The sequence below is a fragment of the Ochotona princeps genome, chromosome 21 (assembly GCF_030435755.1).
Source record: "Ochotona princeps isolate mOchPri1 chromosome 21, mOchPri1.hap1, whole genome shotgun sequence".
NCBI lineage: Eukaryota > Metazoa > Chordata > Mammalia > Lagomorpha > Ochotonidae > Ochotona > Ochotona princeps.
In genome coordinates this window covers 39,912,138-39,984,226 of record NC_080852.1, presented here as the reverse complement: position 1 = coordinate 39,984,226, position 72,089 = coordinate 39,912,138, and positions in this window count along the sequence as shown.

The following is a 72,089-nucleotide window of genomic DNA, read 5'->3' as shown; positions in this document are numbered from 1 at the left end:
TAAAGAGCTGAGAATGTTTACGAAGCCTGGAATCAGCCTTGACATGGATGCTTTGTGGAAGCTCCAGGTTCTGCGCACACAGCTGGCTCAGCCAGACGTAGGTCACCTCTGTGACTGTTCCTGATGGGCCAGCTGAGTCGTCTGCCAACATCTACATCACAAAATGTAACTGCCATGCAACCTGGGCAACAGAACAAGCATCTCGTGTTTAATGAGTTGCATTAGTCTGCTCTTAAAAACACTAATAACACATTTAATTACTGCTGCTTTTAGTGTGGCTGGCAAATCTCCAGAACCTAGTTTCTTTCTAAATTCATTTTTGTGTAAGCACAACAATAATAAATAAATTCAGTGTACAAGTTACTCCCCAAAAGTTCTGCTTTTATGACCATTACAACAACTTAGGAGACGACGTTTGGAAAACAACCCTTGAGTTCTAGGTTACGAGTTTCCTTTCAGGGACTTTTCTACTCCTGATTGGTTTCCCAAGGGAAGCTTTTAAAAATCGGAGAAAGCGGAGAAGAATCGTCAAGAGCGCAATGTAAAGCAGTGCAAGTCTGAAAACTGTCACCTGCTGGGGGCCAGCAAGTGGGTAAAATGAGAGCCCTTACAAAGAATGTTCTCTAACAGCTGTTCTCACAACATCTTCCTGATGTTTCAAGTAGTGTCAGTCTGCTCTGGACTGCTATCCACAGATGCCTGAGGGGCAACACTCAGTTCAAACAATCACTTATGGGAGAGGCAGAGGTACAGGGCGAGGGAGGCAGGAGAGAGAAAGAGCTCCAGCCGTTGGGCCTGCTTGGGGAGTGAATCAATGGATGGAAGATCTTCCTGTCTCTCCTCCTCTCTGTATGTCTGACTTTCCAATGAAATAAATAATAAATCTTTTTTAAAAAGCCATAGTGTCTACTGGTAATAGATAAAGAAAAGTTATGTGATGTTGCTGTTGGTTCAAATCCTTGCTGGATTTTCTGAGTAGCGTTCACTCCACCTCTACAGATAGGAGATAATACCTTAGATTAGTGTGACTCAGAGCTGCTTCTGGCTGAGGCCAGTGGGAGAATCCCTAGGTGAGCAGGCTCCATTTAGGAAGACACCTCCGGCTTGTGGCTTGTGCGTCTCAGTTGAGCCACGTGCTGGATTTTGTGCTGTTGTGTTCTGAACTCTGCCTCCAGGAAAACCCAGTCCTGTCACAGCTGTGATGTTTGAAACGTGTTAGCTCACGTTTCTTCAGAAGGTGGTAGGTGGAGCAGTTTTGAGAAGAGAGGGTGGTTAGGCGTATATCACGAAACATCTTTCCATGAAGCATCTGTGTCACTGTTACTCTTTGCCTGATGACAGACACCCACGCCGGTCTGGCATCACCTGGTTTATGGTGTTATAACTCAAGAGTATTGTTCGAGATTTTTGGTTCTCATATTTGTGAGGACTCCTCATTTTTATTAGCTTTAAGAAATGAGAGAAAAATGATAAATTTGAGGGATGGGTGCCATTCTAACTTCCAACAGATCAGAGCAGTCCGTGACTCTCATTTCCCTGGGATCCAAGGATACATGGGCATAGCAGGGAATGTGTCAGAGCTGCTGGTACGTCCAAGGAGAAGGTGTGGGGAAGGATGAGTTTCTGACACAGATCCTGCGGCATCTTGGATGGAACTGGGTCTGGGGTTCCCCCATAACCTGCTGAGAATTTGCCCCCCGCACCCCAAGGACAGATTGATTGGAATAAATGATGAGCTTCAGTTGAAAACTCTACGGGCTGGGGCCATTGGTTTATCAGGATCCGCTTGCTGCTGCCCTCCCTGGCCCCTTTCTGGTAGTGTTACTGGAGAGAGGCCACCTTCCTGATGTGAGTGAGGCTGTGCAGGTGCTCCACAATGGAGTGTACCTGTGTGACCTGGGCCAGGCCCACCTGGCAATCTGAAATAGTCCCTGGAGAGATTTTGGCCTCTCTGGTGTTCATGTATGACACCAATGGGACAAACCATTTCGGCTTATTAGAGCCCTGACCTCACTCTCTTTAAGCGTAAGATGTCAATTTTGGCGTCATAAGGAGACTTTGAGCAGCTGACCTTCCAGCCTCAACACCCCTTCAGTGTGTGAATACTGGTGTGTCCATTGTTCTCATTATACCTGGAGCAGACCCACCTGTGGCACCCCGAAATATGATGCTGAAACACCAAAATTAGCCATCCCATAATAGCCCATAATGGCATCAGGAGCACTTGGAGAAGCTTGACGTAGCAGGCACTCTGGCCACGCGGTGAGAGCATCCCGCATACAAAGGAAGTGTCTAGGACTTTCTGGGCATTCGTGCGTACCCAGGCTTCTCTGTCCTCCTCTTCGGGGTGGTGGAGCTGAGCCCTGGCCTTCAATCTCTTCTTTGAAGTTTGCAGGTCTCTCTGAGCATCTCGTGTGTGCTGTGAGGCCCCCGTGATGTTACCTTCCTGATTTTCTTTTGCTGATTTGTCTTTGTGCCGTGGGTCCATCCAGCGAACACTGCACAGGGCGGAGAAGTGGACATGTTCTCCTCTTCCTCCCATTTCTCATTGCCTAAACTGGGGAGACTTGTCTCTGCTTTTGGACCTTCTGGAGAAGTGAGGGAGTCAGTGTGTGCGTTTCCTTGCATGGCACCTTTCTCAGACAAAGGCTTCGTTTGGAGAGCACCGGGGCCTTTATTCTGCTCACAGTCCTTGACACCCCACAACCACTCAGTCATCGGAACGGCTTTCTTACAACGCTGGGTGTTTGTTATTGTTACTGGAGACAGAGAGAATCAGATAAATGAGAGGCGAAAGTTCACTGTTGCCTTAAAGGAGCCCATGCCTAGTGATACCGTTGAGCTGGCCAGGAGCCACCCTTCCCCACGACAGCTGAGGTGGAGCAGAAAGTCTTGCCGGGGATTCCTGAGCCATGCTAGTGAAGCAGATCCTATTTAGGTGGAGACATGTCCCCCAAGAGTTGGGACTTTGCCTTCTTACTGTAAACAGGCTGCCTGTCCCTCCTGGCACGGCTTTTCGTTCTGTGTCTGTTCTGCCCATGTCTGGATCCCCAAATGCAAGAATGCTTGGGAGCTATTCATTTCTCACATAAGCTTAGCTGTTGCTGCAGCTGCTGGAAGCACAGATGGAATTCTTTGCACCAACCTGTGCCCACAGGGCAGGGAGAGTGAAATATGGAGAGCAGTTGTTTCTGGGAGGAGGTGGAGAGCACTGGGTTTAGCGACAGTCTGGGGTGGCGCATGGTTTACTTTTCCAAAGTGCATTGTCACAAATGATATGCATGGGTCTACACATGAGACAGAACAGCTCCGGGGTTTGGTACAATTGATAGGATGCCATTGGTTTGCACTGAGTTCCTACAGCATGTACCAACACAGCAGGCTTCATGGAGTCACTTGTGTTCAAGTTTCAAGTACAACTCAGGTTTCCTATCTGTGTGACACTCCTGAGACAAAGGGGCTTGTGGGGGCGGAGAAGGCAGGCAGGGAGAGAGAGGGAGCAGAGAGGGAGAGGAGCAGTAGACAGAGAAGGAGAGGGGCAGGAGAGAGAATGCAATTCCCTAATCGTAGTACTCGGAGCTGACATAGCAAAGCTCCCTTCTACTTTAGCCTGCACAGGGAGAGTGGCAGACCGTTTGGGGCCACTTGCTTCAGCCTTGTGTTGCCTCAGAGCCACAGTTCCTCTGCTTAGCTCTTCAGAACATTTATCCTGCCATGCAAAGTGATGGGTTGTCTGTGTACACTCTCCAGTAAAAGCTAATGAAGATCTCTAAGTTCAGCGTGACATTGTGTGCTGGTAGGGCAAAGACAGTAGGTGATGCTCAAGGGATTAAACAATGAGAGATTTTATCCAGCAATAGTAATAAATCCTTTAGACTTGTTTGGAGTCCTGATGATATCTGTTAATGTGGAGCTCAAAAGAACTTGAGAAAATAATATTTCAAACATCACATTGGGTGCTCTGTGGACAGTACACTATTGATAGGACGGCAGTGAAGACCGGGAGATCATGAAGTAGTATCCAATAAAGAGAAAGGAATGCATGGGAGAAGGCTGATCATTCAGTCTAGAGATGGAACTGTGGCAATTGAAAATAGAGCAAGTAGGATGAAGTCCTCAACTTCCGGGCCTTGGTAGGTGGAAGCAAGGAATAGATACGTGGGGATGTGGAGTTGGAAATGGGAAAATGTGAAAAGCTGAGGGTAAGAGAAAGCTACTGGTACTCAGGTGAGAGCGTGTAGTTCTGTGTTGAGAACATGCTTTGGTTGTGCACACGTGTTTTGATGTGCTGCTGTTAAACTGTGGTCTCTCTTGGTCTTGATGCTTCTCTCTCGGGCCAGTCTCAGGTAGTTACCGTGCACTGAGCAGTCATGTTCAGAGAAAAGAGAGATGCTAAATTGAATACTCTGAGTCTTGCTTAGGTTTTCCTTCCTAGGGAAAGAATTCTGACCCTGTTTATTACCCAGCAGCTAGCTCACAATTCCATGTAAGCAGGTCACCAAACAGACGCCTGGATTTTGTCCTGTCCGCTCGTGGTTTTAGCCGATCTCAGCCCTGCTCCCCAGCAGAGTGGGTACATGTTCCCGCTTTTCCTGCTCTGCGACTTTCATGTACTCCATATATTTTTGCTCTTTTGATTTTTTTCCTTTGAGTTATTTACAGTGTCTTTGTGATTCCCTCATATCTTTCAAAGAAACACAATTTTTAACACAAGTTCATTTTCATGTTTGTTGACGAGTCATGTTTTTTTTACCCTGTGTACATGGAATTGGCCTCTTCATTTGCAGTTGTTGCAATGTGTTGTGACTTCAGCAAGGAAACTGCTGCATAGTGTATCTCCCCTGTGCTGAATTCCCATGAGTGATTGACTGAGGTGCACGCGTGCCGTGCAATGGTAGTTTCCCTGACAAATTCTGGATACTCAAGTTAAATGGCTCGAGTCAATTTTGCCAATGTAATAAACATTTCTGGAGTCAAAGAACTCAGACCATTCTTTCCCAAAGGGTACTTCAACGTGCAGGTTGGGGAGAGGTTCTGAATGATTTTCATCATCAGCCTTTGATCTCTCACAGACCCACAATGCCAGCCTCCGCCCCGACTCAGGAATGAGTGTGTCCATAATGGAAGATGACAAGGAGTGTTTCCAAGCAAATCCTCACATGGCTTCTGTTCTTGCAAGTGAATGCTTTTGTGACTAAACTTCTGAGAGATTGTGGCTCATTAGTTTTTAGAGGAAAACCACTTGAAGCTGTATTCTAAGACTATCATTTAAGATCATTAGCTTCTGACTCACAAATTGGAGTGGTTCATTTTTTTTCTCTTGCCAAGAAAGAAATGATGCTTTGCTGACAAGGAGAACACGAACATCGCATCTTTCACAAAAGTGCTGCTTAAACATTTAGTAAATTATGAATCATAACTCAGAAAATGTATGCTTTAATACTTCCAGACCTGTATTGGAACAAATATTTCTGCTACTTGCATACCATGAATCGATTGTAGAGCATCGTTAGACTGTATAAATTAGCATTTTAAATATTCATTCACGCACATTAAATAAGGACATTTAATTACAAAGATTAATCTACCCTTTATTTCTTTTTTGATGCCCAGCATAGCACATTTCAACAGATGCTTTAATATTTTATGAGTGGGAGTTTTTGAACTGTTTTAGAAGAATGAGATTTTGAATTGCAAAATGAGAATCTAAGGCAAGGAGCATAATTCACCTAATATATGTGTGTTGCCTGTGACCATGGCATATGCCAACACACTTGGGAGCTGGACTCGGCATCGTCAGTCTTGTGTGGGCCTCATTACTATGCAAGCTCACATGATATAAATGACAGACTAGAAGCAAATAACTTTCTACAAAAATTTTATTTAAGCCTACTTTTCCCAGAAGGAGACATTTTGGGTATATCTGGACCAATTTAAAAAAAAAAAAACATATTCCATTGGTCTCTGTTGGTGGAAGAGAAAGCACTATGTCATTGGTTGGATCACACCTGCTCAACTGCTTACCATTGGCTCATACCCACTGGCATTGTTTGGATTGTCACTGTTACTGTTTAGTCATCCCTGGTCTCGTAGGATCTTGCCTCTTGACATTGGGCTTTGCCTGTTACCCATTGATCATCCTCATTGCCTTTGGTTGAAGCACATTGGCCTTCAATCGTATCTGTTACCAATGGATCATCCTCTATCACGTAATCATTAAAGTAAAATCAGTTACCTGGGATTAACTGATTCTGTTATATAAATACACAAATGGACCTTGGCTTATCATTTTTTTTTTGCTTTTCATGCTTTCAGGCTTGGGAAAGTGATTTTCTTTTACCTTCCAGTTTGGGAACAGAAGCAATTAATATTTAGATCTCTTAACTGTCTTGGCATATTGAGTGATGCTGAGTATTGAGTAAAATGGAACTTGATATATAGATAGAGGCAGATAGAGATGAGCTACAGGTAAATATAGATATTGATGTGCCACATATGAAGCAAAGTTAGAGTATGGACCACTAAGCAATCTTTAAATGATTTCTTAGTAATAGTATTACTTGATGTGTGAAAGTTTGTGTTCAAGCCTGCAACTCTATAGACAATCATAATGATAGCCTTATAACTTAGTAATTTTTAAAAATTCTGTATTGCATAATACTTGTGTGCACCAAAAATGCCAGTTTGGTTTTTCATCACGATTTATAAAAAAAGTGTCTCCACTAGCTTCCCTTCAGGTTGTCATTTTTCTAAGAGCAGAGACTGTGACAAATTATCCAATTCCAGAAAATCAAAGCTAGCCCACAGTTCTCTATTCAATCGAAGGCACAATTCATCTATAAAGTGTTCCCATTGTGTGTTCCATGTAGAGAAAGAAACTAATACGTGGTAAACATGCTGCACTTATTCTCTGTTTCTTCTTGTTTTGCAGCAGTGAAAAGAGGGAGAGTGTTAAACATTTATTTACTTGTCAAACTGGACAAAGTTCTTCAAAAAGAAAAGTTGTATGCTACCTTAACCACTTTAGCAATTTTAGCTATCTAAAATGAACAAAAAAAAAAAGATTGATTTCTGTTTAGCCTGTTTATTTTGTTTTTATTCAGTAGGTACTACAATTTTTTTCCTGGACATTTTCCTCTGTTAAAAGTAAAGGGTTATTTTGGAGCCATTTTCTACCATTTCTTCAGAAACTTAGATTCCCTGGAAGATGCTATTCTGCTCTAGAAATACCTGAGCCGAGCCGTGCGTGGTGTCACTGAGATAACTCACATGCCTAGTTCATGTGCTTTCTTGTGAGCTGATGACCTGATGTCCTTAACTTGCACCAGGAAGAAACTTGTAACTGGATAAGTCACTGAGGCCAGAGAGAGGGGCAAGAGAGCTTGCAGCTGGATAATTCACTCAGTAATCCAGAGAGAGGGGGAAGAGAGATTCTTTCTTTGTATATAGAAGCTACAGTGTCATGCTCACTGCTAAAACACTTGTTAATTATAGGTGGTTTAGAAAATGTGCTGATTTCATATACAAACCATGAACAGATGCAATACCTCTTTATGAAAGTGTGTCTTGTCCAAAGTGGAGGTTAACTAAATTAATAGGAAAAGCAAAATTTGGGTTAAAGTAATGATGAAAATTTTCAAGTTGGGATTCTTCTATTTTGGCCAGGTTCCTTGGGCTTGTAGTAAAGATCTGCTCTCTACAAGGGCTCTTATTCCCACCACATTCTTAGGGATGTTGGTTCCTGTTAGTAAAAAAAAAAATGATTTACTAACAAATCAGATTATTGACTTTGATATAAAATCATTCCCTGCAGCCTGCCCATGCCATGTGCAGGCATGTCTGAAAGTGCTTCAGATTTGTTCTGATTAAATCTTTGTTGACTATTTTCTGTCCTTCAATTCTCTTTTCCTGGTGTCACATGAAATATATAGAAATATTTATGGGACTATCTGAATTGTAGATAAGAATTATTTAAAATGTTACTTCCAAATGGATTCATAATAGAACTGGTCGTTTCTTCCTGATGTCTAATCTCAAATGGAAAACTGCGTGGTTCAATTTATTTCCTTAAGGGAAGCAAAGAAGACTGTGTAAGCACATGGAGAATACTAATTCCCTCTGTCCAGATGTATGGAAACTGGTCTTGGAGTTGACTCAAAACTATAGCCCGTACTATTTTAATAATTTTGGACTTGAGAATATATTTTTTGTGTTTTTACAAGATTTTTTTAGGAAAAAGAATGAGAGGAAATGAGAGGGAGAAAAAAAATGAAAGGTGAACATAGACCTTACAGCTTCCCCCCCAAATATTTTACTGTCTCTTTTTTCCATTTAAAATGTGTTTATAATACGGTTCCATAGGTTCCATAGTTCTTCCTCCCCCTTTCCTATTCCCTCCACCCCCGCACTCATTCCCCTTACGTTATTACAACAGCATAATCCTTCAACAACAATCACAAATCCATCATTCTGCAGTTTAAGTGTATCCCAACATTGGAGGTATAAGGCAAACTTCATGTCAAATACAAAATATATATTTATCTTGTAGAATATATGCCATTTGCCATTGATCCAAGGAATCTCTACTTTCAAATCAAAGATGAACTCTCAATGAGGCTATGAAATATCTTTTTTTATTAAAAGATTTATTTATTTTTATTGGAAAGGCGGATATACAGAGTAGGAGAGACAGAGAGGAAGATCTTCCGTCTGATGCTTCACTCCCCAAGTGAGCCACAACAGCTGGAGCTGAGCCAATCTGAAGCCAGGAGCCAGGAGCTCTTCCAGGTCTCCCACGTGGGTGCAGGGTCCCAAGGCTTTGGGCCATCCTCAACTGCTTTCCCAGACTACAAGCAGGGAGCTGCATGGGAAGCGGGGCTGCCGGAATTAGAACCGGCAACCATATGGGATCCCAGTGCGTTCAAGGCGAGGATTTTAACCACTGCACTATCGCACCGGGCCCTATGAAATATATCTTGACAATAGAATGCTGTTCTTTCTACCGTTGTCCATACTATTATACTTTTAAAACAAAAAGTTAATAGGTCTTACATTTGTATTTTTGACTTATTCTGAGGTGACTTTTTATATGGAGAAGGGTAGCAAGTACAGTGCATTCTTGTGTGTATCCACATTTGCCAGCACCATTAGGGCCTGCCCTTCCCCAATGTGTGTTCTAGGTCACTCTGTCAACAAAATAAGTGGATTAACTCCACTTCGATTAGTTTTTGGATTCTCCATTCTTTGCCATTGATCTGTATATCAAGTGTTATGCCAGTACTATGTTGTTGTATTTAATATAAACTTGTATTGTCATTGAAGACTCATTATGCCTCCCAAATCACTTATTTTCTTTAAATGTCTGTAGCTGTTTTGCATATTCTGAGGCTCCATATGATTTTTTTTTAATTGGTAGTTTGGTAATTCAATGAGGATTGTGTTGCGTGTCTAGATGACCTGGGTGCAGTGGTCAATTTAACAATATTAATTCTCTCATCCTTGAATATGGAGTGTCCCTTCCACTTGTGTGTCTCATCTGTGGTTTCTTTCATCGGTGTTCCAACGTTCACTGTAGAAATCTTTTATATCTTTGGTTAAATCTGTTCCTAAATTAGCTTTTTAGATGTTGTGGGTAGAATTTATAGTTTTGATTTCTCCTTCAGTACGTTTATTATTGTATATAAAATGTTACTTGTTTGTGAGTTGGCTTTATATCCTACAATATCACTAACTTCATCCATAAGTTCTGTTTTCTTATGTGTAAAATGTCATCTAAGCATGAATGTTAATTTCTTTCTCTTGCCGGATTGTTTTTGCTCAGACTTCCAATAACTATATTTAATGAGACTGGTACAAACGGATGTCCTTGTTTGTTCCAACTCTTACAGGAAATGCTTTCAGTATTTTCCCCTTCAGTGTGATGTTGGTTATGGGTTTGTCATAAATAGCCTTTATAGTTTTAAAGCATGTTCCTTCTCTAAGTAATCCTTTGACAATGTTTTATGATGAAGAGATGTTAAGTTTTGTCTAAATTTTTGTCTCCTTCTCTGAAGATAATCATGTGGCTTTGCTATCTGTCACTAGTGGAATTTCTCCTTTTTTTTTTTTTTTTTTGGTTTCTGAATGTGGAACTATCCTTGAATTCCTGGAATGAATCCCACTCGGTCATGGTATTTGACTGTGGTACTGCTGGATTCTGCTTGCTAATATTTTCTTGGAATTTTGTATTCACGTTCATCAAGAATAATGTTTTTTGATTTTTTTCTTCTGTTATTTCTTATTCCATACCATGGTAATTCTAGCATGAATTACTCTGGTAATTCAGAATGGCATTAGACATTGGTATAGGTAGAATTTTATGTGTAATACCTCTAAAATATGGGCAACAGATGCAAAGCTAGCCTAATGAGATTACGTTAAAGCAAGCAGCTTCTACATCGCAAAGAAAATTATCAGCAGAATGAAGAGACAGCTTAAAAAGTAGGAGAAAATGTTTAAAAGCTGTTCAGTTTACAAAAGTTTAAAAGCCAGCATAGAAAACAACCCCCCAAATTAACAACCAAAGACAGAACGTATTCAATGAAAAATGAACAAAATATCTAAAAAAATATATTTCTCAAAGGAGAAATACCATTGGCCCACAGATATGTTGAAAATGTGCTCAGTGTCACCCACCATTAGGACAACACAAATTAAAACCGTAGTGAGATGGCAACTCATTCCAGGTAGCATGGCTATTGTAAAAATAAAGGCTGGCAAGGACATGGATGAGGTGTTGAACACTCTTTCTCCAGCTAATATGGAAAGCAGGCTGCAAATTCCTTAAAAAACTAAAAATGTAACTACCTTATGACCCAGAAACCTAACTGCTGGATGTCTATTGCCAAAGAATCTAGTATATTAAAATACACCTCAGTGTTTATCACAGCACATTTACAATAACCAAGATGCAGATTCATTCAAATGCCCATTATAGATGGGTGGATAAAGAAAGAAGTGGTTTATGTAAGCACACAATGCATTTTTCCTCATACAAAGAAAATGGAACCCTTCCATCTCGAGGAAACAGGAGGAAATTCTGCTAATTGTCCTAAGCCAGACAAATATTGCATGATTTGCATGCTCCTGTGGGAGCTGGGAGAAGACAGACTGAGCATAAACTATTGGTACCAAGAGAGTAAGGTGAGTGGGAGGAGAGCGGTTAGAGGTAGGTTGAATGATGGCTATCAGATCGTAGATTAGACAGCACAGTGGGATGTTGCTCACAATAACCTGTCACATGTCTTTGGAGCAAAAAGAATGAGAAACTTGAAAGCACAAATCCTAAAAAGTGAATATTCTTTACTCTGATTTAATTATTAAGCATGCTGTGTATGTACTGCAGCATGACACTACCTCATGCATTTGTAGTTACTGTAATCAAGAATAACATTAAAAGATTGAAGAGTTTGTAAATGTTATTCAACCTGATTGGGTCTCCATATGTTAAATGTATTGTTGATCTCATACTGTAGTCCATGAGTAGTACAGAATAATAATTATAATAACAAAAGAAAAGCTAGCAGACTCCTTCTAGCCCTGATACTGTGCATACAAGCATATGAAGTGTTTCTTCATTATAATTGTGATTTTCATCCCTTCCATTTTGCTGTTGGGCTTTCAACTTCACCCCTGGGTTGTTCTTCACCTTTCTGTATGTGCAAGTGCAGAGCACTTAGCAGACAGTTGCCATAGGTCCCGGAGACGGACATGCTCTATCTAGCTGGTGCATGTGACAAATGGGTTTGCATAAGATTGCTGTCTGTACTACCTGTTTCACGTCTCTGCATTTGTTAAGTTGCTCAACTTTGTGATTTATTTCATTTGTTTTAGCCCAAATAAATTAAACTCTTTGTATGTGCAGAAAGCAGGCTGCATTGAAGTGGCCCCTGCTTGTTGAAGAAGGTAGAAGATGACATGGCTGTGTGGCCCACCATCATAAGTCCGAGCACTGGGTGACGTAGGGTAAGCCATGGTGGTGGGTCAGAATCAAATAGTGAACATTAGGGAAGGCATGTGGAAATCTGGAAGTCTGCATTCTAGAACTCTTTCTAGAATTATTCTGGTCAGGAGAAGTACAATAGAGGCAGCTCATGTAAAATCCCAAGGGTGATGGAGAAGAGTTCTGGGAATGCAAGCCGGATGCCTGATATGAAGACCGGAGATGGATGTGCTGATTCGTGGCATCTCAAGCAGGGGACACAGTGATTGTCATGCTGACAGTGTGAAGAAACAAGTAACTTTTTAGTAGTTGTATCCAATTCCTGCTTAAATGAACAAGAAATGACAGAAGAGAGAAATAAAGATGGCGCTGGAAACATGTGTTTCATGACAGCGTAACTGGCAAGCAGTTGTTCTGTGTGAAGGCAGAGCTCACTGGTGCTGTCATTTCGAAAACTGGTGTCAGCTTTTTTCCCTGCTAAAGTCAGTGGTAACAAGTAGAGCAAGTAACAAGCCTTACAGTGGGCAAAAACAAGCTGCTTTGGACTGGAGACTCAAGCTGAAGTAGATGTTTTTTACAGTAGATACAATTCATTAGCTTGAAACCCAACACTAAAGCTGAATATTTGGTTTCACTTCTCTTGCTCTAGTTACGCTGCCTAATTCTGTCTGCACTAGCCAGGTAGGCTTGATTTTTTTAAAGTCGAAGCAAATTTAAGGTAACAAATGGAAAACTCAGATTCTTAACTCACTGGTCGTATTTCTTACTCTAGTTGGCCACAAGTGGGTGCCGACTACTGGACACTGCAGATACAGAACTCCCCATCGTGCAGAAGGCTCTCTGGAAAGCACTGGGGTTTCACTGATCAGAATAAAGGCACATCCACTAAGCTCTCCAAATAGCAGTTGGTGTCACAGGCCCATTCTTACAGCTTCATTCTATAAACGCACTTCGCAGGATCAGTTCTTGAAGTTTACGTCTTACGTGGGCCACATTGGAAATCTCAGGTTTTTTCTTCAAAAGAGATCTACACCATGCATAGCAGTTTTACCCTTTTAACGTATTATTTAGGAAAAATAGCTTCATTGCCTAAGAATTTATTTCTTAGACTTCACTCCTCCTTTGAAGTTTCTGACTTAGTAATTTCAAGTATGAATTAATTCTAGCTGATTCCCAGAGCTATCTAGCACTCTGACATGGTGTAGGAGGTGAAGTGTCCAACACAAGGATTCATAGATGCTTTGAATGAGCTTTGCAGTATTTGAACTTCATGCACTGGTTTGCAAAACCTGTGGTCCTGCTCACGTGAAGTATCAAGAGCAGTGTGTACTGTGGAAAACTATGGATTTCAAAAACTCTTTTACACTAACATAAAGTACCTTTTCAACCAATTTTCCAACAAACTTTCATCATATAATGTTAATAGTCTTTTATATGTGTCCTTGCTGCCCCATGCCTGTTCTGCTGCCCTGTGTCAGGGCCAGTGTGCATGCATTTTTTTTAAATGAGCTGTTGGACCAAGTCTTGCCCCATGCCAAGCCGTTCCTTCCAGAACCACTTGAGAGTGCTGGCAGCCTCTGGCAAGATGAGGTGGAGATGTGCAGGAGCCTTTGATCCAATTGCCTTATGAATTCCCTGCAGTAGCTCAAGTGTGAGCCCTTGAGCGGGTGAACGGGTTTGTCTTGTGTCTGCTTCTGCAGGCATGATTCAAGCCTTGCCACTGCTCATTTTGAATTCAGGATGTTCTTTCTCATCCCTCTTCAGCTGGGTCAATCTATTTCTGCTGTGTAAATTGACAATTGCATTTTCTTTGCTTCCCCAGGAGTGCCAGGCAGGCTGCAGGGGTGTTATTTGCTTGGTGCCGCTCTCATGTGTGGATATCTCACTGCCATTACATCACCACAACCCGTGTGCGCGCGCTTAGGGTGTTGGTGTGAGTGAGTGTTCTACTCGGCAGCAGATGTCCGAGTGCAGGGTCTGTGTTACCGAGTTTCATATCAAACAAGTGGTCGGAGACTCAAAGATAGTCGAAGTATTTGACAAACGAGTGGTTGAATGACGGGAAGAAGCAACTCTCTTTAGGTCTTCTGCTCATTAATTGAGAAGAATTCATTTCAACTCACTTGCATTTGCATATACCTGACAAAACTATTGTTGGGATTTTTTAGAATGGCAATTCCCCTAGTGTTTGGTGTAAGCATCTTTATGGAAAGAATGTGGAAGCTGTGCAATATGATGTGGATCCCTTTTGGGGCAGACTTTGAAGAAATTAGGTGATCATGTCCAGGGAGGACCTGGAGGACCCAAGGCAGAGGTGGAATGCTATCGTGCCGTGAAGCCTTCCCCCATTCCTTGTCCTTGACAACAGACTCCCTTTTCACACTCTCAGTTTTCCTCTGTTCAGGGTTTTGGGTTTTTTTTTTGTATTTTGTATTGCTTTTACTCTTTGTCATGATACGGCTGTGTAGGTGTAGGTCTCTCCCTCCACCACTTTCCCCCCATTTTATTACCATAGTGTAATATTTCAGCAGCAGTCAAAAGCCCCACATCAAGCGTGTCATGGCATTGTAGTTAGAGGCAATGGTAGAAAATCTAGTATCATTTTGCCAAGCTAAATTTAGCAGTTTCATTAGGAGTCCTCCTTTTATTTGAGAGTAGAGAGGCATACTGCAACACAGTTCCACTTCCTGGTTTGCTAATCTCCATTACACACATACATATGTGCATGGTTTTTGAATGAATGTTGCCTTATATCAGAGAGAACATGTGCTATTTGTCCTTTTGGGATTGGCTTATTGCACTGAGCATAAAACTGGAATTTTTCTCCCTTCAAAGTGAAATAATGATGGCTGTTTCATTCTGAGGCAGGACTCTCAGAATTTTGCTGTATTTCCTTCTAATGGGTCCTCCAGTGTAGTTTTCAGTTTCAGTCAATAAGATGAATAGGATAAGAGGAGGCAGACAATGATGGAAACCGTAAAAACTGGCAAAAAAAATTAGCAGATTGTGGAATCCACACTTTTTAAAAAGATTTATTTATTTTTTATTCAAAGTGAGATATACAGAAAGAAGAAGAGACAGAGAGGAAGATCTTCTGCCCAATGATTCACTCCCCAAGTGCCCACAATGGCTGCTGCTGCGTCAGTCCAAAGCCAGGAGCTCTTCTGGGTCTCCCACACAGGCACAGGATCCCAAGGCTTTGGGCCATCCTCGACTGCTTTCCCAGGCCACAAGCAGGGAGCTGGATGGGAAGCAGGGCCACCAGGATTAGAACTGGCGACCATATGGGATCCCGACATGTTCAAGGTGAGAACTTTAATCACTAGGCCACTGCACCAGACCCAAATCCACACTTTTTGTTCTGTTGATTGTTCCTGTGTGCTGTGTAGTAGGTACGGAGTGGCATCTCTCCTGGTGGACACACTGTGGGTTGGACAGCTTCCTTGGAGGGGAAGAAGGGGATCCATGTGAATGACCCTAAGTGTGGACTGTCTCCTAAATTTGAGTCATGCTCTGGATGCTGATCCCTGCAGGGGACAGTGTTCATTGTGTCTCACTGGTGCCTGGTGGCGTTGCCATCCGGGTGCATCGCCCAGCCCTCACCTGCTATTTTACTGCAGTGCATTGTATATTAAAATGGCATCTTTCAGGAGATTGGAAGCCTCTTTACCACCCTTGATACTCTAATTGGACCTTCTTTTGACCTGACTCTGCCCACTTCCAACACAAAGGTTCCCTCACCGGGGTGGCGTTTCTGACTCCTGAGGGGTGTTTGGATGAGCTGTGTTTGGATGGTCGAAGGTGGCGGTGAAACAGATGCTTTGAGGGACATGTCTCCTCCTCCCTGAGAACGCAGGCTGTGACATTCACGTACAGCAGACAAGCTTAAGTCTGTGCGCAAATGGATATGTGATGTTCTATCCTGTACTCTCAAAGCCTTACTTATTTTGACCACATTATACTGATGCTGCTATCCGCACAGTGCTAGGTAATATGTCAGCCTCGACACCTCCACAGGTAGCTCACATTTGCTCACCATGTTAGCATATTGGACCACATTTCCCCAGAGTGTGAATTATTCTCTGGGTGAATTTCCACTTTAGGGAGGATCATTAACTCTTTTGGGGAATGAGCGGATGAGTTAGCGCCTTGCATCTCTAGAGAGATGGAATCTGAAACCCACAAAGGAATGGGAGAGACATCCCCCCATGTCCTGCTTCTTCCCATGGTCGGCCCAGCAAGGAGAGCCCAGGATGAGGACTGGGAGGAAGCTTTCAATTCACAGCTGCTCCCTGCAAGGTCTGTAACTTCTCTCGTCCTCACTTGACCCATAGGGACATAATACCTGTCACATAGATTTATGTTGCCTTTTAAGAGTTGTTGTAGAAGTTAAATATCAGCAATGAGTTAATTCCTGTTATGCAGTTGGTATTGTTCCTGTTGTTAATTTTTCACTGTTATATTGATAATCTGCAGGAATGATGATACATTTTTTTCTGTTATGAAACCTAAGTATTCCTATAAGACTGTTGGAAATCGTAATCAACTCTGAGAAAGTTTAGTGAGTGGACTTGAATAATGGCCACTGCCCATGTTTTTCTTTGGGTATCACAAAAGGATGGTGTGAAAAATTACACACATAAAGATTTAGGACCCTGATCTCCTGCAAAATACCATTAGTTTTGCCAAAAAAAAAAGTACCTCATGAATCAGTGAACGCTCATTGACAGTGGCAGTGATGGGTAGTGATGCCGGGCTGGTATGCATGGAAGCTGTGTTCATGGCCATCTCTAGCTCTCAGCAAGGTGACCTGGGTCTGCTGGCACCCCCATACTCCTGATCCATGCTGTGGGGCTTGGTGGGTTCTGAGATGTGTCTAGCAGCCAACATCTGGGAAAATATTCTTTTCATGTTTTCTTTGAAAGTTTTATCTATCTGAAAGATTTACAAAGAGGAAGTTCTATTCCTACCTGTCTGACTCTTCTGAGGGCCTTGGCAGTTTGACTGGTCCAGGCTGAAGGCTGTCCTGTCTTTCCAAAGTGCTGGATGAGAAGTAAAGCCAGTGCTCTTAGGGGATGCTACCATTGCAAGTGGCAGCTTACCCTGGTCCAGTGTAACACTGGTCTCATGTGACACACTTGGATAACCTGTGGCCTGTAACTTGGGTATCCTCTAGAGGAATGCTGACTCAAGTTTCTACTGCTTCATTTCCCATGCAGCTTCCTGCTGCTGTGCCAGGGAAGACAGCGGGTGATAGCCCGAAGACTTGGCTCCTTACCACTCATTTGGGAGATTGGAATGGTCCTCATGGTTCCTGGCTTTAGCATGGCACAGATCTGGTTGCTACATTTAGAGACTGAGCCAATAGATGTAAGTGTGTGTTCTCTCTCTCTCTCTCTCTCTCTCTCTTTCACTGTCTCCCTCCCTGTGTATATGTGTCTCTGTCTGTTAATTGCAACATAAGGTAAAGAAATAGAAGGAAAAGAAAAAGAATGGTTTCTGCTTTGGTTCTCCTGGTTAACAAATGGTTGGAATAAAATAAATTCAAGAGAACATTCTCTCTTCTTGACTGCTTATGTTTATCTTTTAAAAGGTAAAGAGAGAAAACTCTTCCATCTGCTAGTTAGTTTCCCAAACGCCAGTGGCTTCCAGAGCTAACCAGGCCAAAGCTAGGAGTAAGGAATTCGATCCAGATCTCCCATGTGGACACAGATGTCCAAATATGTTCTCCACCATGTGCTGCCTAGTGGGATTACCAGTGTGCTGGGTTGGATGTGGAGGACTTGGGATTCAAACCAGGCACTCAGACGTGGGGTGCAGGCAGGCATGGCAAGTGGCAGCCTGATGTGCTGAGCCGCAGGGTCTACCATCCATTTATTTTTGATGTCAGCACCAGTCACTGATTTATACTCTGAGTGTTGGAATCTAAAGTTTTTTGACTTGTAAAATATTTGAGTTGTATTTGAATGAGTCACATGATTTGGCTTGGACAAATGTACCAGATCATATTCTAGAGTGAAGAAGAATATATGGAAATTATTTGATGTGCTGGATCACAATACTGATACTCTGAAACAAAGAAATAGCATTCAGGCGGAGCTTGATTTATCTGCTTGTCTTGAAACTCTCAACATAATTCCAGTAAGCACAATGTTGGGAGAGCTCAAGAGTTCGTGAAACAGTTTTACATGGTATGTTGCTTCGTTGTGACTGTGTGCTTCTAACACGTAAGAAGTCTGCAATTTTCCCAAAAGCACCTGAAGAATGTGTACGAGAACTTAAATTCTTTCTCTTTGCTGTGTATGTTATATGACAACAATATATTCTTATTTGGTTTTCTTTGACGTGCAGGTAAGAATTTTCTTTGTTTCCCAGTAAAATAAGAAAAGCAGTGAGATAATGGAAGTACCAATATAAAAATATTCATGCTTCCAAAATGTAAATGTAGGCTCCTTCCAATGCAGCCATCTTCCTGCCACGCCAGGAAACAGGACTTCAATCAACTGCACCTAGTCAGCCTGCAAAGTTTTACTTAGTAGGGCAACCATTTACTTTGGGCTTTTTAAGAAAGGAAAGCTGCTAGAAAGAACTGACTGATCATAAGCTCAGATGTAAATGTAAGCCTTGGCCTGTCAGAATATTGAGAATTGATGGAGAGCAATGGGCAGAATGCTAATGTTTTGGACTTGAGGACACCACAGAGGCTGGTGGACAGTGCGGGCAGCCTGTGTCAGTGCTGCGGATAGTCTGTCCTGTCTCCAGCAGCGTCCTTAACTCTCTCCGTGGATGCATGCTGGTTCTTTGCCTGAAGACAGCATGACTCCTAGAATTTTCTTGCTGGTGAATGAAGAGCAGTTGATTTGCTGCAGCCTGACTTCCTTGGGCATCTCCTGTGTGACACACACAGAGTGCCTGGTCCGGAAGCCCCTGAGTTGCACGCCAGCACTAGAGCTCACTGGTGCTTTCAGTATTCAAGGGATCCATGGTGAACACACCCACACCCATGCATCTTCAGAAGCAAGGTCTCCAGGACTCACGTGAGTTACAAAAGGCCTTCCAGTGCTATGTTTAAAAAGCATACAATAATTTGGCATGTGTGGAAATACCCAGGTCTGACACTTGGCTAAAACCAAAACCTTTGCAGCACTGAGGGTGACTTCCCGAAAACTAACCTGGCCTGATAAGAACTGTCCAGCTCCTCAGTGAGTGGGGTTCCCATAATGTGATTGTCTTCAATTAGAACCCACCCCATTTGAGTGCTGCCTTCCTGAGCACCAACTTGAAGATGTGTTTTGGTCCCTAACAATCTTCAGGCAGCAGTACCGGTCTTCTCCTTTTATCCCTCCCCAACCTGCTGTCTGTTGTCCATTCCTACCTTTGCTCAGCCCTTGTGTTGATGTCTTGGACTTCTGTGAAGCCTGACCTTGGAGGTTCTAGTGCCCATCCTGTTCAAACCCTGGAACCTTGTCATGGAGCCCTGAACATTCCTGGAAAATCTGGCACCACTGGAGCAGGTGACAGGGTTTCACTACTTTCTCTAACTTATCCTTGCTCAATAATGGCTGTTGATGCCAGGGCCATTTTCTTGCCCTCTCTCACTTTCTTGGTCCAGTAAAGCTCTCTTAGATCTTCTTGGTTCTTTCAGGAAACTCATGGTCTTGTTTGGGGGTCAGATAGGTAGATCAGGTCAAGCACTTAGATGTGTATCAGGGACGTGGATTCCTCATTCTGGTTGTAGTGAGATTGCTCTATCCTCCAGACATAGTTGCTGCTCCTTCCTTGTTCATTGTCAGTGGGCAACCTCACCTTTCACTCCACAAGCACGTACAAAGCAATGCCTTCACAGTCTTGTACCAAGTCTACATTACCATAAAATTCAGGTGTTTTTCCTTAAAAGAAGTCTGTCTGCTTTGCCATGTAGGATGGTGAGATGACAGGTATTTTCTTTTCTTTTTAAAAGATTTATTTATTTTTATTGCAAGTCAGACATACAGAGAGGAGGAGAGACAGAGAAGAAGATCTTCTGTCCATTGATTCACTCCGCAAGTGGCTGCAATGGCCAGAGCTCAGACAATCTGAAGCCAGGAGCCTCTTCTAGGTCTCTCACATGGGTGCAGGGTCCTAAGGCTTTGGGCCATTCTTGGCTGCTTTCCTAGGCCACAAGCAGGGAGTTGAATGACAAGTGAGGCCTCTGGGACATGAACTGGTGACAAGATGGATCCCAGTGTGTGCAAGGCAGGGACTTTAGCCATTAGGCTATTGTGTGAGGCCCAGGCATTTTATTTTCAAAAGTGTTCTCTCCTTGGTGCTTAGGGTGAGAGACATGAACTGCCCCATCTTTTACATGCACATCAAGCCTCTTACATAATCCAGATGAGTCTTTTCAGGGTTGCAACATATTTGGGTACATCCTATTTTAACCACTCACCCACCTACGCAGCTACTCCACAAACTGGCCTGACATCGTGGCCTCTACCTCTGAACCAACTTCCCAGCCTTCTCCCACCTCCCTTTCCATGTTGCATGGAGATCTGGCATTGCCTTTCATGGCTGTCCCAAGGTCTCATGCACCAGATTTTTTTGGCTCAATCCAGTGGTCAATTTCATCACTCATTTTTAGTGGTGGTGCACATTCTCTTTGCAGTGAGACTCTTTTTCCCCCTGAGGTCCACAAGACCATGTTGCCCTTGTATTTCTCCTACATCTCTGTTTTCCCTCTGTCTTACATGTTACTCAATCTTGCAAATCATCTGTTCTACATAGGTGACATTTACTTGGGAGAAATAATCATTTAGCCGGTTTTCAACCTAAACCTGGCTGCCATTCTGGAGTTTTCCTTTTGTCTTCTTAGTGTCCACCCTGATTTCTCCAGATTTCCACATGCCTCAAATCTTTGGGACCCCTTGATGCTTCCTCCTGGACCTGTGAACTCTGTCTCTTTATTCTCCCCAAGCCATGACTGGTTTTAGCTGTGGTCCCCAGTGTGGTGGCGAAAGATATTGTGCTTGGGGGATGATCAGGTGATTGGGACACCAAGAAGGGCTGATGTAGGACTAGGAGGACAGGGGGAGGCACTGCAGGAACAGGTTGGCATACAGCAAGGCACTCCGTTACTGCCCGTATCCTCTTGGGGCCAATGTCCTGCTGGCTGCTGCTGTGGGGCAGCACAGCCCACATCAGAAGCTCAGTAGATATTGGTGCTTTGCCTTCTGGCTTCCCAGGATCCAGAACCCTGAGCCCTCGTCAGCCTCTTCCATCTGTCAATTAGTTGGCTGTAGAGGTTCCATTTGGAAGACATACAATGGACCAAAACTCCATCTGTGTCAGAACCGCAAGTCTCCCAGCACTCCTACCCCACAAAATGGTGTGCTACTTTTTCTCAGCACCATGGACAGTGGCAAGGAGTTGCATCCCAGTGAAAGGGTCCTCCAGTAAAAGCTATCAATCACATAGTAAGTCTGATACAAAATGAATATGTTAAAGTAAAGAATATTGAGATGGATAATAAAGCAGATAATTCATGGGAGCATTGTAAAATGATGTGTGTTTAACCCTTTTGCCAGTTGAGTCTATGATGTTTTAAATGCACTGTTACTGACGTGCACACATCTGACACAGTGCTCCTTGAGTCCCGTCTTAGGCTTCCCTTCCCTGGTGGACTGTCATCTCCTCTGGTTCCAGCTGTTTGGGCACAGGCATTTTTCTATATTGCCTTTCCAGCTGCTGTTGTCTCATCTCTGTTTGCCTCAGGCCCCAAATTCTGCACTTGAAAACCTGTTTACCTTACTTAGTTTAAATTAATGGGTTCCTTCAATGGGTTTTTCAGTCCCACTACATCACAAAATCTCATCTGCTTCTCTGCTAATAGAAGCGGATAAAGTCTTTGGATCTACCATCCTGAGTAAGAATTCCCACCCTGGGGGTTAGGGATAGAGACAAGCAGAGCTGGGTTAGGGCTGTGCCTCTCCACTGGGTTCTCCAGGCTAGCCTCTCAGGTACTGGGTTCTTGTGGCCTGTTACTGATTCTTTTTAGGAGTTTGACTGCTGGAGACAGAAAAGGTGTCATTCTCTCTCCTGCAGATTCTGAGCCATTTGGGCTTGTAGTGGAGAAGGCAATAGGAAAGAGATGGAAATGGAGATCACTTGGGAGAGAGAGGAGGGCGGGCAGAGGCGAGCAAGGCAGGGAGGAGGAGTGGGTAGCCAGGTCAAGATGCCTGCAGGCAACATATCGGCAAGTGTTTTAGCTCGTCCCCAGATGGGACACACAGACCACATCCTCAGTGGTGGGGTGCTGTTTATCTGTGTGAAGAGCTGTGCCACGTGAAGCCGTGTTAGACGCAAGAGGCAGAGCCAGCACAGGAGAATGTGCCCTCATGTCACAAGGCTTACGTTTGTTTAGATAGGATAGATAGGATAGGAAGTGAAGTTCTGATTCCATATATTCTAGGCTGTGGCAAAATACTGTTGTTGGGTATTTTCTCAGCTCTTTAATATGCGAGATAGCTATGAATGTTTTATTAACATTGTTTTTTTATGATATACTCACAGCTGCAAACTGAGAATTTTTATGTATTACTATACTTTTACATAATAGTGACTTCCCAAATTCAATAGCCCCACCCACAATACATTTTTATTTACTAAAATATAATCCTTTCATGATGCATGTATAAATGCTTTGAAGACTAGTCAATAATTCGGTAGTTAGTAAATCTTTTTCTGGACTAATGAAATATAAATGGTGTGCATTTCAGATACAGAAGTAATTAAACATCGGAGGCCTTGCATGCTAATTCAAGCCCCAGAACTGCTTGTCTTTTGCCTCTGTGGAAGTTGCAAATGTTTCTTGAGCTCTGTTACCTGTAGCCCTTGTGGCTACCTGCAGCCCTTGTGGCTACCTGAAGCCCTTGTGGCTGCCAGATGCTCTGCCTGTCTGGCGCTCTGAACCCCCAGGACTTGCAGGCAGGCAGAAGTTGGAGCAGAAATGCGAACCTCTGGAGGCTTCTAGGCAAGATATCCTGAGAAGTCCCCCTGGGGGGCACGTGCCTGAGGAGGTTTGTCTCTTCACAGCATCTCAGCTCAGAAAGCAGATGCTCAACCTAGATGAGGACCTTTTTCCCAACACGAATCCTATTTAAACCATTTATGCTGATCCTTTGTGGAATGGGGAGAGTGTAATTTCATAATGAAACTATTTGAAATTCTAAACGAAAGGAGGTAATTCTAGCATGCAAATCACTGACATTTGCCAATGTATTTGCAAAATGCCAGCGTAGCCAGAGGGAATGTTTCTATGCATGTTTCCCCCATAATGTTCAAATAATGATTTTCTTGTATTAAGTAACTCTAAGGTACAGCTACTTTGCAATCATAGGATTTCAGGGTTTTACCTACTTGCTTTAACAAACACTCCTTGATTCCCATGGTGGAGATAGAATTGAAGCTGTGTGTACAGTTGGAGTTATTCATATTGCTACTCAGTTCATAATTTAACATCTGTTGCGAATGGAGTCTTCAGTCTCAGATCCAAAACAACAACCTTGCTTAAGATGTTTTACAGACTAAGGAATAAACCTAGCTGTTCAGATCATCAGTAGCAGTCATACAAATTGATTGTTATTGAATAATTTTTATATTACAAAAATTGCTTTAGGGTCTGCTATATAGTTTAGTCCTAATAGTGAATTTAATTGATTTGAGGTGGCAGAGAGAAGGAAAGTGTTTGGTTTACTGGTTAAGACATTGGTTATTGCTGTCATGCCAAAGTCCTGCTTCTACTTCCAATTCCAACTTCCTGCTAATGTAAGCTCCAGGAGGCTGCAGGGGATGCTCAGAAGGTCCCTGCCTCCCATGAGGGACACCTGCATTGTGTTGTAGGACTTCAGCTTTAGTCTTGCCTACGTCTGCCTCCTGAGGGGAGTGAACTAGAGGATTAATTCTGCCTGTCTTTTTCTGTTTCTCCTTTCTTCTCCTTCTCTGCCTGTCAAATGTATGTATGTTTGTTTAAAAAAAAAAAGCCTACTGCATGATCTACGAGTCACTGAATGATTTAATCAGATGAAAGTGTTTTGAAGAGATAAAACCAACAGAAAACAACAAAACCGACGTGATATAGTTTCCGCTGATCTTTGTTGAAGTGTGTCTCCTCCAGACAATAAACAGATGGGTTTTGTTTTTTAATCCAGTCTACTAATCTATGACATTTGATTGAGCTTAAGCCATTTACATTCAGGGTTTAATATACATGGGTGGTACTTTGGTCCTGTCCTGTCCTAGGAAGGGGGTGTTCATTGGTTTAGTCTTCTGTTGTCATTTTACTGGGATGCTCTTCCCATTTGCCTTTGGTTTTGGGAGGTGCTATTCCTCTTCTCTGTCAAGAGAACATCTTGAAGTATCATTTGTAGGGCAGGTTTGGCAGAGGCAAATTCTTTTAGCTTTTCTTGACTGTGGAAGAATTTTATTTCATTTTCAAAGACAAAAGAAAGCTTTGCTGGATATGTTATTCTAGATCATGCAGTGGCATCATTTTTTTCAAGAAGGTTCTTGATTTTCATTTCTTCAGCTACACATTAGTCATTTAGTAGCATGTTATTTAACTTCTTGGTGTTGTTAATTTCTTTTTTCTCCCTGATGTTGATTTTGTTTTGTGGATCTTCATTTAAGGGGATGTATAGTAGCTGTGTAATGGAGACTGTCATATCTAGTAACATGTCATTTAACTTCAGGGCATTGTAAATTTCTATTTTTCTTTCTGTTGTTGATTTTGTATTGTGACTTTTCATTTAAGGGGATGTACAGTAGCTGTGAAATGGAGACTAACATCCTTTGTGAGGATGCAGTGTGGTATGCATTTCTACTTCCAGACAAAGATGGACTTACAATGAAACTGTTTACTGTATCTTGACAATAGGATTCTGGACTCTCTGCCATTGTCCAGGCCCGCAATGATGGACATATGACTGAGTATGAAGAACTATATGTTAGCAATGATATAGAGGAACTAGGTGGGGGGAAGGGAATTGGGGAGGGGATAAGGAAATATGGAGCTGTATCATAAAATGATAGCAATAATAATAAAATGAAAAAAAAGCCTAAATTCTAAACTTGTTCTGTGTCTGAATCTTGCTCTTGAGTTCTCAGCTGTGGCTCTGCAAGTCAGCTGAAGTGTAAAGAATTCAAAATTCTGCAGTTTGCAACGACCCATCTCTTCTTTCTACCCTACAGATGCTTGGCCATTGAATATTCTTGCACTGTTTCCAGTGCCAGAGACAGGAAGCACACATGAGATGTAGGTTAGTACTGTACTGGTCCCTTAGCACCTGCTGTTTCGCCCAGAGAAGCCAATGTGCCTCGCTGATGAATGGATGAGGTCCAGTGAGGAGTGACGCAACATTAGCAAAATAAGGAGACCCAGCCCCTTGCTGCTATAAGTCACATATTTTTTAATGACCTGAGAGGTTCCATTCAAGAAAATTTCTCTTGTTGGGAAGCAAATTTAAGAGTCAGCAATTGCCTGGTCTTCTCTTCAGTATCTTCATTTGCTAAATTTAGGTAAAATTAAATTTACTTTGAGACTTTTGACACCATTGTAGAACAGCACCATCTTCATCTGCCTGACCATCTCTCTCTCTGTTCCACTCTCTTTTCTATTATCACCCTTGCAAATCAATCACTCATCTATCAGTGAGGACAGGCAGTGCATATACACGTGTGTGTGTGTGTGTGTGTGTGTGTGTGTGTGTGTGTGTTTGAATAAGGAGGATCTACAAGGATATCATCAACACCGGATAAACCTTTCCATTTTACCATTTAGTAGGATTGGAGTTATTTTTTCTTTTCTGTGATTTTTGCATGTTGTCTATGTTATACCTAATTATGATGCATTTTAGGTTTTTTAGTTTAAAAAGAGCAATTTTTAGAAATGTGATGGGTACAGGTTTAAAATCAGTTTAAAATGGTTAAGAAGTGTTTTCTGACTTAATGAAATAGGCATAATATGCATTCCAGGTATCCTACAGAGCTTTCTCAAACTTAAATGGATAATAAGCAGAATAAATGCAGAGCATGAGCAGAATAGGACGAATAACTAGAAAAACATATGCTGTAGCTTTGATCAAGTAACAATACAATCCAGCAGTTTCTCAGTTCACTTGAGGCATCATGTTAAAAATGAGCAAATGTTTAGGAAGTGGGTCACAAGGAGCTTTTACTGAAGGGGACTAACCAGTAGTCTGTTAATGACCGGCGGCTTGCTTAGGAGAGATTTTTAAGAAATTCTGGAGCGTATTTTATCCCAAATCAGAGTCGTGCTGACGGCAGAGGCATGAGAATAGCACTGCTTATGTTGAAAGGAGTCGTACACGTATTTAATAAGTCTTAGGATTGTGAAACATTTGCCAGATGTTAGGCACAGGATTCCCTGCTTTGTAAGCAGTCGACCATGGACCCTTCATCAGCAGTGTGATGTGGTTACGAAAATATCCTCACTTTTCAAATGAGGAAGTGGGATTTTGAGAGGGGACACTGCTTCAAGGCTAGGCAGATTGACAGATCAGAGAGAAAAGTCTGAAACCAGTGTTTTTGCCCAGCTTGAAAAATTCCCCATTTAAGCATGTTGGGGAACGTGCCCAGAACTGGTTGTAGGGATTATTATGGATTCAAAATAGCATCTGCTAGTCCAACATGCAGCAAGTTAATCACTGACAGCAACACGGTGAAACAAATTAGGCGTGTACTGCCAACGCACAAAGCAAGGAGCCAGGCAGCTATTGCCTAATTTTTTGGCTTCCAGAGGTATGGGTGAGTGAGTGCCAGGATGGGTCTTGGCTTACTTAGCCTATATGGGGGAAAAGGAGGGTGGTCTTGGTAACATGGTTTGGCGATGGCATGTTCAATAGAGAAGTTCCAGAGACAATTATGGTGAACTTGTCCGTGCACACCTGTAGTCCCAGCTACTCAGGAGGCTGAGGTGGGAGGATATCAAGTCCAGGAGTCCTGGGCTGTAGTGTGCTAAGCCAACTGGGTGTCCACACTAAGTTTGCATCAGTATGGTGACCTCCCGGGAGCAGGGGACCACCAGGTTGCCTAAAGAGGAGTGAAAAGGCCAGGTCAGAAGCAGGGCAGGTGAAAACAAAGCACTGGAGACAAAGGTTCTTGAAGATAGAAGTTGGAGTTGAGAGGTACATGTTCAGCTTATGTCCAGGTCCCTGGTTGGTAGCCTTCCTTTGGTTGACTGGCACTATTCTGCACTCTAGGGAATTTTGATGTTGGTAAAGTGGGTTCCAGTTAGTTTGGGTGCATTGTGATGATAGTTATTCCCTACTCTGGGCCTGAAAGTCAAGAGAAGTCTGAACACCCATCTCTAGGGAAGATGAATGAACTCATGCTTCCAGGAGTAGGCACCTTGCAGGGCCAGCTATACCATTTTCCCAATTCAGTGTGATAATTTTAGGAGGAGGTTGACTGGCAATCTTTAAAACACAGTAAATAATATTTCAGCTAAATTAGGGAGGCTAGGAGACCATGCAAGGCTGGGGACCTCGCAAGGTTTGCAGGGCAAGCTTTGTATAGAAGTGCAGACTCAAAGAATTGTCATTAGAAGGAGTGGTGGAGAAGTGGTGTCCATCACTGAGCTGGGCTGCAGTGCCCTGTAGTTGAATCAAACCCTAGTCTAGATGTGACTAAGAAGGAATTTGCATCAGTGCCTAACATCTGCAGTTAATTTTCTTTACATTCTCCTTGGTAATACAGCCAAGGCCTGAAACTTCCACTGGAAAAGGAGGCTGGCTACATATTGCGTGTAGATTTTCTCTGGGTTTCCACCTGGAGACTAGAGAAGGACTTTCCGTTTCAGGCTGTCCACCTACCATGTGTATCTGACTGGTTCCAGTCCAGGATTGTATAAGCTATTTTAAAAGCTCACTCTCTGAGAGCGCACATCTACATCGCCTCATGTAGGTTACCCACTCTGCAGAACTCACTGATTTATCAATTATAATTGTGATTTTTATGTACAGAGAGTGTGTTTTTACTAAGCTTTATGTTTTCATTTCTGCCATCAGCACATATGGTTGCTGTTAAGAATGGTTACAAATGGGACCAGATAGAGAAAATAACACCCATCTTCAAAATATAAATATTTTGTGCATTTTGAGTATATAATGGGAGTTAATTTCCCTGTTTTCATATCTGCTTGATAACTGAGTGATATTGTCTATGGATTTACCATGTAAGTGCTTAAGTGCAAGAACTAAATCAAGTAACACGGTTCCCTTACCTAATAGCATAATGTAATATTCTTTGAGTTATGAATTATCTGCATTCAACTACTTGCTTTACTACCTAGTTCATCTTTTCCTAAACTTCATTTTTGGAAGACTGCTTTTCAATTTGTGACATAGTCATTGTCACTTATGTTCTTAATGTTTTAAATCATCTCACATTTTATGCCAATAAACTTGTTCTGAGCTTTTATCGCTGCAATTGAAAAAAAGAATAATATTTCATAAATGAGAAGATGAAAAATGACTGCAAGGATGAAGCTATGCCAGTAGGTTTTAGTGAGTACGTGTTATTGCTTAAATATCCTGTATGTGGGGCCCGTGGATCCTGGATTGAGGGTACCAAAGTTTGAAGTTCCACCAGCCCTAACCACGATAGCTGTCTTCCTGCAACTCAGGGAGAGTGAGAACTCCACCAGCCAGCTGCTTGATTTAACAGTCATTTTGAAGAACACAGTCTCCTGCTTGTAGCTTTGATGGCCCCTTGGCTCAGGCAGGACAGACCGTGGGCCTAAGGCCCTTCTTTTCCAGCAGCCAGTATTCTCCCAGCAGGGCTGATGGGTCACCAGAACAGCAAGGACGAAGTGCCTAGCCTTCGAATCTCGGCTGGAGTTAATTCTCACGTGGTATCTCCCAGGAGCTTTCCTTGCATTGCTTTACATAACCTTGTTAAAATGTGTGATTAAATTGGAGACAGATTTGGAAGGCAATCGACATTTGTGGCTGTCCTGGAACCTAATTTTGTAGGCCAGGTGAAAATTTGTCATGTTTATCTACCTGTCACCTGGTGAGATGATGCAGATACTGACATGATGCATCATGTGTTGTCAGAAGACACATTGTGTTAATCACTTGGTCTGCCTTCTCTTTGGGTCGTGTGTAATTGTGATATCAACGTAAGAATGTTTGAAATTGTAGCTGATACCTGTGGCCAAAGCCAGGCTTCCACTTTGATCTCCCTCCGTTGAAAATAGCCGGGGCCCAGACAATAGTCTCTATACTGTCCTCTACATTCACAGGGAAGAGATCAGATGAGTCCGGGGCTCTGTGGGTCTCTTCCATGGACTGTGTTCAAGCGTTGGATGTAGTGGCTTCTAACTGCAGTGAGATCTGTTCTCTTGGCTTAATTTAGGTAGGTTCCACTTGTCATGACACCTTACTGTTGACTACCTAGGCACCTGAAGTAGAGTCCTGGCTTAGAAGTAAAATACCCACCGTGATAGGAAGTCTTTGCTTAGTGTTTTGTCTGTATTTTGTTGAAATGAAGCAAAGAGATAGTGTTCTTATCAGTGAGGCTGGCTTCTACCAAGAAAATGGTTTTTGAAATTGAATCAGTGTCAAAGCTTTTCGGAATAGTTGTTTATTCAGAAAGTTAGCACGGCTTCAAAGTGCAGTGAGTCACTGGGGAATTCCAAGGGGGCTGATGTCTGGACTCAGGTAGATCACGGGAGTGTTTCAGGGTGGGAAATTACTATAGACAGGACAGTTTCATGGGAAATATTTTACAGTTGGTGAACACAGCAAGATGATAGCCTTAAAGTGACTTTGACAAATGACTGGCTTTCCTGATGAACAGTCTGAGCTTAAGGGAGAACACTTCGCCCAAATGAACGAACTCTTTGTTTAGATATATTTGTATAAACAAAGCAGTTTGGAATAATTTACTGTAGAACACAGAATATATCTGACGCATTACAGATGTTTTTTTCTGGGCAACATTTCCCTAGAACAAATGGGTAAGTTCTATCGCCAGCCATGGTTTCATACCTCAGCCTCACTAGGCAAGCTATCTAGACGCAGGGGGCCCTAAGTTCTCACATTTCATTGGCTTCTGTGTTGCTGTTGCTGCAATCGTGTTTAAAGAACCAGTTCTCTTTGGAGATGACTCTTGTTGTAATAAATTTCTTGTTTTCTCTGTATGCAGTCAGATTTTACTTACTTCTCAATTGTGGATACCTCTAATCTGCCTATTCCTAAAAGGCTAAAATCTCTGCCTTGAACTAAAGCTATCAATGCACAGATTCAAGGTTTTAAAACTTTTTCTGTGGATTTAAAGTGCATCAGTTATTTCACTTTTCTGTGTCTACCTTGTAGCTATCTCGATATTCAAGCTCTAGTCTTCCTTCAACACGATAAATGCTGGTTAAGAACATGTTTGGTGAAAGTCAGTGCTGCTTATTTTGAATTTCATTCTATCCAGTCTGACATCTTTACTAGAAAATACCAGGGGACTTTTCACAATATTGGTGTTCACTGCTGCCTCCAGTGTTTCTACGTCTCTTGATCCCAAGCATGCCTTTGAGCTCTGGAGATATTTCAGTCTTCCTAAGTTATCTCAATTTTCATGCGGCATTGTAGGGAGGTCAGCGATGAACATGGCCCTTGTGATTTTAGAAAGTTTTATTAGAAGAACAAACATACAGATGCAAGAGTAAATCAATGAAACTGTAGTAAGAACTTTTGGTTTTGACATGAGTTCCTAATACCCTTACCAGGGAATTCAGAAAATTAATGCCCTGAGAAAGGGTATTTAGGATGAGGCTTGGAGGATGACTGCTAAGTTAACCAGAGAATAGAGAGAAAGAAGCAAGGTGAATGGTAGACCTTGGGAACGTGTGATGTTCTTCATAATGTCAAAAAACAGGACATGCTGGTGTGAGGCTGAGCTGGGTAGTCTATGGAATTTGGAGCCACCCTTAACAACCACAGTTAACATGCAGAGACACAGTCACTTGGGGTTTTCAGGTAGAGCAAGGAAGGAATTGGACTTCATTGTATTGCTAATGGGAGCACTTGAGGGTAGACGCATGATCCCTACTACATTTTGAAAGGGTTACTCTAGTGGTCACCCATGGAAGGGACTGGTTTCAGGACGGGGTATGGACTTGGAGGAACTGAGGATGTACTATCAGAGTCCAAGTGGAACATAGATTTAGACAAGGTTGGGAGAAGTGATGATGGAGACAAAGTGGAAGACTTGAGATAATGTTTGTGATAAAAGCAGTCAGACTTGGGGGTGGGTTGGATGTAGGTTGCATAATGACTGGACAGCTGTGTGGTCAGTGCTGCAGGTTCTGGCGCCACTCGCGTTTCATTATGAAAGCAGTTCAGTAAGTGACTGTTTCCAGGGCCAGTGGGAGTACATACTTTATAGTAACGTTCTTTATATTCTGACGAAATCCACTTAAAGTTCTTAAGTGTCTCAACATACCAGTAAATCAGTTGTCAAGCTAGTAAAAATGTCTCTGGTTTCTGGAAATTTAGGGAACAAAGAAGAATGAATCTTGGAGGGATACAATTCCTTGTGAGAATTCTAATGAAGATCAGAACTGATTTTAAAAATCAGTGCCTGGAAAGTTGTCTCTTTTCCTATATTGGAATTAAGCTAAACAGATTTTTATTTTTTAGATAGCATACAAACCTAGTATGTTACTGTGTGTTGTGATGTTTCCATACACAGTCAGTAGTAATCAAATCAGAGTTTGTAGCAAATCCATTTCAAGGCATTTCTCATTTCTTTATAGTAAAACCACTTAAAGTCTGTTTTCTAGGTATTTTTAAATGCATGATCCAATAGTGTATTAATCCACATTTTGTAACTTCAGCCCACATGCCTGAAAGGAGCTTCTTGGAAAAGAAAAGGTTTGTTTTAGCTAACACTTAAGAGGTTGTAATTCAGAATGAGGCAGCTTCCTGCTTGGTGTCTGGTGGAGGCTGGTCAGAGTGGCTGTGCTAGAACCATCACATGGCGAGCCAGGCACCTGAGAGAAAGCTGGACAGCACAAGAACTAGCCCTTAAGACCGCTATCAGACACAACTCTCACACACCATAATCAGACCACGTTATCACCCTTAATCATTCATCAATGATTAACACATCAGAGTCTTAAGATCCCCATGAATTCTGGGGAGACCTACTCACCCTCACAACAAATATGGTCAACGGTGGTAACCTGGTGTGAAGTTAAACACCAGAACATGCATTTTTCCTACCCAGTTCCACGCAGCTGCGTGCCCCTTGTCATTCTCACATCTCCAACTCCACTCCCTTGCCCCACTGTGGTACCCACAATTTGTTCTTACAACTCCCAGAATGTTCAAACTAACCTGTCCAGTGTCAGGACAATAGTGTTTATAGTGCATACAGGATCCAGCGCAAGAGATTTCAAGTTCATAAAAGTCACTCTGTCAAATTAACCTCTTGTGTTGAACAATTTTGTTTTTGAGAAGAAATATCTAAAAGGTCATTCCTTCTCATTTGTAGTAAACATAAAATTCAATCTTTTGCTGCTGTGTTTTATGTTCATAGGTCTTTCGAGAACAAGATAGTATATAATAAAACACTAATTAATATTTAGCACAGAAACCATTTTATGGTTACTATAGACTTATGAAAATTCATTATATATATGTATATGTATAAATATATTTAACAAATATGGAAACAACATATATATTTCCTAAAGCATATTTTAATATGTTTAGAATTTAGTCGTGGTTGTCAAAGCTACTGCTGTTGGTTAGTAATGATCGCTTTGAAAAAAATTTTATTAATTGCTACTCAAACACTTCATTAACTATATTATGCGCCAAAAATTCTGACAGCAAGGCAAGATGCTCTGTCATATGAGACAAATTCCAATTATATTTGCAATTGGTAACTCAGACTTTCGTTGCAGACAATACATGTAATTGTTGGTACATTTCATTGTTCATTCTTTAAAAGCCATAGAGCATACAGGGTGCTTTGGAAAGTATATGTAAAGTGGAATTGAAATGTAAGTTTGCTTTAGTCCAAAAATATTTAAAAACCCATGCATACTTTTTTTCATACTCTGCACTTTCCAGTTATTTTTCAAAGACCTCTCTGTGTGTAGATTTCAAAGTTACTTGCCATTCAGTTCAGCTATCTGTGGTCTCACACACCACCATGAGGGGACCTTGGTGTGAACTATAATCTCTGGAAGAGAATCCTATCAGTGCAGGCTCAACAGTCACAACAGATGTACCATGCCACAGATGGTGTTTGCAAAGGGACTGTGCTTACAGGGGTGATAGAGTACATGGAAATTCTTCATTCTGCTGGGTTTTGTGAGTATGCTCAAAATTAGGTCTGCCTAATACTGGTATACATTTCAGAACCGGCAGTCTTACTCTTTCATCATGTCCTGGTTCTGCGTCTGTTCTGTGCTTGTGTGGGAATACATTTCCTAGGATGTCTGAAATCACCGAATCCATGTGATCGCAGATGTGTGTTAAAAGGTCGTTGTTCTTTGTTTGCCTTCTCCCATGGACAGTATGCATTGGACTGTCCATGTGTGTGAAATGATTGGCATGATCTGTGTGAGACAGAAAGAGAGACAGGCGGAGTTACCTAGACAGAGAGTGTTCAGGATCCAGTTTTTTTTTTTTTTTAAATCATTTTTATTGGGAAAGGAGATTTACACAGAAAAGGAGAGACAGAGAAAAAGATCTTCCATCCACTCACTGGTTCACTCCCCTAATGGCCGCAGCCACCAAAGCTGAGCTGATCAGAAGCCAGGAACCAGGACATGTTTGGGGTCTCTCATGTGGGTGTGGGATCCTAAGGCGTTGAGCCATCCTCTGCTGCTTTCCCAGGGACAAGCAGGGAGCTGGATGAGAAATGAAGCAGCTGGGCCATGAACCGGTGCCCATGTGGGATCCTGGCACTTACAGGGTGAGATTTAAGCACTGAATCATTGCATCGGGCCCCAGACAATTTTCATTTCCAGTGACAGCACAGCTGCCTTTGGCCCTGCTCATGTGGACAGAATTCTTTGACTCCACAGACTCATCATGTGTGATGCTGTGCTGATGTCACTACCTCTCAGACTGAATGATAAAGCACTGTGTGGCTGGGCATGGTGAAGGGGAGCGTCCCTGTGCCAGGACCATGTACTGAGTGACCTTGGATGAGCCCCCCCTGCATGAAGCCTCCAGGTGTGATGAGGAGGGAGGCGCAGGGACGCTGCATGCTGACCCTATCCAACTGTACCGTGGCAGAATCAGTGCTGACTGGATCTCCATGAAAATAACCCAGTGGCCTCTTTTCCCATTAATACCATTAGGCAGGCAGCAGCCTGAACTATTCTCCTGTAATTAACCCTCAGAGAGGTTGTCATTATCGCTCAGAAAATCTGGCAGATGTTAGAATTGAGAGGTTACAAAGAAGATGCATTCCAATATCTCTCCAGCTAGAGAACCATCTCATACTTACACAGGCAGTTGTGTAGGTGGGGCTGCTAAGATCCAAAAGGCAATGTGGCCCAGGACTAGGTGTGCCATCCACAGTTCAACCAACCAGTGAAATATTAATGTCAGGTAAGACTAGCAGGAAATTTAGGGTATTTTTCAACTATTGCATGTAAGATATACTAAAAATAGTACTTTTGGTTACCAGATATACTAGTAAAAAGGGAATTCTGTATTTATTTGTTAAATATGTCAACCTTATAGGAACAGGATTTACCTGGCTCTGATTTAAGTGAAAGCAAAAAATTCATGATAGCTCATGAGTCTCTCACGTCTGTGTTCCCACAGGGACCCAGGTAAGGCTGCACCTGCTAGCATTGTCTATTACTGAGTGAGGCTCCTTGTCCATTGGCTCATCCCTTTGTGAATGTCACTCTCCAAGGCTGTTTGACCTTGTTGGCAAGTACAGCCTGTGAGCAGGACCAGGAAGCTCAGCCACTTCACCTGCCAGCAAGGCTCACAGCCTACATGGAGAGAGGTTTCAACTTGTTACTCTTCAAAGGTTAACATCAACTAGGCTAATGAGGTCAGAATTGCATTGGTTGGGTCAGAGAACCGAGTGGTGTTTAGATGGAAAGAAAATTGCTACAACTGACAGGGAGCTAATGATAATTAGGCACTTAATGGTGTGACAGAGGAGAGAGAAAGCTGTAGCACTTGCTTAATGGCTTTTGATGAACTTCCTCTAACTCTTGTGCTTTGTAGCATGAGGTATGATTTATCACAACTTCAACTCCGAGCATGGTGTACAGATCGGGATTTGGAGCTACACCTTCACATTTGAATCATTCCAAATTTTTTTCAAACACGTTCCTCTTGAAAAGTAAACATAGGTAGTGCTGACCTAGAGAGTTTGGAGGGAGATGATAAGACGGGAAGTGACAAATCCTAGTTCTTTTTATTTTTTACAAGGATTTATTGATTTCTATTGGAAAGGCAGGTCAGATTTATGGAGAGAAGGAGACCATGAAAAAGATCTGCCAGCCACAAGTTCACTCCCCTAATGGCTGCAGCACCAGAGCTGAGTTGATCTAAAGCCACGAGTTAGGAGCCAGGAGCTTCTTCAGGGTCCCCTGTGTGAATGTAGGGTTTCAAGGCTTTGGGCCATCCTCTGCTGCTTCCCCGTTCTACAGGCAGGGAGTGGGATGGGAAGTGCTGTGCCTTGGTGGTTCCAGTTACTGGAAGCATCTATGCTGCCTTCCAGGTCAGCATTAACAGGAAGCTGGCACCTACAATCGCATCCTAAAGGCCACACGACACACCTGCTCGTCTCTCTGGAAGCACTTGGTGTCCACTCGCTCTCTGTTTATCTGAACAGCACCAGGCCTGCCACCATTGCCAACCTAATCCTAAGTTAGGAGATGTGTAGTAAATAGAACATTTCCACCTTAGATTCTGTGATTTTCCAGGAACTGGGTCAGTCTGTATCAGAACTTGTCATCGTGGGGACTTGTGAGTCTCCTTGGATCTGGACCATGTTGCAAAGCAAGGAGACAATACTCGCTGTTGATATGTCTCCTGGAAGTCTTACCTTTGTGGAATGGAATTCCCTAAAATGAAAGCCCTGACCTCAACAGCTGTCGGCTGGACTCTTGCAACCATTGTCATGGTCTTGGTGGCTCACCTGTGCTCTTCCTGCCTCAGGGGCAATGTACTCTAGGGGATTCAGTTTAAGCATTGCTCAAACAGTTCTTGCATCTGTCTCCAGACAATGTTGCAAAATTTCTGTACAGTTTTTTACTTCTGCATTTGCGTTCCAATGTCAGCATATCTAGTCCTAAAAGACATGTCTATCATGTGCCCAGACATCATGTGTGACTTTCAGCTCCTCACATAGTATCGCTTTTTTTTTTAAAGATTTTATTTTTATTACAAAGTCACATATACTGAGAGGAGGAGAGATAGAGAGGAAGTGGAGCTGCCGGGATTAGAACCAGCAGCCATATGGGATCAAGGCGAGGACCTTAGCCACTAGGCCACGCTGCCGAGCCCATAGTATCGCTTTTTGAACCATCACTAAACATGGCACAGATAGGGGACTCCAGTTTCTAAAATGCAAGTAATAAGAGCCTGTCAGACCTCTTGATAGATGCTTATAGGAGGAGAGTGTGACTATAGTCATTAATCTACTCATCTTATTAGAGAAATTAAATATTACTTTATTAGATAGAAAATTTGGTAACAAAATATTTGTCCAAAGCCTAGATTGAAAGCAAGATTCAGGGATAGTAACATATGTAATATATTTATATTTCTTATGTAAATCAAGCATACATTTGGCTTCTATTGTGTGTCAGCCAGTCTTGTAGTTGTTGGGATAATTAGAGAATAAGGCAGATGGAATTTTGCTACCACACTAGGGTTTATAATCTGACAGGGGAAATGTGGTAAACACAGTACACACACAACCCCCAAGTGTTGATATCCTTACTTAAATATTTGTGAGAATTACAAGTGTGAGCAAATGATGCCCGTTTAAGTAGAAAGTCAGTTTGGATATGTGGACTTGGGGCTTTAGCTGCAGTGACCAGTGTTCATGTGCTTCATCCTCATCCCACATGGGTGCCAACGGCTTAATCCTTGGTCCGTCTTCTGCTGTTTTCCCTGGTGCGTCAGCAGGGCTGGATTGGAAGTGGAGCAGGTAGAACACTTAACTGTTACTTAAGTGAGATGCTGGTGTAAGACGGCAGCTTTATCTGCTGTAGCATGACAGTAGACCCACAAGGATGGTGTTAAAGTCTTCTGGCAACAGATAGATGGAAACACTGGAATTGAAGGATTATGTCATGCGTTGGCTGGCACATCCTGTTAGCTAGAAATGTGCTGGGACTTCCTCTGTGGCCCAATATGTGTGAGTTATCAATGTGAATAGTCCTACTCCTTGGGCCACCTTACTTACTCTTTGACCCTTCATCCAAGGCATTCATGGAAGCCTTGTCTCTCTGTGTTACAAAGCAATTCATCTTTGAAAAGCATCCACAGTGATCCCGAAACTCTTGGTGTGAGCATCCTGATTTTGCTTTTGGCTGCAACATCCATCATGAGCAGAAAGAGGCCTGGACAAGATACCATGTAGCAGTAGCACAGTAGGATCTAGCAGAGACACACACCGTCCGTGGGCAGCTTCATCTCCCTGGGTTGCTCATGAGAAGTATGTGTGTTCCCCCTTGCATGTGTCCCAGTTGCAATGATCGACCCTGGGTTGAGTGTAACACTTCATGGGGCTGGCTGAAGGACAGTCAGGATCCTTTGGTCTCAGCATCCTTTGCGGTCTATACCATCTTCTCTTTGTTATGGTATCCTTTGTCCACCCCGGAAATGCTGAAAAGAGGGGGGTGGTACAGGTACCCAGTCACAGCGGGATGCGTGGATGCCTTGGGTCAGAGCCCAGGTAGGCTGTAATCCTGGCCTTTCCTTCTCCTCTCCTGATGTTTGGCATCTGTGGTTTTCTTTTGTATTAAATTTTCTATCACTCTCTACCTTGAGAGGAGAACCAAGCTATCTATTTGCTAGTGACCTGTATATTTAGGATTCTAGAGATGTGAGTTGTCACGGGAAACCATTTGCTTGACATGTTATAGGTGGTTGGTAGCTCTGGAAAAAGCTTAACATGCTGGGCCTGTGTCTGTTAATTGACCAACCACACATAGCAGGGGAAGCAATCACTTCCTGAGACTTCATAGGATCTGCCAGCTCAGTTATGTTCTCCCAGTTCATCTTCTGAGTCACCAGGAAAGTGGTTCCCTTCTCCCTGCCGTGCCTCTGCCTCCTTGTCCAGCCTTGGCTGTAGATGCAGCAGTCACAGCCCAAGGGAGATAATGTACTTTTCCGCAGAACTTCATCAGCCATGGAGCCAGCATGAAACTGCCCCGGGATCCGGGCTTTCTCCTCTGTACCTGGTGTCCTTGGCTGCATCCGGATGCCTCTTGCTCTGTGAAGGATCCTTCACTCGATGAGGCTCAATGAGATCATCAGCCCTGCAGGCCTGCTTCCTGTAGTAGAGCCAGTGTGCAGGATGGAGCCCATCTCAGAGCCAGGGCTTATCCTTCCCGGGGACAAATGGGTGGAAGAGGGTAAGCTGGAAGGGAACGAGGAGACTCCCTGCATGCCATGTTCAGTCGTCACTTGTGGTCTGAACATCCCAGAGACACACAGAGGACGTGATAGTGATGGTGTTTGTGAAACACTGTGTAATGCTGTGGAAAAAGTTTCTTGTAATACTAGATTTAATTCACAATAACATCCTGTGAAATACCAGACATCTGCCTTCTTAATTGGAAACTTATGTTTCGGAGTACAAGATGTCTTGACTGATTTTCAAAATAGTAGATAAATTTATATCCTTGCTAACTGTAAAGATATGAAATATTATGCCTAAAATAGTAGGATAATAATGTTATTTTACATAACATAACACATTTACCATTTGATTACAAATCTCTGTAGTCACTATTATATGCGATAAATTGTTTGGGTTTCTGTTATTCTGTTCTTTCTTTTTCACAGTTTCCCTGTCTCTTTTGCTGTTGTAGCTATTTCTAGTGCCAACCTAAAGGACACAGAATGAAATGCCACCAAGTGTGGTCTGTAACACTGCAGGTTGTTAAGTTTCTTCTTACTTTGTTTTTCCTGTTCCTTCTCAACTCTGAGATCCTCTAGAACCCTGTCTAGGAAAGAGCTGGATTATTCAGCATTGCAAACTCAGAGTCATGAGTCTGTATGAGCTAACCTGGCAGTGTGGAGCAGGCAAGGTGCTTTGTGAACCCTTGCTGTCTTTACAGCATTGATGGTTCATCTCATGTTTGAACCACCTGGTTGGAGGAAGGGTCCCATAGCTGCTTCCACCTGAGAGAGCAGTTCCCAGCCTTTCACCCCAGCACCCATTCCAGATGCCCATAGGTTTCCAAGTAATGGCATTTGGCCTGGATCCAGTTTTCATGACTTTCTCTTGCTGAATTTTTCATCTCGCTCCCCAAGATGTTGGGCTGTACTCTGCCTTAGCTGGCTCTCTCCAGAGCTACTGTTGGGTTATACTCTGCCTTAGCTGGCTCTCTCCAGAGCTACTGTTGGGTTATACTCTGCCTTAGCTGGCTCTCTCCAGAGCTACTGTTGGGTTATACTCTGCCTTAGCTGGCTCTCTCCAGAGCTACTGTTGGGTTATACTCTGCCTTAGCTGGCTCTCTCCAGAGCTACTGTTGGGTTATACTCTGCCTTAGCTGGCTCTCTCTAGAGCTACTGTTGGGTTATACTCTGCCTTAGCTGGCTCTCTGCAGAGCTACTGTTGGGTTATACTCTGCCTTTGCTGGCTCTCTGCAGAGCTACTGTTTTGACAGAGAGAAAAGTACTCATCATGCTTTCTTCTTTAAATATTTGTTTGTTTATATGAAAAGCAGAGAGAGACACAAAGAGTTGGAGAGGTGTTTTATCTGCTGGTTCACTCCCAAAATTGCTACGGCAGGCAGTGAGACAAGCTGAAGCCAAGACCTGAGAATTCCAAGTGGGTCTTTCACATGGGTGGCAGGGGCCTGGGATCTAGTCCCCAAAGCTTTAGCAGGAGGCTGGATCAAAAGTGGAGCAGGTAGGACTTAAAGCAGCTCTCTCTCATGCAAAGCAGATGTCTGCAGTGACCTCTGAACTGCTGTGCCACACAACTAGCCCTGCTTACGTTTTCCCCAACATGGGTACTGCCCGTTTTCGATGGCTGCAGCCAGACAATGCATATATCTAACTTAAACTTCTATAAAGCCCCTGAAACTCGATTAGTTTAGAGTGAATTCTGAGTTACTGTCTGCAAAGGAGCATCAGCTTGAGTTACTCCATTGCAAACACACGATGAATCAGCTTTAGCTGCTGGGCATGACCTAAGCACCTATCTAGGAAAACTCATTCTGATACTCAGGGCTGGCAGAGAGAAACCCTCAAGATTCTGTCCAACTTGGTCTTTCCATGGTTTTCTGTAGTGTGATAGATCCTTACTATTAAGAGTGGTAGGAATCCAGCAGCGAACACGCACAGACCATCTTGTCTGTACCCAGTCCACATCAGTGGGGTTGAGCATCTTGGAAGGGTTCATAGGCTCATGTACAATCGCTCACGTATACATCTTATTTGTTACCTATGTGTTAGCTACATGTGATAGCATAACCCCACTGGCACTTTTGACTTTGTAACTCTTAATTTTATAATGAAAGTGTTTTTTTTCTTATGCACAGAACATTTATAAGCTATGTGTGTGTGTGTGTGTGTGTGTGTGCCTACATTTGATTCTTCTGTGTCTGTGGCAAGAGACTGATGGAAATCTTTCCCTGTGTACACATCCCAATCCCTTTGTGCTTTCAGGCTGGGGAAGCTGACCTTTTCATGGAACTCTGGACTCTCAGACAGCTCTCAGAAGTGGTTTTCCTTTCTCTTACTTGTCATGTTGACGGAAGAGCAGGAGACCAATGGAAAGGGGTGGAAAGATTGGATGAAACTGCAAGGGACATATTTCAAGTACAATTTACTTGGAGGTTTAATTAGTTTCTTGCTGCTGTTGTTGCAAATCACCTCCAGGCAGTGGCTGCAAGCAGGAGATCTTTATTCTTACAGATCTAGGTGCCCGAACTTACAGCACCACACTCGTCAGCAGACTGCGTTCTTTGTGCACACCCTGGGGAAGTCGGCTGCCCTCCCATTTCAATGTTGGCAAGCTGCCAGCATCCCTCAGCTTGCGGCCCCTTCCTCACCTGTCCCCAGCCTCTGCTTCTGTGCTCCCACCCAGACTCTTGGCCTCGCTCTCATAAGGCCCACACAAATAAGCCAGAGGATCACCTGGCTTACAGGCTCTGTACTACTCTCCACTGCAAACGCCCTCGTGGTGCTTGGCATCATGATCTGGACTCCTTACTCAGGCTAGTGCAGAATGGACGTCAGCCTTTAGCTGGCTTCTTCGCTTAGTGACAGCCTATGAGCTGGCCAGGGTTGTGGACACCTCCAAAGTGTTTGGGTCACCTCCAGTAGACCACCCCTGGCTCATGTTGCTGTGTAGGCAACACGGCCATGACCGTTTCCAGCTAAAATCAGCTGATGCAGAGGCATGCCAGTCCTTCTGTTTACTAGAGGTTGTCTTATATCCATTTAAAGACACACACACACACACACACACACACACACACACACACATACCCCTATGGGTTATTTTATGTTTCTTAAAAATTTTCTTGGGAGATCATTGTGGCAAGCTGGTTAACCTGCCACCTGTGATACAGACTCCTTGAAATACTGACTGTTTCGTGTGTAGTCTAGCTGTCTATGAATACACCTGGGAAAGCAGCCCAAGATGGCTCAAGTGTCTGTCACCCTGCCGTCCACACAGGACACACCAGAGGAATTCTGAAGTCTTGGTTTCAGTTTGGTCCAATCTTAGATGGAGGAGTCAGTCAAGCTCTCTCTCTCTCTCGCTCTCTCTCTCTCTTTCAGAGAATTCCCTGAGTTCCTTTTTATAGGACATCCATCTTGTTCCTGAGGTTCTCACGCAGCCAGATGCCCCACGCCTATTGTTACCCCTTAAGAGGTTTGGTCACATGTTTGAATGGCAGGGCACGAACATTTAGATAACTACAAACAACCAAGGGCATCTGCAGAATGCACTGCCCTAGACCCCAGAGCTGTCAGAACTGCTGGCTGCAAGCGCCGGAAGATTCTATCCCGAGGGGGTCGAGGCCAGGAAGCAACGTTTCCTGACCTCAGCCCAGCGGCACACAGCAGTGCTAATGGACTCCCTCCTTGAGAAGGAGCCAGAACTCACAGAACGCAGGCTTGGCAGACAGAGCCATCACTCTGATGGCCTGTGGGCTGTTGGCAACCAGGAAACAACTCCTTCCTCCATCCCCCCGGAGAGATCTCCAAAACTCCCAAGGGGAGGGCGCTTGTGAGGCACACCGGAGCCAGCAGACTATTTCTGCTCAGAAAGTACCAGCAAGAGGCAGGGGGAGCCCAGAGGCACCAACCCCAAATAGCAGCACAATCCCAGGATGCTAGGCCACAGGGTGACCCCAGCCCCCACGGTCAGCCAGGGCCAGCCAGGTGCACATGAATGGGAGACTGCCTGCTGAAGACAGTGAAACAGACAGGACCCAGGGTCGCCCAGTACACCCAACAGCTTGTCCAAGGCACAGCAGGAAGTCAGGCATCACACCAAGACCCAAGGGAATGTTGCCAGGGACAGCTGTCATCGCTGCAGTGTATAGGTGGGGCTTAAAGCGGCTGGTAGGAAGATGCTTGCCAGTCCATACAGATTTGCCGGGAAGAAATAAAAGAAGATAGAAAATAACATCAGAATCCTAGCAGTGACATAATACAAGAACCAAATGTAAATTATAAAAAGGAAAAGCATTGTATCAGGCATTAAAATTCCCTAAAATCATTAGGGTGGGGTTGTCAGAGGTTAGAACAGGGGAACATGAGAAGAAATTGATACATCTATTTACATTGAAAACAATTTAAAAATGGACAAAAGGAAGCAGAAGCCAAAGGGGAGGAGAGGACGGACCAGAAGCTGGGGGGCTGCAGGCACAACCTCTCTGTCCTCACAGCCCTGGAGAAGAGTGGGGGCACCGGGTGCAGGCAGATTTGAGGAGCACAAACTTCCAGAGAGATTCCAAACACGTTATATGCAGAGAAGTCAAAGCCATGGCGTGAGTAAACTCTGGAAAACTACAGGAGGAGAAAAAACTTGCAGCAGCTGCAGAGAACTTCAGCATGACCTGCGGGGTACACTGGTGGGAATGGATTCTCCTGTGATTTCGTAACAACCAGAGCCCCTTGTGAACAGACAGCTGACTCCTGCAGAGCAGGCCGGAGAAGGTGAATTATGGCCTGTGTTATAATTATGGAATGGCTTTAGCTATCACCGGGAAGAGGATGCTGTCTCATCTGTAGCTACATTTATGCTTCTTCAAATGTTCCTTCTTCTGGATACTTCAAGAATCTTTGTTGCTTCTGTTTGATGAATTTCATTCAGTTGGTCTTTAAACCAGGACTGTTTGTGATAAGCCCTTCGGTGTTTTATTCATCTAAGAGTATCTCCATTCTCCCTTGCTTTCTGAAGAGGACTTTCACTACATATTAATGCAAACGTCCTTTTTACCGCAGTTGCAATGTTGCGTCATCCTTTGTTTTAAAGATTTATTTATTTTTATTACAGTCAGATATACAGAGAGGAAGATCTTCCATCCGATGATTCACTCCCCAAGTGAGCCGCAATGGCCGGTGCGCACCGATCCGAAGCCGGGAACCAGGAACCTCTTCCCGGTCTCCCACACGGGTGCAGGGTCCCAAAGCTTTGGGCCGTCCTCAACTGCTTTCCCAGGCCACAAGCAGGGAGCTGGATGGGAAGTGGAGCTGCCGGGATTAGAACCGGCGCCCATATGGGATCCTGGGGTGTTCAAGGCGAGGACTTTAGCTGCTAGGCCACGCCGCCGGGCCCCATCCTTTGTTTTAAATCTGTGTCACATTGGTAGGAATCATGTACTGCCATCACTTTAAAGGTTTTAGACTATTTTAACATGTATGTGAGTGAAGGTAGACGTCTTTATTTGATTGTTTATATAGCTCTTACCCAAATTCCTACTGTAGAATGGCCTTTTTTTTCTTTAACTCTTTTGTTTAGTGGAACCATAAAGCCTTTGACTGTGATGTAACTTAACAGTAAGTTATCTCCAAAAATGAACATTAAGTTGGGATTATATAAACATAATGCAAATAGGAAAAAAATAAGCCCTGCGCATAGAAAAAGAATCGCTGGCAGACGTGGCTGTGTTAATGTCTGACAAAGGGTGTTTCAGAGCAAAGCAAATGTTGGGAGACAAAGAGGGACATTGTGTTGCTTAATGAGAACAGGTTCCGTCTAACAGCAAGGTGTAGCACTTCTGAGGGTGTGTGTGCCAATCAGTGGAGCTCACGTTGCATGAAGGGGAAACCCATGGAGCTGGAAGGAGCTCTAAACAAAACCAACGTGATGACTTCGTCACCTCCTCTCAGCCTGTGATGCATATGTGAATAACCACTCCACCTAAAAGAACAGCATAATGCCTTTTCTTTTCAAATGTCAAATGAAATACTTATCAGTGTAGACCATATGTGGTCCATAATCCCTGTTCCGTCAGTGAAGTACACTCTCAAGGCCTCGGTGCATTCATTTTTAGTAGGCATCCAGAAGGATTACACTGAATGGAAAGGTGACTGGTTTTTATGGGCCAAGAGTGATGTGATGAGGATGTTACGGACATCATGTGTCTTTGAGGTAACAGGGAGGCCCTTTGTTAAGTCTTCACTCACTGTTAGTCATAGGGATAATCTTCCTTCTTAATACCAAAAAAATGGGACCCGTCGATATACTGTGCCATAAAATATAATCATCTTTGATGTAGTGGAAGTGTTTGGTGAAAATCCACATGGTGAGCAGATTAGGATGAAAGAAAAAGCTTCGTTTGACAATAAGCAACTGTGAGAGACCTCTGGCCCATGTCACAATTAATAGTGAAAGACTAAATGGTTTTCCTCTAATACTGGGCAAGTACATTCAATCTCAACTTTCAAATCTTTAATGCAGGATTTGATGTGACATACACGTTGGTGGCTACATATCATGCTGATGTGAACCAGCTAAGGCTTGATGGACAGGAAGCAACAGTGTGACCCAAGGACAGAAGTCAGTATGTATCTTAAAGCACACAGTCCTGTGGCCTTGGACCACTGCTCGACTCTGAACCCTCACCCACAAGCCTCAACCTTGGTCCTGGACTTTGGCCCATTTGTGGGTTGTTGCTGTTAGAATTTGTCCTGGTCTCTTGCCAGCAGTCTGTGAACTCAAGTGTCCAGACACCATCCTGCTCTTCTTTATCAAGTCAAACTACTAATTTTTACTAAGTTCCTGTGGCAAAACAGATGATAAAAAGCAAAGTTTCATATAGCAGGTCTCATTGAATCAAAAACATTTATTCCATAAAGGCTGGGCTGGTATTGTGGCATGGGGAGGAGGGTAAGCCACCACCTGTGATAATACCATCCCATATGGTGTCAGTACATTACAACTCTCTGCTCATGACCTGGAGAAGCAGCAGAAACTGGCCCAAGTGCTGGAGCACCTGCTGCCCAAATGGAAGACAGAGGTGAAGCTTCTGGCTCCAGCCTGGCTCATTTCTGGTCTCGGTGGCCTTCTGAGGAATCAGTGGTGGAAGAACCTCTCTCTCCCTCTTGCTTTCTTCTCTCTCCTTTCTCTGTTACTCTGACCCCAGAGAAATGAAGATCTCTATGTAAACATTCGTAGCAGCTGAGTGTCTGATAGCCCCAGAATGAAAGCAGCCCAGCTTCACAAGGATGGGGTACACACTCACACATTCTATAGCCTACCTGGTAGCCAAAAAAAAAAAAAAAAATGAATAAAAACTTGGGTGATTTCCAGGAAACAGGACTGTGTGGAAAATGTCATTTGTTACACATTACAAGGTTATACAGTCAGGGATACAATATATACATTACATTTCTGAATTGATAAAAATTTAAGATATGTAGCATATGTATGCTTTTCAAGGATTGTACATAGGAGGACAGTGTGGTTGCAGACGAGTGGCGTGACTGGTTTTCTTCATAGTAGGAGTAGGACTGTTGATATCCTGCCTGCTGGCTGCTTATGCCTGCACCTGGGACAAAATCATACATAATTTGACACATACGTAGAAAGGGTCTCTCGAAGGATCTTTGTCCAATCCCTGTGAATATGTCCTTTTATGTGACAAAGGGACTTGGCCTGTGTGGTTGATGTGGGAATCTGGACCATGTCCTGCTTTCCTCAGCCAGGTGGGCTCTCAAAGGGGTGACTGGGGCTTTGAGAAGCAGAGAGGCATAGGAGCTGGGCAGAGATGTGAGGATAGGGGCCACAAGCCAGGAGACATGGGCCATCTCTGGACGCTAGGAAAAGCCAGGGAATATTCTCTTTTGCATCTTCCAGAGTTTGCAGGTGGTAAGTTGCTGCTTTTGTAAGCCACGAAGCATGTGTCTGCCTATTACTCAATAGCAGGAGGTAACCCATGGAGTTGGCTGTGACCTGTGTGTGCCCGTGTTATCCTGCTGTCTTCCTGATGACTGTGTCAGAGCATGAATGTCTGAATAAAATCCACCATTAAAACCAAGAATATTTCACAAAGTTTGTAGAAAAATTGAACTAAGACATATTTCACCTCGGTACAACAAAATTTCTGAAATCCATGCATGGTGTTTAGCATAATGTGCATTTTCTACCAATTTCTTGAAGTACCATTTCACAAGCTAAACCACTTTCCCTCTACGCTTTGTGTTTGAGTTCATGAATAGCTGAGATGGTCACACAATTGTGTCAAATATTCCCTAACTACTTGCAGCAACCTTAGGAAAAGAAGATACTGGTGAAAATGGCATTTAAAATTATTTCAAGATCTTGTTAAGATTTTTCCATGGGAGGGTTAAGATAGGCCTTCCAAAGTCACATAGCAGCCCTGAAGTTTAATCAGCGTTTTCTAAGTTTCCTGAGTTAAGTGCAGCGTGTAGTGTGTCCCCAGGATGACTTGAAGTGTTGACTCAGTCATTGCCTGGAAGGGGCATCTTTGTACAGATGAGAATGGTTCGTTAGTGATGTTCAACTTCTCTGCATTGAAACCTGGTTCACTCTGCGAAGGGCTTTATCAACACAGTTAAGCAAATGGCAATGAAGCTTGATGTAGGGCCAGCTGAGAATTATCTTTGAGAACTGTTCCTGTGGTAGAGGTGTTTGGCCTGGCAGGTAAAGCACAGATGCAGACACCCTGTGTGTCCTATTGAAGTACTTGATTTGGTACCCAGCTCTAGCTCCTGGCACCAACTTCCTGCTGGTGCTGATGAAGGAGGCAGTGATGGCCAAGGGACTGGGTGTCTGGCACTACTGTAAGAGCCTTGGCTCTGTTCCCATTCTGCTGGGCTTGGCCTGCAGACTGGTGAACACTGGGGTGTGAACCAGCTAAGGGGAACTCTCCTTTATCTGCTGTGCTGTCTCTAATTAAATACTCAAAAACAGAGAAGTAGTAGTTTTTTCTAATTTCATTTTCATTGTATTTGCCTCAGTTGAGAATCCTGCAAGCTCTTATCAGTGTGTTTCATGAGACAGAATAATGTTCAGCTGTTCAGATCTGCTGTTTGCCGGCTCTGATGCAGCACCAGTGTTGTAGTAATGCTCTGTGAATGGATTTTCATTACCATCTTACTATCCTATTCCTGCCAATGTAGTCAGACCATGGGAATGTGTAATGTAGATGTCTTACTATTCTAAAGCTCCAGCCCAATCTGAGAACCGTGCACTTTGCAATGACACTGAATGAGAAAAACACGTTGCTGTGTCATCCTGGTAGGAGCAGGGAGACAAGTTACTAAGGTCCTCCTCAGGCCTCCCCCTTCAGCTTCACTTCAGAAAGCTGAGCACGCCGCAGCTCTGGTCTAGAAAATGGAGCTGGTTCTTTTGGTTCCCAGAGTACTCCCCATGTTCACAGACACATGCATCTTTCAATTCCCATGTTTTGTGCCCATGCTGTTCTCATCTGACATAAAATACCCATCTTCAACATTTTCAACTGGCAAACATTTACCTGCCCACCATTGAAAGAAAGCACCTTCTGAGTTGGATGTAACTGCTTTGTAAATTTCTGTGTATTTCATGTGATTTCTACTGCATAGAATCTGTGATATGCCACATAAAAAATCTCCCAAATAATCAGTTAATGAAAGCAATCAGTCCTTTCAAGACTGGCTAGGCTTGAGCGAGTCTTGATGCATGTCCATCAGCAGCTCATGGGTTGCAGTCCCTCGCCCGGGACCAGTGGAGTGGTTAGTTAGATGTCCTCTCATCATGGTGACCGTGAAGCCAAAAAGCCAGGGGAAGCAGGATCTGTGTCGTACAGCCTGTTATCAGATCCACCTGACCGTCACAGACGAGGGTCACACCTCTTCTGGGCGACAGAAGGAGATGCTGGAGGAAGCTTCTTGTTCTGAAGCCCTGGATTCCCTGGTCAAGCTTTGCATTTTCCATGTATTTCTGCTTCAGTTTTTTTTTTTCAGATAATCTTTGTGAAATAAAGGGAATCATTTAGTCATCTGGATTCAATTTTATTCACTGCAAAAAGCATCAATTGAGTGCAAGCAATCCACTAACAACTTTGAAACAAGATTGCCTCAATATAAAGAAAATATCCATAGTCAAATTATGCAAAAGAAATCTCCCCAGTTAAGATACATTTATCTGCCTTTCACTGGGCTCTGTGGAGTCTTCTCTGGTGGTATACACATGAAGAAGACAGATTGTGGCACCTACCCAGTATGTCCCAATGATGTGTATAGTACATGCTAGTGTCTTGGAGATAAAAAGATAAATAGGACCAGTGTGGTAGCCTACTGGCTAAAGTTCTCACCTTGCATGCACCAGGATTCCATATGGACACTGTTTCTGATCCTGGCAGCCCTGCTTCCTATCCAGCTCCCTGCTTGTGGCCTGGGAAAGCAGTTGAGGACAGCCCGGAAGCCTTGGGTCTCAGCATCTGCATGGGAGACCCAGAATAAGCTCTGGGCTCCTGGCTTTGGATTGGCGCATCACCAGCCTTTGCAGCTGCTTGGGGAGTGAATCAATGGATGGAAGATGTTTCTGTCTGTTTCTTCTCTTCTCTGTATATCTGAGTTTCTAACACAAAATTTAAAATTTTTAAAAAGATAAATACTGTTATAAAGTGTGGTTGAAATGTGTTCTTAGTAGGTTAGCGACTGTTATGGCAGCTTGATGCTACGTGCCATGTTGAAAGGATTTTCCTCTGTGGAGATGGTAAATGGGAATCTTGCCCTTTAGATACTGTTGAGAAGATCAGGCTCTTTGACTTCCCGCATTCAGAAGGGGGTGGTGAGCCAGCAGACACCGTTTCTTTTTATTTACTGGCCATTACAGTTGTGAAATACTGCGGGCAGGAGGCAGACATAAATCAGGGCCTCCAATGAATGCTCCTGCTGCAGGGCCCTCTGCCAAGGCTGCCTCACCTTGTCTTATCTCCCTGGACTGCTGCTGCTCCATCTTGGGCAGCCCCTCTGAATTAATTTTGTTTTTAATTCTGGAAAATTCTTGGTCTGACAACCTAACCAGTAGCACAGAGCTTTAGAGTGCACGGGGCTGTGGAGGTTGCATCGATGACATCATGGTATCTGAATTTCTGCTGCTGCAGCAGTGGAAACACTATTTGAACTTGCTTATGCACAAAAAGAAATTAGCATTCCTTGTATGTATTTGTATAAACATATGTACGTTTCAAGTTAGCCCAGAACTAGAAATTCAAATCTCCTTCGAAGACAGCATCACTTTCCAAGACTCTACTGTTGCGGTTTTTGTTTAAAAAATCATTTATGTATTTGCTTGCTTTAAAGACAGTGCATTGGAGAGAGAGAGAGAGAGAGAGATCTTCCATTCACTTGTTCACTCCCAAAATGACAGTAACAGCAGAGGCAGAAACCAGGAACTGTCTCTTATATGACAAGGGCCCAAAGAATTAGGTCATCACCTGCTGCTGTTCCGAGTGTGGCATCAGGAAAAGAGAGGAAGCAGAGAAGCTAGGGCTTGAACTGGCACTCCGAAATGGAATACAGGCCTCACACATAACAGCGTATCAACCCGCTCTGCCACAACGCTGCCCCCTCACTGTGATGTTTCTACTATGCGCTGCTTCCTGAGCAAATGCCCGGTGCCAAGTTGGCTGGAGCAAACGACTCACCTGCAACTGCTTCCTCCTGGCTAGGGCATAGCTTTTCTCACCTGCTTCTTGACGTGGCACCAGGCAGCGTGCTCTTCTTCCTCTGCTTCATCCCGTTTCCTTAAATTGAACCATGAGTTGAAGGGCTTGCTTTTGGAAATCAGGGTCTTTACGCAGTATCTGAAGCTGCCAACAGTTTTGCATCAAATTTATTTATTTGGCAGCATTTATCAAGGGTCTTCTATATGTCAGGCAATACTCTGGGTTCTGGAGATAAATTTGAACAAAATGAATCAGAGTTCCTGTCCTATCTGCATTTATTTGGGAATAAAGCAGAGTGAAAACAAGCAAATATTACACTTTGAGGCTTATCAAATGGTGTGAATTCTCTGAAGACAGATAACAGAAGTGGGCTAGGAGGTGACAGGTGATGGAATTTTGCCCTGGTTAGCAGGCTGAGGGACATACTCTTTCTCGTTAACATCTGATTGAGTTGTATGATTCTGAAGTTGGACAGCATCACCTTGGTTCTGATTGGGATTTAGGTCAGGCAATGAGACCCCAGTCCAAGACTGCCTTTGATAACCGTGCCTCCTGAAGGAACCCCCCTCGATGTGTTTTCACCTCCCAGGTCCTCACGCAGCATCAACGTGTCCACAGAACTTTGCATAGCCATTGGTGGGCAGCGGTCACATGTGCTCATATTCTCAGTTCTCCTCCCTGCCCCAGCTGTAGTTCCGAGCACCTTCAGATATCCAGGGTAATAGATGTGTGTGTGTGTGTGTGTGTGTGTGTGTGTGTGTGTGTGTGTGTGTGTGTTTAAGGAGTATTGCCCATCTGTCTATATAATTGTAAGTTCCACAAGTCAGGCACTGTCAGTCCATTTTTATTCTTCTCGCAGAGCACACCTTCTGATGTGAGACAGGCTTTGAGCCAGGATCTGTGGAGGGGAGAAAGGAAGGGAGAAGCAGAGTCCACGTAGCATTACAGTGAGGATCCACATGTAGGGACAGGTGGTCTTGGTCTGAAGGTCAGGCTCCATGATTTCATTTGGCCTTCAGTGAGGGGCTGCATGCAGGAGGAAGGTGCTGTTGGCTTCAGGATGCTCTTGGTCAGGCTCCATGACTTCATTTAGCCTTACATTATAGATGTTATAACATTAAACAAATTTAATTTTTCAGAAAAGTTGTAAGAATGGTGTAAAATACCATTATAAATGCTCATTCTGCTTCTGAGCCTGAGCAAGTGGCTGTTGTTGATCATAGTATGCCAAATCCATTGTCTGTTCTTCCAGCACATGCTCAATGAATACTTAACAGCACAGCAGGCACAATGCCAGGTGCACACTGACATCAGTGGACTCTAGACCCGCCCCTCTAGACCCACAACACTGGGTCTTCCTTCACTTTGCAGAGTTTTCCTTCCAGCTAAGAAAGTTTCTTTTTTGTTGTTGTTGTTTTATTTGAAAGACACAAAGAAGGCTGGGCAGACTCCTTCCATTTGCTTGTTCGACTCTCTAAACGCCTGTACTAGTCTAGGCTGGGGCAAGTTAAAGTTAGGTGCCAGGAAACTCAAGTATCTGTGAAATCACCTGCCGACTCCCAGAGTGCACATTGGCAGAAAGCTACATCACTAGAGGAGCCGGGACTTCAACTGGCTCTGATGTAGAACATAGTTGTTGCAGGTGCTGCCTTAACTGCTGGACCCAAGCTTGCCCCATAGAACCTTTCACATACAGAAGTTCTTGAACCCAGGCATGCATTTTGAGTCCATAGTAACTGTTTTTAATACACAGGTGCTGGAGTGAATGGAAGCCCACCTGTCAACTCACGGGGAAGAGGGCAGATCTGTGATGGGAAGGGTGAATGCATAGGTTTAATTATCACTTAACCGTTTTTTTACTTCTTAAATAGCTACCTTTTTAAGATGAAGATTAGAAAAAAACTAATCTAAAATATTAGCTAATGGTTGTGTGAAGATGATCCACATAAGAGGTTTATCACTCAAGCAGCAAGGCCTCTCAAGATCTAAGGCTTGTTAGAAACAAAGAGTCAAACTTCTTTCAGTAGAAGTCAAAGTGTGCTTTTGAAGGTGGCTGTGGAGTGAGGAGAAGCTGAATGTAACGGGCTCTACACCCCTTGACTCATACCTGATAAAAAGTCACCCTCTTTGGTCCGGCTGGGAGTTAGCTCTTGATATCTTTTCATTTTCAAGGGTTATGCATTTTTTCCCTCTGTATCAAAAGGAAAGAATTTTCAGCTCCTGGGAAGTTTTGCGAAGAGGTTAAGAGCACCAGGCCTTGCTGCTGAGCCCAGTGGGGTCTTTGATCTTTGGGCATTCTGGCTGTATGATACCCCTGGCCCTCGTCAAAGGTGCAGTGACCAGCAGAATAGGAGCCCATGTTCACTCTCCATCTCCTGGACTGGGAATAGCTCAGCCTGGGGCAAAATACCTTATCCTCAACTCAGAGATACTGGCCTTCACTTTGTTGTCTTTTGAAATTCAGCCTCAAGACTACAGAGGGCATGTCTAATCAGTTTTGACCTTTATCCTGGGAAACTACCCAGAGGTGAATTCCGACTTAGAATTATTGTTCTGTTTCTAAAAAAAAAAAAAAAAGAATACTCTGACTCTTTTCTGTCAATCACCTGTCTATGGGCAGAGCTATTAAAATAATTATTACTATGGCAGGAAAGATGGTAGCTAAGGACTCAGGGTTCACAGAAGTGAAAAAGAGGTCATTTCTTGATAGGCCAAGTGCCTATCAGTAGAAAAATGCAATACATTCTGGGATTCTGTGTTCACAAGAAAGAAGGGAATGGATCCTTGCAAAAAAGACGCGGCGCTCTCAAGGAGACAAACAGGTGCAAAACTTGAAAAGACGGTCGAAGCACGTGAGGAGGAAATTAGAGGTACAGAACGAAGAGAAATTCCACAGCTAAGAGAAAGAAGAATCTCTGTAAAAGAAATGTGACTCACATCTGGAATATAGCAAAACGCATGAGAGATCCAGGGAGGAATTTCTGATACCCTGTGAAAATGTGCTGGATATTGAATGGTACACTGACAGACCCACGGTCTGTTCGGCATTTCCTGTTCATAGCAATGGCATACTTTGTAGCAAACACATAGGTTGATCCAAGATATACACAAGTTACAGGAGGAAATATGTTCTATGGGGAAGAGCCTTTCTGATTTCCCTGCAGGTCCATGGCACAGGGAAAAAAGTATGAAGAGCTGTAATGCATGTGAGAGGATCTAGTCATTGGATTCTTATCAGAACTACATGTGTCTAGGGGAGGAACTCTTGGGTTTCAGAGGAACATAGAGGGGGATGAACTCCTTAATCCAATTTTATTTCAAGTAGAGGAGCTCCAGTTTTACCCACTCTGTGTGTGTGTCTGTGTGTGCACACCTTTCAATCACCATGCTATCCAGATTGTCCAATATACAAACAAGGAACCTGTAGCCCCACAGTGTCACAATGCATGGTGGCAGCAAACCCAAATCCAGCAATAGTTCCAATATTATTGGTGTTGTTTCTTTGTCAGGGAGGAGGCTACCTGCAAGTTCTACTGCAGTCAACAGCCCACATTGCTGGGCTCACATCCCTAGCCTCGATTAACTGTGTGTTGAAGATTGCTTTTTATAAGATTGCTTGTGTCCTAAACCTTGTTCTTGTGATCACGCCCTACAAATACAGTATAATATCAATTGGTATAGCATTTGCACTAGATTAAATTTGCACTCCATATTGTTGGAAATGCAGAATTGATTTAAAGCATCGAAGAGGGTGTGTGTAAGTTTTATATCGGGGACATCACCAGAGTCTGGTATCCATGGAGAGTTCTGGAAGCCATCCATCATGTTTGCCATGGACAACTGTCTTTTTCTGCGACCATAGACACCTGTTTTGATTGGATGTGAATCCCAGTTGAAATAGACACATGTGCCTGTGACACCTGTCCTTCCAGCTGTGCTAATGCCTGCTGTCCAGCCTGCCCCGACATCTTTCCAGAAGTGCTTGGAGATGGGCACAGTTTGCTGAGTACTGGCTATGTTCATTTCTGTAAGTGGAAATCACACCGTGACTCCTATTTCAGATGCTCAGACCAGGTGTAAGCCAATCAGGTTTCTCTCTAGGGTAGCACAATTCTCAGAATTTGTTGCTGAAAACTTGAGGCGTATGGCTTCGTGGAAAGGGTGACTACACACATTCAAAGTCCAAGCAGATGTGCTGAACTGAGATGCGTAGGCTCCTCACACCTAGAGTCTCTTTCAGTTGGCTTTCAGCTGGCAGACACACCAGCACTCAGGGAGCCTGGCCAGCCAGCTGGATGCCTGTCTCCGCTGGACAGAGGCAGCCCTACTTTTAAGGTGACTGCTCTGATTAGGGCCAAGGAGAGAAAAACAGCATTGTGTTTTTCTTTTCCAAAGCCTTCATAAGGTAGAGTAGCAGGTAGGATATGGACTTGAGGTGACTTAATGGTATAACCCTTTAAAATGTCCTCAAAACTAAATTACCCTCAATCCTTGAGTCAGCATTTTACCAGCTGATGTTAGACCTTTTTCGGGGAAGTTATGAGAAGCCCTGGAGAGAATGATAGTCACGTTTCCTAAAAGATGTGTTCTCTGTATTATAGAGACATCTTGTTGAAAATCCCATTTAATGTCATGGAGTATGAGTCTGGTTTTCTGCATAGGAAACGTAAAATAATTGCAGTGTGTATATCTCATGAGTTTGTTATGAGACACAGGATCAAATAAATCATGCAAATCGCTTAGTTCCTGGAGTCTTGCATGACAGAGGAAATGCAGTGTGACCGTTGTTGCTGGTTTGTGGTGGGGACTGAGTGCACAGCCCAGTCTTGTACGAGGCTGGCTGTCAGACTTTGTTAGTTGTTGCTGTTCTTGTATTTTTGTCTAGCTGCTACCGCATTTCCCTTCTCCAAATCCTTTTATTCTCTGCTTTTAATCTGCCATGGATTGGAAAGCCAGATAAAATAGTTTGAGCATCTAGCAGCTTACCGAGGAATTAATAGACTGTAAGTAAGAGAGCTAAGCCTCTGGCTTTAATATAGTGGTTCAGAGCAAATCTTTTTGGCTCTGAATCAATTTTTCTTTAGAATTTGGTAATTTGTTATTATAGAAATTCTCTTTGTTGTTAAACATAGTGAAATTACATATATGAAACACAATGCTGCATTCTTTCTCTACACACAGCCCACACATCTATCTTTAGAAACAGAACCAAAGTCTGTATTTTCTCTTAATATAGAATAATTACTTAATTAGACTTTAGGACAACTGATGGATATGGAATTATCAGTTTTATATTATTGCAAATAGTTTCTTTTCTCTCATGAAGCGGATTGTAATAAAATTTGTCAAAAGATTACAAACAAGGAATCAAGATGGCGGAATAGGGTAAGGACACGTTTAAGCGGACAGAGAAATATTAGCCAGTGTGAAGCAGAGAGGGCATATTCCAGGAAATAGGAGAGGACAGAACAATAGCAGAGGGGTACCCAGAGATTGACAGACACAGGAAAGCAGCAGACACAACAGTGTGATTTTGCAGTGACTGATACCCCAGCAGCATTCAACGAGTGGCGATCAAATCGCACCGACAGCCAGAACTCCACCAGCAAGTAGGTGGGAAGGGACTTTCACGGGAGCTCAGGAGGCAAACGCAGACAAAGAACTGCTCCTTTGGAGCACCACAATAATTTTGACTATTGCCCACTGTAGTCTGGACCTGTGAAAAGTTGGGTTAGCTGAAGCCACTCACTGTGTTCTCGAGCCAATTCTGGTGACTTTGTTATTGATCTTTTTAAAAATTTATTCCTTTTTATCATTATCATTTTATGATACAGTTCCATAGGCCCCAGGATTTCCCTTATCCCCTCCCCAAATCCCTCCACCGCCTCACTGCTTTCCCAACAGAGATAGTAGTTAGATATACAAAAGTGAGAAAGATGTGTGTTGATGCACAGGTAGTGATGGCAGGTATGTCAAACGAAAGGCTGATCAGAATTTTGCTCTTCAGTGTTTTAATCAGATACTGACTCTCATCATCCAGCAGAAGGCCGGAGGAATTTCCCTGAAGGTAATCACCTCCACACAGTGGTTAGCCAAATTGTGAAATAAATGACGATTCTCAAAAGGAATTATAAGCAATGAGTAAATGGACAGCCACTGATCGGAACACTTAGAAGTTAAATTGTGTCAGGATGTCAGAATTTGTTGTTGTTGTTGTTGTCAACCTGATAGTGTTTTCCTGTGGCTGCTAATAAGCTTGTTGTTCTTACTCTTTTAAGTAGTCTTGTTTTTAACTTATTTTGAACAATGGTCTATTTTCACTGAATTATGAATAGAGATTTTCTAGAAAGTTTTCTATATGTGAAACACTAGATACTATCCACAGGAAAAATCTTAAGCAGAAAATCACCATTTGTGTATGCAAAGGAAAGGGAATTGAGCACCTGAGTGTTCTGGCGTAGAAAAGACAAACTTCGTGCTAAAAGGAATGGAAGAAGAAGAGTCATTTTGAAAAGGTTGTTTACTAGAAAGTCAAATTTGCGTGGAGAAGCAGAAACAGAGCAGGCTTTTAACTGCTGGTTCACTTCCCCAGTGGCTACAATGGACAGGGCTGGGCCAGGCTGAAGCCTGGAACCAGGAGCTTCTTCTGGGTCTTGCACATGGATGCAAGGGCCCTGTCACTTGGCTGGCCTTGGAAAGGTCCAGGCATGTTAGCAGGGAGCTGGGTGCAAAGTACAACAGCCGGGATTGTGTGCACATATGTGATGTTGTCATCACAGGCAGAGACGTGGCTTGCAGTGAATGCCACAAGATGGGCCCCAGGAGACTTAGCTTTATTCAGATTCTGAGATTTTCATAGGAAATTCTTTTGTATTATATGAAAAATGATAAAATACCTTCATATGAAAAATTGCTAATGAGCTAGAAGAGCCTTCAGGACAAGTGCATATCATGTAATCAGCAGCTCCTAAAGATGTTTCAAATACCTGTGCTAGAAATTTCTTTTGCTCCTTAAATATAGGATGGTTTCTGTACTGGCCTTTAACTGAATGGCTCATAGAATCTTCCACATGACCTGGAATCCAGCAGTTTGCAGATGTCTCTATCACTCGACTTCAAGAATGCAGAGCCAATCAACCAGTTGTGTGTGGTAATCCTCACTGACCTTGAGTCCGAGGAGCCAGAAGCCTCTGCTCTGTGCTGGACATAGACACGAGCCTTGCAGTTCCCACTGGCCCTTCCTGCAGTGGGAGCCTGTTTTTCTGAGGGTCTGGGTACCTTTCTCATTCTGGCTTGACCACACTGTCCTGCTGTGGGGGTGTGAGGTCAAAATGCCTCCCCCAGGTCCTGGCCCTTTGCCTAGAGAAGTGTAATGATGTGCATGACAAAGTGATGACGTTTGTTTAGAAGATGAGAAAAACACATAGATGGCATAGTTCAGGAACAGCGTGGCTCAGGGAGGTAGGTAGAGAGTCTGCACTGTCTTGTCCCTGTCTGCAGGGAGGGAGGGAGGGAGGGAGAGAGAGAGAGAGAGAGAGAGAGAGAGAGAGAGAGAGAGAGAGAGAGAGAAGCCTTTCCCAGTAGCCTGCCTCCTAGGAAGCTGGAAGGATGGTGGCTACGTTGTACCTGCCCCAGGTTCCAGGTAATAGGAGATACACGTGGGAAAGGGGTTATTTGACAGGCAGGTAGATAGGACTCCACAGAGCAGGGGTGGGAGGTGCAGTTCCAACTTGGGGCCCACATCCAGCTCCCTGCCTCCCTCCGTCCTGACTGTATCTTTAGACACCTCCCAGTCAGCACTGTTCAGAGGGAAATGCTACAGTATCTCCCTCCAACAACTTGGCACTTGAAACTGGTTATAAATCTATTTTCTTCATTGGATAATAAATGGCTTAAAACCTACTTGTATCCCTGAAGTTTATATCAATGATTCTGTGGTCCCAGTGAAAATGACTCTCCGGTTCGCCATGATAAATCCATTAAGGAGACATATTTCAAATCACAAGTTTCTGATAAAGTGAGTTCATGATGAAAATATAATTAGTCCTGAATTATTCAGACTCCCGGAACATCCATAAATATAAAACAGCTGCTTTTCACCGCTCACCATCCTCCATCCTTCTGTAACAGAGTTTCACAGCTGCGGTACAATCCACAAATGGAATGCCCCATATAGGATAACTTTTATGCTCTTGGGTTTGCATTGCAAACGCATATCTTAGGCTTCATCTTGGCTTGGCCTTGAAAAGGTTACCACAACTCTCCTTGCCGGTCCCTCTGCACTCTCTCCTGCTCAGCTGGACTGGGGGTTCCCTAACGGAAGTGGATCACAAGGCTCTCCTTGTCTCCCGGTTTCTTGTAGAAATGGGCTTGGCGGTGGTGCTCTCAGCCAGCAAGTTCCTGGTGTGTTTCCCTCCAAGGGACTTGGTCGTCTTGCACACTCTGTTCTATTTTTCTCTGCTGCCACCATTTAGCCACTGTTATACTCTCCCACCAAGGTGTCTACCACCATGCTCTGGCTTTCTTCACGTCAGCATCTCTTTACAAACGTGTTGGATGGAGGAGCCAGAAACTTCTTTCCAGGTCTCACACACTGGTGAGGGTCCCAAAGCTTTAGGCCGTCCTCTACTGCTTTCCCAGGCCAAAGGCAGGGAGCTGGATGGAAAGTGGGGCTTCCAGGATTAGAACCAGTGCCCATATGGGATCCTGGTGCGTTCAGGGCGAGTGCTTTGGCTGCTAGGCCACCATGCTGGGCCTGTCATTTTTTTTTAAGTTAAAAGGAAAAGAAAGGATGAGAGAGGAGTCAGGAGGGTAGAGTAACAGCATCATTTTACTCTTAAAACTATACATCGGAAATAAAATGGAATTTGTTTCCTGTATATTAATTTTAAAAAGTAAAAAGCAAAAATTACAAGCAGTGGAGAGTGCAGGAGCTGGCAGGGGAGTGGTGGTGCCTACCGCTGGTGGGGGCGGGCGAAGGCGTAAGGAATGCCAGCTGTGAGGACGGTTCTCTAGGGGTGCCCCAGGCCTGCCCGGGTTCCCGGTGCTGCTCTGCACACTGGAGCCTTAGGGAAGCAGCTCGGTCCGCTGCTGAGCCTTGCTGTTACAGGAACATCTTTGTCCAAAATGACCTGTAGGGATCCCTAGGATTTCCTCTTGATTTGTTTTGCACACTGACACAGGTTTGTGCGATTTGACAGTCTGATCTAAATTGAGTGTCACCCCGGAGGAGGGGGAGTCACAGACTGGGAGGTACGCTCCCATCATTGGCCAAGTGTGAAGGATTCCAGGGCATTCCTGTAAACAGTACGTTGCAGAATGAGCTCACTCGCTCACTCCTTGCTGCACAGTCTAATGAGTTCTTTCACAAGTGAAATGAGTAGAGAAGATTTATCTCCAGGCCAAAGTAAAACAGATGCAGGTTTAATTTTGCAGAAATTGACTTTAAAATGTCTTCGCATTGTTCCTCAGGCCCTGTTATTATTACAAGTCCATGAGCCGACTCTGTTGGTAACACAGTTTCCCCACAACCTTTGTGAGTGTCCCAGTCTGTTGCCTACTAGTTGATAGAATATCTTGATTGGAATTACTCCTGAGAAGTAAATAATAGATTGAAAATGCTAGCTACCTCGATTCAAGCTCAGGTCATATATGTCATTTTGGTTGTCTATAAAGATGTGCAAAAATTATGCATACATAAAAGAGTGAAGTAAAATGATCCCTTTCACTTTTGACCAAAGAGAAGAGGCTGGCTGAATCATTTCATGATGTTTATCTGCATTGCCAAGAGTTGATGCGTGTGTGTGGGACAACAGCTTCTTCATGTTTTCTTGCACAGAGTATTGTCTTAGGTACAAAGGGGACCTAAGAAAGGTGAGACGTGTTACCTCTCTTTCCTTATCTCACTCTGCCCTTCAATTAAAAAGCCAGATAAATAAATCTCTGGAATAGTGAGACATGCTCTCTGATAACATACAAGTCAGTTAGCTGTGAAATCATGTCCTGCGCACAGGAAGAATGCCTGTGACCATGGGCCATTTTACATGCTGCAAATCTATAATTCTTACACAGACGATGTATTGAGATGACAGGCAACATGAAACCAGTAGATCAGAGTAGCTTAGCCAATTCTTGTAGAAACAAAGTGGGATTTGCTCCTGAAGCATGGAGAGGAAGATTCTTTAAAGAACAAGAGTCAAACTCCCTTTCCAAAAAGGAAAACCATGCGTGCACATTTAGTGTGTTGCTACTTAAGTGTAATAGCTGCTTACATAGTGTAAGAAGAAATAAAGTCAGCACGGACGGTCGTGATTATGCGACTGCTTCTATGTAGGATGAAGAGTTAGCACACTCCTCTCCACTTGAACAAATGCGTACTCCCAACCGGTCCTGCATGGGGAGAGCAGTTGTTTCTCTTTGCTTCTGGCATCCCAAGCTGCCCAGACACTGTTCCGTGTACAGATGGTGAAGCTGTTTATACTGTGAGTGCCCACTGTGCAGGTCCTCTCACCCAATGGCAAGATGCGGCTCCACAGCCAGCACGGGATGCCTGTGGTATAACCACGGCGTGCCCCTTGACGTGACAGGCAGGGCCCCCATCCTTCTGAAAGACCCCTGGTGAGAGGTATGGTCATCACCTCTTGCCGTGGTCAGTCTCGGGAAGCTGGAGTCGCTTTGTAGACTTTCTGGATGGTTCCCTGGCACTTCCATGGGTATCTCTGATCTTTCAGTGCTTTGTTCTTTAAACTTGAGCACCTAGAGCTACTTGTCATTCAAAGACTCGCTAACTGCTGAAAGGATAAATGAATGAATCCTGTGCTCATCGCTTTCATCAGAGCAGCTTTAGCTGTGACAGTGAGTTGAACCTAGGGTTCTGAAGGCAAGCAGTTTGTCAATCACCACAGGCATGTTGTCCCCACAGGCGACCCCATCGGTGGTCAGAGCTCATCTGACACCTGTCAGGTGGAGTGCGTGATGAGAAAAACCATTCTAAATTAGACTTAATAAGCTTTGAAAATGTTACACTCAAGAACGTCAGAGTGTACTGAGGTTTTCTGAGCCGATTCCTCTTGGGGAATTGATCTTGAAGGGATGAGCTGGTTGGTCCTGGCACGTATCTTGGAACAAGCTTTGTCTCGGAGACGCTCAGCAGTGATTTGCAGAACCGTAGGAACAATTGCCTAGAAATGCAGTTGTTATTGTGCCAGAGCCCAAGCAGCCTGGTCTTCCATTTACTGCTGCCCATCCCCTGGCAGCCTCTAGCTCAGCTCCGCGCTTCCAACTGCGCTCCCCGGACTCATGATTCAGGCGTTCTGGGTGATGTGCAGTGGCTAATGGCTCCATTTCTCAGACTGCCCAGGGGCAGCTCGGCCATCTTCTCAGTTTATGCGGCAGCATTATGGACCACAAGCCACAGCCACAGCTGGCAACAAGGGACCCTGCTGAGCCCACTTTGGTGTGTGCTTGGCTGTTGAGTGCGGAGTCATGATTCAAAAAGAACATTCTGGTGACATGAACAGAGCTGTGCCTGCAAACCCCACTTGGGTGCTGCAATGATTGCATCATCACTATAGCAAGTTTCAGTCTGACCTTTTCAGAAAGGTTATTTATTTGAGTGACAGAGCAAGACAGCTTCTGTTCACTGGCTCATTCCCAAATGCTGACAGCACCTGAGGCTGGGCAGGGACTGCTGCCGGAGCAGAGCGTGTCGGGGTCTGGGAGTGCTCAGGGCCCTTGGAAAAATGGTGCAGTGTTTGAATATATCCTGTGCACATTTTTCTCTTACTTCAAAACATCTCCATGGTATTTATAATACCTCCTGCCAGGCCCAGTGCTGCTGCACCTCATGGTAAGCCACTGGTTGTGATGTATGCCTATCAATTAGGTTGCCAGTTCTGATCCTGGCTGCTCCAGGATCAGCTTCTTGTACCCGGGAAAGCAACAGAGGATGATCTAAGTGCTTGGATCCCTGCTACCCCTGTGGCAGACCAGGATGGAGTGCTTGGCTTCTAGCTCAGGCTGGTGACAGCCTGGCTGTTGGACGGAGTGGAAATGGAAGCTTTGTCTTCCTGTTTCCCTCTCTTTTACTGTCATTTACCTTTCAAATCAATAAATCCTTAAAAAGATCTAATGCAGTGTAAGTATTGTGTAAATAGTTGTTATGTAATATTTTCTAAAGATTTACTTATTTGTTTGAAAGAATTGCAAAGATAGAAGGAGAGGCAAATGGAACTTCTATCCTGCAGTTCACCTCCCAGATGGCCGCAATAGTCAGAGCTCAACCAAGCCCAAGCCAGAGGTCTCATCCGAGCGTCCCAAGGAGGCGACAGAGCTAAATAAATGCTCGGGCCATCTTCTGCAGATCTCTCAGGTGTAATAACAGGTTTGAAGTAGAGCAGCCAGAACTCAAACTAGTGCCCATATTAGATGCTGGCGTTATAGTCAGAGGCTTAGCCCAACGTGCCACATCACTGACCTCAGCACTCGGAACTCTGTTGTGAATAACTAGAACAAAAGTCTGCATGTCCACTGGAGACTTTTGTTCCACAAATACTGTCCCTGGACTGCCTGTCCATGGCTGGTTGAGCCTGCAGACATAGATCTCTTGGATGCCAGAGACTGACTGCTGAAATAGTGCAGTGGGATGCAGCACAGCGGAGGTGGCATCTCTTGCTAAGACTCTGTCTTGAAGTGTACTCGCTGTGTGCTCTTGAACAACTTGTTTATAAACAATACCACGCTAATAGTGCCAAGCAGGCAGGGCTGTTCTGAACACTGCATGAAGCCACTGGTTTCTGAGCCTCACACATGCTCGTCATGCTGATTTGATAAGTTAACACTAATTGGGATAAGATGGTTTTAAAGGCAGAGAGGCCCATACTGGAAGCCCCTACTACTTTTGAGTTTCATAGATGGTTTTAATACTAATAAGTAAGGTCAGCACAGGTGGTTGGTGAAACATCACTGAGTCAGAATTGCGTGGTGCAAGCTGTTGACCACTGAACCCGTCAGAGCCCTGATTGTCCAGTTGTCAGGGTTTAAAGCCACCATTCCACTCCAGGTGGACACTGCCGGTGCTGTGCTGACTGCTTGACACGTTATCAGATGGGCCTAAAGGGAACAAATACTTTTTTTTTCCTTTTTCTTAGAAATTGAGACGTTCACATTACCATTTGGTACAAACTTATAAATATTTCTTAGCTGAATCATAGTAAATACATCAAAATATGCCCTTCTTTGTCTATGCTGCAATCATTGGCCTGAAGCCCTCACTTTGCCATATTTATATATCTGTTCTCAAGAAATAAATACTATATGGGTATATGAGGTCCATATTTGAAGGGGATGTGTAAAAATATTTCTAAAAAGTTAAATCCTAAAGCTAAACAAACTTAGAATAAAAAATTGAGACATTCAAGTAATTTGGAAAAGAAAAATGTTGTGAAGTTTCCAACAATGGGAAATTTCAAACCATGTTGATTGCAGGACTTCAGGACACATGTGAGTCCTGCCCATGGGTGTGCACTGCTGGGGCTCTGCCCACACGTGGGTCCTGCCCATGGGTGTGCACTGCTGGGGCTCAGCCAACACGTGAGTCCTGCCCACAGGTGTGCACTGCTGGGACTCAGCCCACACGTGGGTCCTGCCCATGGGTGTGCACTGCTGGGGCTCTGCCCACACATGTGAGTCCTGCCCATGGGTGTGTACTGCTGGGGCTCTGCCCACACGTGAGTCCTGCCCATGGGTGTGCACTGCTGGGGCTCAGCCCACACGTGAGTCCTGCCCATGGGGTGTGTACTGCTGGGGCTCAGCCCACACGTGAGTCCTGTGCATGGGTGAGTACTGCTGGGGCTCTGCCCACACGTGGGTCGTGCCCATGGGTGAGTACTGCTGGGGCTCTGCCCACACGTGAGTCCTGTGCATGGGTGAGCACTGCTGGGGCTCAGCCCACATGTGAGTCCTGCCCATGGGTGTGTACTGCTGGGGCTCTGCCCACACGTGAGTCCTGCCCATGGGTGTGTACTGCTGGGGCTCTGCCCACACGTGAGTCCTGCCCATGGGTGTGTACTGCTGGGGCTCTGCCCACACGTGAGTCCTGCCCATGGGTGTGTACTGCTGGGGCTCAGCCCACACGTGGGTCCTGCCCATGGGTGAGTACTGCTGGGGCTCTGCCCACACGTGAGTCCTGTGTATGGGTGTGCACTGCTGGGACTCAGCCCACACGTGGGTCCTGTGCATGGGTGAGCACTGCTGGGGCTCTGCCCACACGTGAGTCCTGCCCATGGGTGTGCACTGCTGGGGCCTCCCTAGCAGCTGTGATTCCCATTTCCTTTCCCTGCAGGTGCTATTTTCTACCTCTTCTCTCCCCTTCCTTTATGTTCTTTCCTATCACCAGTTCTGGTTTCTCTTTGTGTATTCATTCAGACCTCTGGTGCGATGATCAGAGCAGCCAGCCTCCTGTGTTTGAGTGCTGAGGGTCTGCAAGCTCTCCATCCTGGGATTAACTGTTTAGGTCTGCTTTGTGACTGGGGCATTCCAAGGTGTAGGACACCAGGGAAATACCATGGCCCCTTTCACAGGAAACGGAGCAGTGCAGAACTGTCTCCTTAGAATCTGGACGGCTGGGTCAAGGACATGGGCATCTGGACGTCTATGATGGTGCCTGGGCCTTACTTTCTTTGGTATTTCACTCACTCACTCAGTGTTTAGCTGGCTACTGTTGAGGTTTGCTTAATGAGATAAAAGGGTGAACTGGATGTTGTATTAATGGTTCAGTAAGAAAATAATCAGCTTTGGCCACTTACTTAAAACACTGTTGCATTTGAGTCAATGAAGGTTTTGGTCCAGGGTGATTCTCTTAGGATGGCCTTCATCCGGACCTGCTATCATGGTACAATGACTTGAGTCGCTGCTTGTGGTGCCAGCATCCCATATCCGATCAACAGGTTGAGCTTCTGTCACACTGCTTCCTGTGTGACTTCCTTCCAGTAAACCCAGAAAGGCAGTGGAAGCTGGCCAAGCCCTTGAGTCCCTGCTACCCGGCGTGGAGAGCCGGTCAGCCTGGCTCCTGGCATTGGCCTGGCTCTGTCCTGCCTGTGTGTAAGCAGCTAAGCCCTGGACCTGTGGGTTCTGTGTCTGCTTCTCCTTTTCTGCCTCACTCTCCTTTCAAATGCACAGTCACATATATACACATACATGCACGGATACATACCTACATACATGAATACATAAATCTTTTGTTAAGGCAGTATTAGTGCTATTAGTGAACAAAGCCAACACCACGAACAAGTATTACCATGGACATTTGATGCAACCCTTTTCTCCGGCATGCATTTCTGCCTCATCAAGGAACATTTCCAGCTGTCCAGAAAAACCCAGGTCTGTAGTATATGTTTAGAAGATGATTTTTCTTTGGTTATGCAAAGGAAATTTCTATATTTATCTAGTAAAATAGCATAAAATGTGTATTTTGAAATAGTTTTGTTGATGCTCATGAAAGAAATGTTGTTTGAAGCATGTGAGGGTTGAGAACCAGTGACTCTATTCCTGTGTAGTTCCTTGTGCAAGGCCTACCTACTTGTTCACAATTCACCTCTTTATTTCTCCTAACTTTGCACAAGTTCCTCTTACCAAAGGCAAGTGTTTGCAAGGCTTCAGAACGCGAACCTTCAGCATTTGATTTCCCACAATTCATCAGTGCATCAAGATGGCTTCCTGCTGTGAAGATAATAAATGAATAACTCTCTGAGTTTCAAGTTGCGAGGTTATCAACCTGTAGACACCTTGCATGTTTAAACAACTATAACCAACACCTAGCGTTTTTAAAGTAGTTCTGAGAGAAAGAGCTTGGCTAGCTGTTAGATGGTAGAGGTCTTGGGTCATCACTCTTCTGTCGTGAGGGGTCTTGCCACCATTTTACATGAATAACTTTGTCCAGTTAATCTAATATATCATTAACTCAGTGGTTAAGATGAGTGTTTTTGGTTTTTTTTTGGCGCCAAAGGCTGGTTCGAGTTTTATCAGTTTCCAGGAGAAAGCCTGGAAAACCAACACAGCAAGCAGGATCATTTAGCCATTCAGACCACAGCCAAGTGTAGGCAGTGCCTGTTTTTCCATCACGCTTCAGTTCTAAGTATTTATGTCCAAAGTGTTAGCTTTTCTGTTTTTGCATTTGATACCTTTGAGAAAAATTTTAAATGAAAAGTATATTCAGACTGGTAATGTTTCATGTTTTGAAAAAACAAAGCTTTTTGCACTTATAAATTTAGCTTGCCTTGTTTTATATATACTTTTGAGATTTCAGACATTCTTTTAATTTTTGCCTACACAAAAATAATGCATGCATTCTTGTTTGTTTTCCTCATTCCTGGTTGACATGTGAGCTGTGTGAGTGATTTTAAAACATCTGCGGTGGGTAAGGCATTTTCCTGTGTTGTGAGGGTGGCGCAAGACGGTGTCAGCCTCATGGAGGCATTGAAGACGGGAAGTGCGGCGCAGGCGAAACGCTTGCGTCAGACCTCACCCCGTCTCCAACGCCGTGTGAGTGGGGAAGACTCTGAGTTCCAAGTGTCTGTGCGTGAAAGTGCAGCACAATTTTCTGACGTTTTAGGTCATGTGCCAAAAAATCAGTTTGAGATTTTAAGGATCTATGATAGCATCGGAAGATCTCATGCCGGTCATTGAGCATTCATTCTGGTGTTACATGATGTGACAGTTGCTGAGAAATACCACTCATACCGCTCTCAGCGTTGCTGTTAGAGAACCAGGGAGAGGTCTGTGGCTCAGGTTTTGCTTGGAAGTTGTTGTAGCATTCCATGGCAACCCTGGAGGTGATGCGTGGTCCACGTCATGGATTTGAAATCCCTTTCTCCTTAGTGTGGGCAGAGTGTGGGGCTTGGTCCTAAGCTGCACGATATGGGAAAGGCGGTGTGATGTCACTCTGTTGAGATGCAGACAGAGACATGGGAGGATATGAGATAGAACAATTATAAATATAGTGCTAGGCCAGCGCCGTGGCTTAGCAGCTAAAGTCCTAGCCTTGAACACTCCGGGATCCCATATGGGCACCGGTTCTAATCACAGTGGCCCTGCTTCCCATCCAGCTCCCTGCTTGTGGCCTGGGAAGGCAATCGAGGACGACCCAAAGCTTTGGGACCCTGCACCCATGTGGGAGACCCGGAAGAGGTCCCTGGCCTCGGATCGGTGCAGCACCGGCCGTTGTGCTCACTTGGGGAGTGAATCACCAGACGGAAGATCTTCCTCTCTGTCTCTTCTCCTGTCTGTATAGCTAACTTTGTAATAAAAATAAATAAATCTTTAAAAATAATACAGTGTAGATGATGCTACAAAGGACATAGAGATGGATGCTGCCACAGCATAGATACACAGAGATGGGGATGTTGCTATAGATGTAGAGGATTTAAGCATAGTGCAGCTGATGTCAGTACAAGCATATAAATATGCTTATTACAGATTTGTACAAATACATATATGGACAGAATATATGAAGACAGAATAGTGGCTTTAGATGTAAATATGGAGGATATAAATACAGTAGGGTTGATGTTTATGTGAATATATAAATATAGAAACATATATATAGTAAATGAACACAAAGCAGTGAGCGTGGGCACGGATATAGAGTATATCACTGTTCTATAAGGGATATGAAGACACGAACTACAGACAAGATGTAGATAGAATTGCTATGGAGAGAGAGACGACAGAGGCACAGATCACAGTAGGTGTAGATACATTGGGGCCGTCACAGTCATCCACCTTGTACAGCTTGCATCCCATATGGGTACTGGTTTTTCTCCCAGCTGCTCCCCTTGCAATCCAGCTCCCTGCTTATGATCTGAGAAAGTCGTGGAGGATAGTCCTAGTGTGTGGGCCACTACATCAACGTGGCAAGCATGCAGGAGGCTCTTGGCTCCTGGCTTCAGATCCACTTGTTTACAGCTGTTGTAGCCTTTGCAGCCATTTGGAAGGCAAGCCAGAAGACGTAGCGTCTCTCTCTCTCTCCCTCTCTCTCTCTCTCTCTCTCTCTCTTTCCCCATCGTTCCTTCTCTCTGTGAATATGCCTTTCAAATGAAAACATTTTAAAAAGAAGATGTATATATAACAGATATAGATCCTACGAGACATAGGTGTGGATAGAATTGATCCTGAGGTGGAGAGCCCGGGGTTGTGGTGAAGCAGGCAGAGACGAGAGGAGAAGCCCTCCCTGCTGGGCTCTGAGAGGGTAGCTGCCATGACCCACAAGGGCCAGGGGATTGTGGAAGCTGGAAGCAGCACCCCAGCCCCCAAAGACACAGTCAGAAAGTGGGGTGTGAGTTGGCTTGAGGAAGTGGATTCTGCCAGTAGTCACATGAGCCTAGAAGAAGGGCCTGTGCTCTGGCAGCCCTGGAAGGCCCCGGGCAGGGTGCACAGGGCGGCCATGGCTATACTCTGATGGCAGGACAGGGAGATGAGGAAAGTGCTTTGCTGTAAGCCGTGACACATGTGGACGTCTGTGAGGGAACAAGGAACAGCACTAATGGTTGGGGATAAAGACAGTGTGTTCTTGAGCATCTCAGGCTGGGACAAGTGTGAGCTCAGAGGTCGAAGTCGAGCTGGCACCCTCCCCCGGGTAGCCTGGTGCCCGCTGAGTGCTGAGCCCCTTTGGGATGCCCTGTGGGGACTCAAGCCCAGAAAGCACATGGCACTTGCCCTTGTGATCGAGAGAACCCCCTGGACAAACGGAGCTTCCTCCACCAGGAGGGTCTGTGGACAGTGTTTCTCTCTGGATCTTGTTTTAAATTGTTTCATTTGCCCTGTGGTTGAAATTATTATGCCAGATCAGCTGAAAAGCACTTATTTCTGTGTGTTCGGAGATATATTTGAATAACTTAGGAGTAAACAACTGGGATTAACTTTAAGAAATGGTTTCTCAAAGCAAAAGTAATAACGTTTTCTCCTGGTTTCCCACAGCGTAGAACCCTGAAAGTTGAGAAGGGAAGTAGATTCTAAGGAAAAACACGGAAATATGAACCGAGTTACTGTTTGGATCTATCAATTGCAAAGTCTGGGTCCATAAATATTTAGAATTTGACCTTTGCTTTGAGTCAGTTTGAAGCTATTAAATAGTGCCGTCTTTCTGGGGATTGTAAAAAGAACTGTGCTGCAATTGCTGAGGTTGTAGCTTTGCTAGCCTATAATTTTGAATTTTTATTTCCTGTGGTGCTGAAACAGGAGCAGACCTCTGTTCAACTTGGTATTTTGAACAGAAGTGGAAGCGTTACATAGGGTGACATCACTGGGAGTGGATGCTGTTGATCTTGGGCCGCATCTCCTGGGATCCCTCATATGTACCCAGTGCTTGCCTTTCTTGAGCTGTGATTGCTTTGGCTTAAAGCCTGCACCTGCTCTCTGGGAACCCAGAATCCTTGCCCACAGGTGCGAGTCCTCTGGGTGTGAACAGCAGGCTAGGCTCCCTAGCACCCCAGGCTGCAGGTCAACACTGAAGCCCTGCACCTTGCCTTGGCGTTGGGCACCTCCGGTTCGACTGAGGCTCCCTAACTGCCTGGAAATCTCACCCTGGTTAGTTCTCTACCCAGACTAAATCTTTAAGTGAGTTTACTGTTTTCTTCTTCTTTTTTTTCTAATTAACTAGTTATTACAGTCAACATAGAAAGTTACAACTTGCTTTGTCATAAAATATGGCTGATACAGTATCTTTGAAAATAACTAACACCTTCTCCCATGTTTTAAATAAGTAAAAATTAGGATTAAAATACAATTTCAACCTTTCCAATTTACTCCCCAAATGTACTCACTGCTAGAAGCTTGTAAGTAGATCATTCTAGATGCTACATTCATATGCATGCTCACAAATCTGTACTTGCATGGTCTCATTCTAAATGATGTAAATGACACTTATCTTTCTATGACTGACTTCATCCCATTGACAACACATTGTGGAACTCCATCTGCAGGAGAGCAGCTTTGGCACAGTGACAGCTGAATAAGCTCCTTTTCTCTCCAGCAATATTGCCCTTCCCATTCCTGTGTCTCTGTGCTATGGTTTGAACATGATTTGGCTCCCAGAACCATGGAGGATTTTAAATGACAGAATCGGGATCCCATGCGGTACCCTAATGGCTAAAGTCCTCACTTGCATGTGCCAGGATCCCATCTGGGTGTCCGTTTGTGTCCTAGCTGCTCCACTTCCCATCCAGTTTCCTGTGTGTGGCCTGGGAAAGCAGTTGAGGACGGCCCAAAGCCGTGGGACCCAGCGCCCACATGGGAGACCTGGAAGAAGCTCCTGGTTCCTGACTTCAGCTCTGGCCATTGTGGCTATTTGGGAAGTGAACCAGTGGATGAAGGATCTTTCTGTCTCTCCTTCTTTCTGTAAATCTGACTTTCCAATTAAAATAGATGCATCTTTAAAAAATATTTCCAGTGATACTCCCCCACCCAACTCCCACCAACAGCTGCAATGGGGAGCTGGAACCTAGGAGTGGATGGTCACTATGACTTTTCCTGAGGAATGAGGGACCCATAGAGTCAGTTGGCCAGTAAGGTTGGAGTTTGGTGGAGCAGAATAGGCAAAGTGTAGAATGAAGTGAATGGAGTTACAGGGGCTTCTGGGTGGGCTCACGACCCCAGAGGGAGGATAGAAATGTGAAGTGAGAGTGAACCATTGAGAATGGAAATGAAGATATGTCCTGAGACCTTGAGAAAGGTCAGACTTAGGGATGCTGGGCTGGTTGACTGGACTGAGGACTTCTCGAGCCACAGTGGGTTCATGCTGTAAGCTGGGAATGACCAGCCAGTGCAGGAGCAGAAGGAGCAGAGCAGAGAGGATTTAAACACTGTGCAGCCTGGCATGAAGAGAAAGAATAGCAGCTGCAGCCCAGAGGTGCTGGACCCAAGGAAGAAAACCGCAAGCAGTTGCAGAAATTCCACAAGGTATCCTAGAATTAAACATCATTCAATTTGTCTTCCAGTTGTGAATGGTGTTATTTGCTCTGTATTTTTCTCTAAACACTTGTGGTCTTTGTCACTTAACGATATGCATTTCATTGCATAAGTATACATTCCCCAACTAATATCCTTTCATCTAGAATCTTACCTCTTATTTTCTAATTCCTTGACCAGTATTCATCTCAGATACATTTATATCAAGTGATTACCTTGGAATGAAGGAGGGAGTGTGAGATGGAAACCGAGACCCTCTTCCCACAAGATGGTAACCTGCTATTGACACCCACTCCACTCAGTGCTTGGCCCACTCCCTATTGTTTGTGAACTATATTGTGTTCAAAGTGAAATGCCTATGTAGATGGATAGGGCGGGGTCTGCTGCTTGGTCACTGCATTGATGGGGCGGGGCCTGCTGCTTGGTCACTGCATTTGCTTCCCGCTGTTGGCTTGGGAGCTGTGTGCTGTCTGGTCATGCCTGTGTCATGCTGTGCTGATGGGACCGCCGTGGCTTTCTGACATTCTTCCACACATGGAGGCAGGCTATCAGTCTTGATACTGACACTGCAAGGTCGATAAGACCAACCTCGTACACTTACTTTCCTCCACACTACTTGTGTCTTCAGGAATCTCTGCCTTTTTGGAAGTCTTCCTGTCTTAGGCCCAGAAATCTGGCTGGTATGCCAAAGACCCTTTGTAAGTGTTTTGTGAACTCCAGGAGTTACACAAAGATGGACTGTGTGTGCCTGTATATGGAGAGCTCGAGATATGGGAGGGAAGACCA